Genomic DNA, 72089 nt, shown 5'->3' on the forward strand with positions numbered 1-72089 from the left:
GAAGAGGAGCGCCAAGAATATGTCACGGAAGATATTTATCTAGTAGTATCACTTATGACTACTTGTTCTGAAGGATAGAGTAGAAAACTGGCTATCCAAGCATAGTTAGCATCCATGTCATTAATGAAGTTGTGAATAAGCTGTGTATCACATGAATGCTTATTTCCGCCAAATGAAGGTAGTCAAAAAATTAAACATGTGGCTGAAGGAATTAGCAATTAACCAAAGTCAAATCAAGAAGAGATTGTGTGGTAGTTTGAGGGATTTCCTAAAGACGAAGGAAACTAAAGCAGTTGTTTAATCGGGTGGTAGATTCTATATGTTATAGCTGAATCTGGTCAATGGACAGTTGGAAGAACAGGGGGGAGCTCTTCAGTTTGTAGGGGACTTGGCCTGGGAGAAGAACAGGATTGGAGCTCTTTAGTTTGGAGGAGACCTTGCCTGGGAGAAGAAAAGAACTGGAGCTTTTCAATTTGGAGGAGACTTTGCCTGGGAAAGGAACAGGATAGGAGCTCATCAGTTTGGAGGAGATTTGGCCCGGAAAAGGAACAGGATCGGATCTCTTCAGTTTGGAGGAGATTTTGTCTGGTAAAGGAACTGATTCGGAACTCTCCAGTTTGGAAGAGACTTTACCTGGGAGAAGAACAGGATTGGAGCTCTTCAATTTGGAGGAGGCTTTGCCTGGGAAAGGAACAGGATAGGAGCTCTTCAGTTTGGAGGAGACTTTGCCTGCGAAAGGAACAGGATCGGAGCTCTTCAGTTTGGAGGATATTTTGCCTTGTAAAGGAACTGGATCTGAGCTCTTCAGTTTGGAAGAGACTTTACTTGGAAAGGAGCAGGATCGGAGCTCTTCAGTATGGAGAAGAATTTACCATGGAGAAGAACAGGACTGGAGCCCTTCAGACTTTGCCGGGGAAAGGAACAGGATCGGAGCTCTTCAGTTTTAGGGAGACTTTGCCTAGGAGAAGAACAGGGCTGGAGCTCTTCAGTTTGGAAGAGACCTTGCCTGGGAGAAGAACAGGACTGGAGCTCTTCAGTTTGGAGGAGACTTTGCCTGGGAGAAGAACAGGACTGGAGCTTTTCAATTTGGAGGAGACTTTGCCTGGGAAAGGAACAGGACAGGAGCTCTTCAGTTTGGAGGAGATTTTGCCCGGGTTTGGAGCTCTTCAATTTGGAGGAGGCTTTGCCTGGGAAAGGAACAGGATCGGAGCTCTTCAGTTTGGAGGATATTTTGCCTTGTAAAGGAACTGGATCTGAGCTCTTCAGTTTGGAAGAGACTATGATTGAAAAGGAGCAGGATCGGAGCTCTTCAGTTTGGAGAAGACTTTGCCCGGGAGAAGAACAGGCCTGGAGCTCTTCAGTATTGACGAGACTTTGCCGGGGAAAGGAACAGGATCGGAGCACTTCAGTTTGGAGGAGGCTTTGCCTTGGAGAAGAACAGGGCTGGAGCTCTTCAGTTTGGAAGAGACCTTGCCTGGGAGAAGAACAGGACTGGAGTTTTTCAGTTTGGAGAAGACTTTGCCTGGAAAAGGAACAGGATCGGAGCTCTTCAGTTTGGAGGAGACTTTGCCTTGGAAAGGAACAGGATCGGAGCTCTTCAGTTTGGAGGAGACTTTGCCTGGGAGAACAAGAGGACTGGAGGTCTTCAGTTTGGAGGAGATTTTGCCTAGAATTTAAATAAATGGCCGAGTGTGAAGAGTATTATCATCTGTTTTGGAGATCACAGGAAATGATATCTTTTTTGGAGTATCAGTTTCTACAAAGCTTTGTTTAAAAAGCCCCTTTTAACTGATTAAAAAAATCTTCTTCAACGATAAAAAACTACATTGTACATGTGTTAAATATGTACACAATTACGGTTTGAAAATTTATTTTGTATGATGATTAAAACGTCTAGGACAAAATCAAAATCAAATAATCAATAATCAAAGCAGATGGTAATTAAAAATCCTAAAAAAATGATTTGAAAACTATATAAAGAACCAAATTATAACATTAAAATGCAATAGAATGAAAATGAAAAGAAGAGATTTTGATTTGAAAGATCAATTTATTATCTCGAAAAGGCTAAATTAAGCAAACTGTCGAAAGATTCTTTTGGTGTGTGTGGGGGAGGGGTGGGGGCATAAAATGTTAGATAAGAGGAAAATTAGATTATTGCATCGAGCTTCGAACGGAAGAAAATTTTGGGGAAAAATAATTACACGTAAGAATGATTATATTAACAACAATTTGTCAAAATAAAAGAAATCATTTGAAATAATCATACAGAAATACGATAGAACTGAAAATTTTGAAAATAAAATATAACCAAAATTCACATAACCAGAATAAAATACATTAGTCTAAATATGAAAACGTAAGCAGTAAAAATGCGAAAAATCAAATTTGGGTTAATCCGAAATACGGTGATTAAAATTATCAATACGAGTTATGTACAGTGGAACGAAAATTTAGAGAATAATCCAATACTTATACCAAAATTTGTTACATTATTTATCTTAAAACACTTTTTCCAAATAAAAGCTCTAATCATACCGAAATACGGTAGAACTGAAAATTTTGAAAATGAAATAAAACCAAAAATTCTAATTATCAGATCGAAACTCTTTACAACGAAAACGTAAACAGTAAAAAAAAAAAAGAAAAATAAGTCTAATGCAATTAAAAGTTTGTTAATTCGAAATACAGTAGAATGAAAAATAAAACAACACACAAACAAGCAAACCAACAAAATAAAAGAGAGAGAAAATAAAAATGGATAATAAACGAAAAACAAAATCAACATGGCAAAATATCGAAAGTTTGTTGTGGCTCGACTGATATATAAACCCACTCTTCCAAATTATCAGACTTGCGGGTAAATGCGTCAAAAACCTTGCACTTTGCCTGTTCTCGTAGATATTGCACAAAAATGCTCACAATAGGCTCCGGTATTAAGTTGACAGGCGCACTCAGGTCTACACTGTTGACTGAAATTGCCGGCAATGACACAGATGCGACGGAGGAGGAAGAACTGTTAGACATGGTTAGTTCGCTGCCTTTTTGTGACCGAGCCTCGCTGAAAATTTTAAGAAAGTAAGAAGTCTCGTTATTACATTAGAAGAGTGTAGAAATACAAATTCAACCTACGGTGAAAACGTTGACAACAAAAAAAAAATACAATTATTCACTTTATTATATACCTATATAAATTTCGTAAAAAACGGCTTGTAATGAACAGACAGGAAAAGTCCGTATTGTACCTTTTGTATTGTATGCTGTCAGACTACTTTCCTTAATATGCGTGACCTTCTATGAATAGCACACATAAAAAATTCCACTTAGTTACATTTTAATATCGATAAACATTGAAAAATTCGTTCAATAACAAAATAAAAAACAAGTCGCTCACCTGAGTCACACACAATCACAGAGTAAACACGTTTTACCTAGTGATTTCGTTGAGACAAATATTCTGAAAAAAATTCAATTAAGATTGGACCAGAAAACATGGCCACTTGAGTGTAAACAAGCTTATTCTTTGATTTGACCTGGTGACCTAGTTTTTGACCCTACTTGACTCAGATAAAAATTCCTACGATATTTTATGCACACAAACATTCTGACCAAGTTTCATGCACATCAGATGAAGAAGAGTGTTAACAAGCTTTTCCTTTGATTTGATCAGGTGACTTAGTTTTTGACCCCATAGGACCCAGTTTCAAACTTAGCCTAGAAATCATCAGGATAAAAATTCTGACTAAGTTTCATGAAGATGGGGCCATAAATGCGGGCCTCAAGAGTGTTAACAAGCTTTTCTTTTGATTTGATCGGGTAACCTAGTTTTTGACCCCATATGACCCTGTTTCAAACCTGGCCTAGAAATCATCATGATAAACATTCTGACCAAATTTTATGAAGATAGGGTCAAAAATGTTGCCTCTAGGTTGTTAACAAGCTTTTCCTTTGATTTGACCTTATGACCTTGTTCTTGATCCAACATGACCCAGTTTCGATCCAGGCCTAGAAATTATCAAGATAATCATTCTGTGCAAGTTTGTATCAAATCAAATCATTAATGAAACATCTATATGGCTGAAACCGCCAAAATAGAAAATTTTGCCGCTTTCAGGTGCAGTAACTCCAGAACCTATGATGGAATCTAGCCGGTTTTCGAAAGAAACTGAGATATTATTGTTACTTAAGTTGTGTGTAAGTATGGCTAAAATCAAATAAAAAATGTCATCTATCGTGTTCATAAGGTAAAAATTAACAAATTTGGTCTCTTTCTGGGGATCAGTCAGGGGCCATAACTCCGGAACCTATGATTGGATCTGACAGATTGATCATGGAATCCAAGATTTATTGTTGTTGAAGATATTTTATAAGTTTGTATCAAATCAAACTATAAATAAAATCTCTATATGGCTGCAAAAGCCATAATAGCAAATTTTGGCCAATTAAGGGGCCATAACTCTGGAACCCATGATGGGATATGGCCAGTTTTCAACAGAAACCAAGATATTATGCCAATACAAGTTGTGTGCAAGTTCGATTAAAGTTGATTTCAAATTGTGGTCTCTATCGTGTTCACAAGCCAAAATTAGCGAATTGTTGCCCTTTAAGGGCCAATAACTCTGAAACCCATGATGGGATCTGGCTAGTTTTCAAATGGAACCGAGATATTATGCCAATACAGGTTGTTTGCAAGTTTGATTAAAGTTGATTGCAAAATGTGGTCTCTATGGTGTTCACAAGCAAAATTAGCAAATTTTGGCCCTTTAAGGAGCCATAACTCTGGAACCCATGATGGGATCTGGCCAGTTTTCGAAAGGAACCGAGATATTATGCCAATACAAGTTGTTTGCAAGTTTGATTGAAATTGATTGCAAAATGTGGTCTCTATCATGTTCACAAGAAACTGTGAACGGACGACACACTGACGACGGACGAAGGACAAAATGCGAGCACAAATGCTCACCCTGTCACTACGTGACAGGTGAGCTAACAAAAAGGTAGAGATATATATTAATAAAAGGGTCATTATAACAGTAGCTAGATATGGGACAACTTGGCGCTTGCGGGCCTCGTGAGATCCGATCTGGAAAAATCCACTCGAGCCGAAAACAGCATCCCAGATCGAGCTACTGTTATAATAATCCTATTTTATTATTGACAAATACAGTCGAGAATAAAATAACACGGTAATTCAGTTCCTCATTACAAAATATAATAGAATGAATATTAAAATAATTAATAAAATAATATGAAATAAGGCACTGCCTCAATCGGGAATCGATCAGACTTCAACTCATCCCTTTAACATTTAAAATCAAAACCTTGAGATGTCTGATGGTTGCGGGTTTTGGTAGAGTTATTTTCATTTTAAATGCCAGTCTATAAATATACATGTATAAGAAACAAATACTAATGTGCTTCATATCTAAGATAAACTCTGCCTGACCTTACATGAACAGTTGGAGGTCAGTGATGTAACCATGGGCTGGAATACCTGATCATTGACAGATCTTATATAATCTAAATGGCTAGTGTGAATGGTTAGAAGATACATTATAACTGCTTGATTATTGATAATTCATCCGCATTGTTGATGAATGGGACTACTTTGTGTAGCACATGAACAAATTCCTTTGGATGTGATTTGGAATCAAATAAAGATGCTACATGATTGTCAGAAATACACTTAACTTTGTTAGCGGGATGAACCCGCAACCAAAAACTGTCTACTAGGGTGTTTAATAACAGGCAAATTGTTGAGAAGCACAATGACAGACTTAAGGTGATCACAACAGCTCACACTGTGCTTCAGGTAAGCTAACAAGAGCTGTCTGATGACAGCGCGCTCGACTATTCGAAGAATTGATTGAAGAATGGGGTCAAAATATTTCAACAGATATTCAGACAAACGAAATAAATAGATTAGACAAACAATGTTCCTGTATTTCTTTGATTTCGATAAGTCTTGCACTAAATGGCAATGTATGAACCAATTTCAAAGTCCAAAAAGGGCCATAATTCAGTCAAAATAGTTATGTACTCTTGCCTACAGATGGAAATCATAATGATAAACAAGTGTTCAAAGTTTAAAAGCCATATGTCAAATAGTTTTGACAAAACGTGGACTTATATGAAAACAGTACCAATTTCAAAGTCCAAAAAGGGCCATAATTCAGCCAAAATAGGTCACAGAGTTATGTACTCTTTCTCACAGATAGAGACTATTATACTAAACAAGTGATAAAAGTTTCAAAGCCATATGTCAAACACTTTACAAAAAATATGAACTGGTACGGAAAACTTAACCAAGATTTCTAAGTAAAAAAGGGCCATAATTCAGCCAAAATCCTTGATGGAGTGATGTGCTCTTGCCTATAACTGGACATGGTGATGGTAAACAAGGGTTGAAAGTTTCAAAGCTTTATCTTAAAAGACTTTGTCAAAATATGAACTGGTACGAAAAACTTAACCATGATTTCTAAGTCAAAAGGGGCCATAATTCAGCCAAAATCCTTGATGGAGCTATGTGCTCTTGCCTATAACAGGCCATGGTGATGGTAAACAAGGGTTGAAAGTTTCAAAGCTTTATCTTAAAAGACTTTGTCAAAATATGAACTGGTACGAAAAACTTAACCATGATTTCTAAGTCAAAAGGGGCCATAATTCAGCCAAAATCCTTGATGGAGCTATGTGCTCTTGCCTATAACTGGGCATGATGGTGGTAAACAAGTGTTGAAAGTTTCAAAGCTTGATCTCAAAAGACTTTGTCAAAATGTGGACTGGTACGAAAAACTTAACCAAGGTGTGACGCCGACGCCGACACCGACGCCGTGGTGAGTAGGATAGCTCTACTTATTCTTCGAATAGTCGAGCTAAAAATCATACAAACTGAAAAGTTACTAGATTGCAACTCACTGTTAACAAGACAGACACACATTAACAATCTATTTGCACCACGGCAGGTTAAGAGCTCAGTCTAGGGAGACATATTAGCCTTCTTGAGCAGGCTTGGTTTTTTCTATTTGTGTTAATTGAAATTTCCCTGAAATTACTCGTAAAACAAATCCAAAATTTTGTTTTTATATACACATCACAAAGACTTGCATTACACTTTATTTATTAAAATAAACTGTTCACATGTTAAGTTTTATCTGTATACACATTTATAATGATCACAGATCACATAACTGTTTTATCCATACATGAAAAAATAGCTGAACTGTGAATAACAACTTTAATAACAGTACTGGATGCTTTTGTCAGGCTTTGAAAATAAATATTGTCAAAATAAAGAAAATGTGACTTGCTGTAATCTGAAATTCTAAAATGTACAATTTCTCTTAACAACAAAACAAATAAACAAGAGGGCCATGATGGTCCTGTATCACTCACCTGACATATTGACATAAAGATCATCAAGATCAACATTCTGACCAAGTTATATTAAGATAAATCATAAATGTAGCCTCTAAAGAGTTAACTAGCTTTCCTTTGATTTGACTTGGTGACCTAGTTTTTGACCCCACATGACCCAGATTCAAACTTGACTGAAAGATCATCAATTAAGTTTCATGAAGATGCAGTCATAAATGTGGCCTCTGGAGTGTTAACAGGCTGTTCATTTGATTTGACCTAGTGACCTAATTTTTAATCCCACCTACACTAGATTTAAATTGGCCTGTAGATCATCAAGATTAAAATTCTGACAAAGTTTCATTAAGATATGGTCATAAATGTGGCCACTACAGTGTTAACAAGCTTTTCCTTTTATTTGACCTGGTGACCTAGTTTTTGACCCTAGACGACCCAATATCAAACTTGTCCAATATTTTATTGAGGGTAACATTTTGACCAAGTTTCATTACGATTGGGCCAAAATTGTGACCTCTGGAGTGTTAACAAGCTTTTCCCTTTATTTAACCTGGTGACCTAGTTTTTGACCGCACTTGACCCAGATTTGAATCTGATCTATGGATCATTAAGATTAACATTTTCACCAAGTTTCATTAAGATATGGTCATAAATTTGGCTTCTAGAGTGTAAACTAGCTTTTCCTTTGATTTGTCCTAGTGACCTAGTTTTTGACCCTACATAACCCAGATTCAGAATGGTCCTTGAGATCATCAAGATTAACATTCTGACCAAGTTTCATAAAGATATAGTCTTAAATGTGACCTCTACAGTGTTAACAAGCTTTTCCTTTGATTTGACTTGGTGACCTAGTTTTTGATCCAAGATAACCCAACATCAAATGTGTCCAAGATTTTATTGAGGGTAACATTTTGACCAAGTTTCATAAAGATTATGTCAAAATGTGTTAACAGTCAAATTGTCGATGACGGACGGACACAGGGTGATCACAAAACTCACCTTGAGCACTTTGTGCTCAGGTGAGCTAAACGTTAGAGTTGTCACAGGAGTAACGAATTATACCCCTACAATATGGCCTTATCACAGAACTAAGCCAATAGCAAAGCAGCATTTTCTTGAGCTATGACCTAATGACCTCAAATTCAATCTCCAAGTTCATGATCCTCCGCCCTAAGTGTTCTCAAGTTATTGTATGGAAAAGGTTTAAATGTTCCGGGTCACCCTGACCTTTGGAACTCTAAATCAATACAGGTAACCCTGCTGGTCAAGACATATCTTGTACTAAATTTTGTGTTTCTCATCCCAAGCATCCTGAAGTTATTGTCCAAAAACCGTTTTAAAGAACCGTTATTTATTTTGTTGAACTTAACATCACACCGACACAGGATAGGTCATATGGCGACTTTCCAGTTTTAATGGTGGAGGAACCCAGGTGCCCCTCCATGCATCATTTTAAAGAACCGGGTCAGTGTGACCTTGACCTGTGACCTCAACATCATTAGGGGTCACCTGCTGGTCATAATTAACCTCCCTAACAATTTTCATGATCCTAGGCTCAAGCATTCTCAAGATATAATCTGAAAAACATTTCACTGTTTTGCCTTATTGTGACCTTGACCTACTGACCTCAAAGTAAAACTTGACCTGTATTTCATGATGTGACACCTGTGTACCAACTTTTATCATTCTAGGCTCAATGTCCAAAGTTATCATTCGGAAACAGTTCAACTGTTCAAGGTCACTGTGACCTTGACCTTTGATCTATTGACCTCAAATTCAAACAACCTGTATTTTATCATGTTACACCTGGATTACAAAAGCTATGATCCCAGGCCAAAGCGTTTGCAAGTTATCTTGACCTTTGACCTACTGACCCCAAAGTCGAACTTGACCTGTAGCTATGTACCAAAAAATATTTAAATCGGTCAAGCTTTTCATGAGTTATCATCTGGAATCCATGAAAACCTACTTACTGAAAGACAAACAAGCTTACTACATGGGGGTATAACAGAACATTCTCTTTAAAATCTCATGAAAAATATGAGAACTAGATGCCCACGGGCAATATGTCATGCCCGCCAGCTGTCAAAAGGACTGGGAGTTGTGCATGACACTCCTTGTCTCATTGAGGCAAACATTTATGCCAAATAAAAGAGATTGCAAAAAGTTACAATATAAGTAATTTACAGTAACAACAAAGGAACGTAAAATAATAAAAAAAAATAATAAAAAAAAAAAAATAAATAAAAAAAAAAAAAAAAAAAAATTACAAGTCCACACAAAAATCCGCACTGGCAGAGATAGGTCAAAATACACCTGAAAATTGGATGTAACATGCATGTTGTACTACAGAAAGTGGTCTTGATTTTTCCCTACGACCAGTAATAAAAAAGTTACAAATGTAAGCTGTTTATAGTAACAACAAAGGGAAGTAATTCTAGGACCTTATGCATGACACTCCGTCGCATGATGATGAACAATTGTGCCAAGTTAAATCAAAATCCCTCAATGCATCAAAAAGAAATGCTCCAGACAAAGTCATTCTTGTATCTGACTTTTGACCTCTAAGTGTGACCTTGACCTTAGACCTAGGGACCTGGTTCTTCCGCATGACACTCCGTCTCATGGTGGTGAATATTTGTGCCAAGATACATCAAAGTCCCTCCATGCATGAAGAAGAAATGCTCCAGACAAAGTTGTCATTCTTGTATCCTTTGACCTCTAAGTGTGACCTTGACCTTAGACCTAGAGACCTGGTTCTTGCGCATGACACTCCGTCTCATGGTGGTGAACATTTGTGCCAAGTAACATCAAAATCCCTCCATGCATGAAGAAGAAATTCTCCAGACAAAGTTGTCATTCTTGTATCCTTTGACCTCTAAGTGTGACCTTGACCTTAGACCTAGGGACCTGGTTCTTGCGCATGACACTCCATCTCATGATGGGGAACAATTGTGCCAAGTTACATCAAAATCCCTCCATGCATGAAGAAGAAATGCTCCGGACAAAGTCATTTTTGAATTTGACCTTTGACCTGTAAGTGTGATCTTGACCTTTGAGATAGGAACCTGGGGCTTGCGCATGACACTCCGTCTCAGAGGTTAACATTCATACCATATATAAACAAGATTGCTCCATGCATGTCCAAATTATGGTCCGGACAAAAAAATTCGGACGGACGGACGCACATACACCGAATAGACATTTGGACAACTATGTCTTCGCTTCTGCAAGCGGCTCGACAATAACAAAACCAATGTGATAATACATTATCTCTTAAAGTAACAGAGCTTAGTCAAACACTGCTGTTCTCAAAATAAATTTAGTTTCTAAGTAAATCCTGAATTCCTATCCATAAAAGTTTTGTTTTTTTATTAAAGTTCCCTTGTTCTTCTGTCTTTTTATATTTTCTGGTGTTTCTTTCTTGCTTTTCAAGCATATTGGATTTGTTGACCTTCCATTTTGTAGCTGCCTGCTCTCAAGAAGTGAACCTGTAAAACAGAAATCAAATATTGTAAATTAACAAAAAGAGACCCCAACCAACTTTCATAAAGATCCCATGAAAAATGTGACCTATAGGGTGGTCACAAGCAAAAGTTTACCGACGCACGGACGGACGCCGGACACCGCGATATCACAAAAGCTCACCTTGTCCCTACTGACATGTGAGCTAAAAAATCAATATCTGAGAACCGCGTCCTCCGGTAACACTAAAATGTAAATAAAATTAAACCAATTGTTGATGTGATTTTTGGCAAATGTTACCTTGCATTGAAAAAATGCAATATTTTTTTATTGGGAAGTGGCCGAATATAGGCCTCTGTCATATAAGGATGAAAAGCCCTGCTGGCTAACAATTTTCTGACAAGAAATCATTTTCAAAGTTTTCTTTCAATGAGTTCTATATGGAATTAATTCTATGGGTAATTTGAAAGAGGACCACCCCATGATCATTCTGTGAAGTTTGGTGTAAATCTGCCCAGTGGTTCTGAAGATTTTTTACAAATTGTTGGCACATGACGGACATCAACTCATGTTGTCACCCTGTGGCAGGTGATCCAGCTAATAATTGTTTAAATTTGCATACATGCATGTATATATTTTATGGTTTTGTCCAGAAATGCTTTATCATCAAGAAAATGAAATGGAGTCTTTACTAAGTCTAAAAAAAAATTGTTTCCGGGAAAATGCTAAAAAAAATTTAGGGTAGGTAGGTCGGAAAAACTTTTTCTTTGGATTTTTTAAAATTATTTTTAGGGAGACTTTTTGGAAATTATTTTTGTGTCAAAAAATGAATACAAATAGTGGGGTTATGCCTCTAGAGCATCAGTAAGTTGATTTATAACATCACTGTCCATGTTTAAAGCATAAAAAGTGCAGTTTTGCAACTTTTTGTCAAAAAGTTAAAAAAAATGTTCTCAAAGACAAAGGCGGACGGATGGACCGTCCATTTAGGGTCGGGCCAAAAATTTATGGTAGGTCAGGATACAGGAAACAGACAATTTTTTTTTACGCCTAATTTTGAACCTCACGTTTTACCCCCATAATATGAGCCCCATGCACATGATATCTTTTCTGTTGTTCGGGCGTAGGCGTGTTACTTCCATTTTCATCAAGCATTTGTTTCTCGTCACGCTCCTGGTCAAAGATGGCTGTGTTATTGTTATTATTAGGACCTGAAATATTGAATATGAATTAAGATATATATATAACAACTCTACATATTCTTCATAAGTAAGCCCTTCTTGATTCTGAATAGGTGGCAAATGAATGTCTGGAAAGTCAGATCTCTGAATACTTACCTTTTTGTTCTAATTTGAAAAATAAAGGGATTGTTTTCTTAATACATAACACACTATTCTGCTTTCGTAATCGGTCATCTAGAAGTTTCAAATAATCGATAAAATTTGAATTTGAAGTTCAAATATTATTAATCTCTCATAATATAACAGGATCGCAGAACCGGAAAGCACTCGCGAAATGTCAATTATCATACTATCCTGATACAAGCAAGTTAATTGGTCAACATTTTATCAAATTATATCTTTTTTTCAATAATTAATCGATTTAAACCATTGAAAACTCGCCCAGAACATCCCTTATATGTTTTTTATAAGAAATTTGAGTGCTTTCCGGTATTTCGGTGCTATCCGGTGCTTTCCGGTCATTCTATTTACCCATAAAAATGTTCAAAATGTCGCCGTTTAAAAATGCTACTCAGTATTGAATAAAGCATGTCTGTATTACAAATAATATCAGTGTAGTCACGTTACCGGCTGATTAGCTTCTGACGCAACAAAATTTAACAGCTTACTTTGAGTATTCTTTCGTGTCGCAGACATCTTATTGTGCGGATATTGCGTTTCGCCTACTGATCTGACGGACGCTTATTAACATTAACGAAGACCGTGATATCCCGAATTTCATCGGGGTCGTGGCACGCCCATGGTCTAAACCGGAACTCCATATTTTTTTATTTGGATAGTATGTGTTGTTTGGATACCCTCGTATGTTACCGTAGTGGGATTCGATCCCGATTTTCGTCGCTTCGCGACAAAAATCGGTAAGATCGATTCCCTAATACGCTTGGTCTATATAATATAATATATCATTGCGAAATTAAAATTAAGTAGAATGAAACATTATAGTATAGAAAATAACGTGGTGAATCCAATAATTATACCAATATAGAACGGAATGTAAACATTAACAATAAATAAACCAAGTTATAGAAAATAAATATATATAGATATGGTAAAACTGAAAAATCAAAAATATGGACAAACAACAGAACGGAAACCGAAACAGTAAAATAATAAAAAAAATCTAATGGTTGATCCAATTTACATCGTACAGCAAAATGAAAACAGACTGGTATAAAATGACCATAGCAAAATACAGAATGAGTACGGCACGATTATTATATATATAAATACCTACCATTTTGGATGATCACCTTCGCGGGAAACGGCATCATGCGTATCATAAACCTTGCAGTTGGCCTCTTCTCGTAGATATCGCACAAAAGAGCTCACAATAGCGTTGCACTGGCAGCGTGATGGACAGGAAGTTGCCTCATTTTCAGATATGTTATTTTTATCAGCGTTTTCAGTTTTGGTATTTTTGTAAGGCGCATTCCCATCTAAAGAAGTCGGCAATGACACAGAAGAGTCAAAGGATGCAGCACTATAAGTGATGTTTAAATCATTGCCTCTTTCTGTGCCAGACAAGCTGTTGGAAAGCAAATGCATATTTTCATGTGACCGTGTCTCACTGTCCTCTTCCGGTGACAGTTTCAAGCGTTTAATGACTTCCACCGAATACTCCCCTTGAACCTCACGTTTTACCCCCATAATATGACCCCCATGCACATGATATCTTTTCTGTTGTTCGGGCGTTTCAAATAATCGATAAAATAAATAAATAAGGACAAAAATACCATTATATTACATAGACTGTATTCGACTCGAATTTCGGGCGCATAAGTTACGTAATGATATTGTAATTTTGGCTGAAATGAATGTGGTGTTCAAATGGTTCTAAGTCTGTGATGTTTAAATTGAAAGAAAAGACACTTTTAGACATTTCTACTAAGATATGAAATACAATCATAGTATAATTGATTATTTATTTTTATATGTTTATACATCCGTTTTATAACTGAAGTGGCCAATTATCAAAGTTGAGTAATGTATGTTCAATGAATTAAGAAAAGAAACTTTAGCAAGTGACACATAATTTTAGATAAAAACATTTACAGTTTTTTTGAAAAAAAAGAACTTATTAATACTTGAAGGAACTGTTCATATTTCTCTTATTGATTACAAAAAAGTGGATAATTTGTGTGAAAGCTAAGCCAGTAAAGGACTAGCCCTGAAAGCGTTGGGTCATGGGTTCGTGCCCAGGCTAATTGCACATTTCTTTCATCCTGTGACATTGTGGCATTCCATAGAAATCTAGACTAAGAAAAAATTGAGAATTGAAAAAAGATATTTTGTTCCGGAAAGAATGCATACCAGTTGAAATAAGTTGACCACCAGATTTCAAAAGTGTTACAGGTATTTCCGGTTTAGAGAAAGCGAAGGTATCTTGGGGTGTTAAAATTTTCGGTGGAGACGTTACAAGAGAACACTCGGAACCTTCATCATCCGCTTCGTAACCGTCGTTGTGGTCACTGAAAATTTAGAAAAGACGTACATGTATTTACAGATTTGAAAATAGATGGAACATAAGAAATAGTAATAATAACAGAACGCAAGTCAGGGGCTTTTACTACAGGATTTGGTGTTAGAGGGGGCGTAAAATATTTGTAGTGTAACTGGGGGGTGGGGGGGGGGGGGAGGCGGGGGGGGGGGGGGGGGGGTCGGTGGCATGCTTCCCCGGACAAATTTGGAAAACAATGGATCCATCTAGTGCAGTCTTGGCGTTCTGAGGTACTTGGACATGTTTTGTGACTAAATCAACACAAATAAAATGCTATTTATTGTCATGTTCTATCAATTGTCAAGAATATAATTATCTCGGAATTTCTTAGCCCGATTATTGAGGATATTTGGGAGGGTTTATCAAGGACTTTTAACATAAAAGTAAAAAGCTTCATAGGAGCTCGTGTGGATTTTAAATGTGCGAGCATAGCAAGCGGGAAAGAATGCATATTTTTCACCCAGATCAAAAGAAAAATTACCTATTAGCAGGGCAGATAACTGAAACAATACTGCATTTGGTGATGCAAGCATGAATTTTGGCATGTGTACTCGTCTGAGCCTCCTTCTTTCAAACAGCCTGTTAGCTACTTGAAAATTCAAAATGGCAAAGGAAGTTGATTTTTGACTTGAACAGACCTGTACAGAGTTTATTTTTGTCAATTTTGAGAAAAAAATATGTCTTAAGATGCTTTGCGTGTGCAAAACCTTTTTTTGAGACACAAAAGACTGGTTTCAAAATCCAATATGGCGTCTTTTTTTTCAAGATGGCCGCCGTTTTATGTGAAACAACTAATTTGCCATTAACACTGACGTTCCTAGTTAAATCAATTTTAATGTTATGGACAAATAACTTATTTAGAGTGTTGAAGGACAGTTTTGTCTCGCCTGCGTCTTTCAAAACTTATGGTGGGCTGAGGCGTAGCTTTTCCGACGGCGATGGCAATGATGACGGGGGCGGTGACGTCAACGTTAAGGTTGTATGTCAAGTTTTTTTCGCAGAAACTACTCAGTTTATTGGATTGAAACTTCACACACGTCTTTGTAATCATTAGGCGCTGTACAAAAACAAGTTCCATAACTCTGAAACACATTTTAACAAAATTATCCCCCTTTTCAACTTAGAATTTTCAACGTTAAGTCTTCGTATTAAGTTTTTTTCTTAGAAACTACTACATGTATTTTAATCTGGTTGAAACTTCACACATGCCTTCATGGTCATTAGGCACTGTACAAGCCAAGTTTCATATTCTGACATGAATTTCAACAAAATTATCCCCTTTTAAAATTGGAAATTGTAACGATAAGTTTTTGTGTCTCTACACGGAATATATTTTAATTATGTCCCATTATGGCCGTCACTGCTTGGTTGGAACGTGCGGTCAAACTTTATATAAGGCAGACCTTTTTAAAATTAAAGTGTATGTAGCGATCCACGTAATCAGTTTTGATAAACAGAAGATCTGCTTTGTGCCATAGGTGAAACAATGCAGATCTACCATACTTGTTTCCTCTGGAAGGCATGTCTCAAGACTTTATATATTGGCCAGATATTTGTCACATTTGCAGCTGTATAGATCTGTACACGGGAGTCCAAAACCATTGCATTTACACCTACCACAACATTCTGTTTTACATGCACATTTGGTCAGTTCTTTACAGCTATTTGCAACTGGTGGATTGTTGTCCAGTGTATCTGCTAAAGGTCACATTGTTTCTCCCATCCCCATTCAGCAGGATTCTCTCGACTTCCAGTTTGCAAAACAGTGCCTGTCCCCATATGCAACCAGCTTGGTATGCAGCACGCTTTGTGTGTTCAGCAAAGGCTGCTGGAGTTGGGGGAATAACATCATATGTCCTCTGTTTTTGGGCAAATATGTCCAGTCTGACGCAATAAAGATGACAAACTTTTCAAGAACCAGCTTGTCCTCATTAGTCATCACTGTCCGATATACTCCTATGTTCTCAAAGACATTTGTCACTTCCCGGCAAACATTCCAAGTTCTACAAATAGCCTTTTAACCCTTTCCCCGGAAACCTGACACTACTGATTGACATGGCCGATTGATTGAATGACATCACGTATGGTAATCCAATTCAAATTTGTTCCCTGTTTGAAGGCTACCCACAGCTGTTCAAGGCCAAGCCCTTCCAGCTCAGAAAATACATGAAAAGCGATGACAACAAAATCGAAATGAGGTAATGGCGCTAGACGAAGGGTTGCTAGCAGTTTGAAAATCCTACCCAATTGGTGCAGTTTCTTGGGGGATAATGATAACTAGACTGATCTTTTTTATTTTTCGGCCGACAGACATGTTGAAATGCACACACGAATAACTGTAATTTTGAACAGAGAGGAAAAGACTGTATGCAATCACGAAAATCAGTCATGAGGAACTCGATATACGGATGTTTATGCAAGCATGCTGTTGTGGAGGGTCATAAACAGCTTGCCAGTAAAGCTACAGACACAGATTTAGTTGCCACCGCTATTCATAGCTATTGATGTATTTTCTAAGCTGAAAGATCTTTGCCTTCGGTAGCCTTGGGACAGGGAACAAACTTGAGATGGATTCCCATAAATGATGTCATTCAATCAATTGGCCATGGGAAAGCAAAAGGTATTGCTTTCTTTCATGCGTTTACAGGTTTTGATGTAGTGTCAGGTTTCCGGGAAAAAGGTAAAAAGATTGTTTGACAAACTTGGAATATTTGTTCGGAAGTGACAGATGTCTTTAAGAACTTTGCTGTACATCGGTCAGTGATGAGGACAAGGGAGTTCGTGAAAAGCTTGTCATCTTTATGTAAGACAGGTCAAGTTTTAAAGCAGATATTTATCGCGTCAGACTGGACATGTTTGCCCGAAAACAGACGTCATATGATACTCTTGGCCCGACACAAGCAGCCCTTGACAAACACACAAAGCGTGCTGCATACCAAGCTGGTTGTATATGGGGACAGGCATTGTTTGCCAAATGGAAGTCAAAAATCCTGCTGAATGGGGATGGGAAAAACATGGTGACCCTTGGCAGATGCACTGGACAACAATCCACCAGTTGCAAATAGCTGTGAAGAACTGACCAAATGTGCATGTAAAACAATGTTGTTCTAGGTGTAAATGCAATCGTTTTGGACTCCCGTTTACAGATTTATACAGCTGCAAATATGACAACTATTTGGCCAAAATATAAAGTCTTGAGACATGCCTTCCAGGGGAAACAAGTACAGTAGATCTGCATTGTTTCACCTATGACACAAAGCAGGTCTTCTGTTTATCAAAATTGATGTGTCTGCGTGGATTGCTATATACACTTTAATTTTAAACTTTTCTGCGTTATATAAAGCTGGACCAAAAGTTCGAATCAAGAAGTGACGACCATAAAGGGACATAATTGAATAACATTCCATGTAGAGACACAAAAACTTAACGTTACAATTTCTAATTTTGAAAGGTGGTAATTTTGTTAACATTCATGTCAGAGTTATCAAACTTGGCTTAGTACAGTGCCTAATGACCATGAAGGCGTGTGTGAAGTTTCAACCCAATAAACAGAATAGTTTCTGTGAAAAATACTTAATACGAAGAGCTAACATTAAAAATTATAAGTTAAAAAGGGAGATATTTTTTTTAAAATCTAAGTCAGAGTTATGGACCTTGGCCTAGTACAGCCCCCAATGACCACAAAGGCATGCGCGAAGTTTCAACCCAATAAACAGAGTAGTTTCTGAGATAAGGACTTGAAATACAAAGTTAACGTTGACTCCATCGCAGCCGTCGTCATCATTGTCCCGCCGGAAAAGCTACGCCTTAGTCCGCCATCAGTTCCTAAAGTCTCAGGCGAGACAAAAACTGTCCTTTAACACTCTAAATATGTTATTTGACTATAACATTAAAACTGATTCGACTAGGAACGTCAGTATTAATGGCAAATTAGTTTTTTCACATAAAACGGTAGCCATCTTGAAAAAAAAGACGCCATATTGGATTTTGAAACCAGTCTTTTGTGTCTCAAAAATAGGTTTTGCACACTCAAAACATCTTAAAAGATATCTTTTCCTCAAAATTGACAAAAAAATACTCGGTTTAGGTCTGTTCAAGTCAAAAAGCAACTTCCTGTGGCGGCCATCTTGAAAAATGGCTGCCATATTGAATTTTCAAGTGGTTAACGGGCTTTTTGAAAGAAGGAGGCTCAGACGAGTATACATGCCAAATTTCATGCTTGCATCACCAAATGCAGTATTTTCCCGAATATATGATTTAATCTACCCAGCTATATGTTATAGAGAAAAAAATTCAGATTTTATTTTTTCACCCAGAATAAAAGACAAATTACGTTTTGCGTAAAATGCAAATTTCTGATCTAGAACAAAAGATAAAAGATAAATTATCTATGCGAGCGCAGCGAGCGAGAAAAATGCATATTTTATTATTTTCAGTCGAAATAATAGCCATAATGTACGCGAGCGTAGCGAGCAAGAAAAAATGCATATTTTGTACTTAATTTACCCGGAAAAAGGACAAATTACCTATGCTCCAGCGATTTTAGAGAGGCGGGTGAGCCCCCTCTAAATCCGCTAGTGCAAGTGTCTGATAAAGGGATACCTCTGTTGCCTTTTCGGGTCAAATTTATACACTTTACTCAGCTTCCAGGACAGACGATTGAACTATTCCACAAGAGGTATTACCATTTCCGGTCCGGACGTGCATAAACAAAGGAGCGTGACGACCTACCATTTTGGGTCCTACATCCGCGAAGAAACAGTTCTATCACAATTGAACTAATGTTTACAATAAAAGACGTATTAGGATCGTAATAATTTATCGGAAAGTCGTGTTTTAACACCATTTATACACTCCATCGGTTATATGTCGTTAGAAATAATTCACTCGCGCAACGCCCTCGTGAAATTATTACACTCGACGTATAACCGCCTATCGTGTTAAAACCGCCCTATCGCGTCAAAACACTGTTTTGATATATGAATTATTTCTGTATTCTTTTTTAAAACTGCTGTTTGGTCAGTTTTTGGACTGTTTTAACGGGAGAGAAAACGTATGTTAATAGAGAGATTCTCGTGCTCACGTGCTGTTAAAGCAACTCATCATATACGCCCATTCCGTGGCAAAGCGTAATATTGCGGCTTCTTACAGATAATTCAAAGGGAAATGACGCTAACGTAAAAGCAAGAGTGCCAGACTGTCACCAAATATGCCCGTCTTAATATTCAGTTACGTATCATAAAGGTAATAATGTTGATGTTGTACGCCTTGTTAACCCTCCAAATAGAGTAAGATGGAATCAGAAATTGACAATTGGATCAAAACTGTTTGAACTGACAAGGCTAATTTCGCAGATTTCGAGTAATTCAAGGGTCAAAATCTAAGAGTGCCTGGGGCTATTTTGGTGATTATCGAACTTAACCGAGATATTATACCTAAAACATTGTCACACAGTTTGGTGAAGATCGGATGAAAACTTTAGACTTAGAGGACGGACAAGGCTAAATTTGCAGATTTTTTCGAGAAATTAAAGGGCCATAATCCAGTGCCTGTAATGATTATCGGACTTGGCCGAGATATTATGCACCAAAACATTGTGAGCGAGTTTGGTGCAGATCGGATGAAAACTGTTCGACTTAGAGAGCGGACATGCTTGGACTCGGCGCCGCTGGTGTTCACATAATACGCCCGCTTTTTCAGAGACGGGCGTATAACAATTCAAACATTCCATTTTTTTTTTGATCTTAGAAAATTAAGTTTATGCGTTTATATTATCATTCCGAAGTTCACATTATCAACTGTAATAAAAGAAAAATGCTCAAGTGAATAAATAACATAACTTCTATATCATCATCGTTATCATTTGCTTGAAATTATTTTTTTCATATTTTTTTTTGTTTCTTCGATTTTATGTAACCAGAAGTTTGCCCTTCGCATGAGCTAGCCAATGAGACTATCATACTTGCCGGTCAATAATCCAGCAAGACTTTCCCGACGGATCCGAATGTGATTTAATGTGTAATGCAATAGTACGGGGTATGATGTTTTGTCATTAGTTAGGTCTATATGTCTCTATATCTACATTGAAATGCAATATGTTATTGTACAGAATATTGTCCGCTTACCTGCGGTATGATGAATGTTCAGTTGATTTCATATTTCCATTCTTGTCTGTATTTTTCCCGGATTTTCATCCATAATTCTGTTCTCTGTTCGCTGGACTGTGCGTTGCTGTTTACTTAAGAAATAATATATCTCATCGGTGATTTGTGGCTGAATAAATCACTGCTTGGAGTTCAGATGCGAAGGAATTATATCACGAGGGCGTAGCCCGAGTGATATAATGCTACGCATCTGAACGACAAACAGTGATTTATTCAAGAGCAAATCACTAAATGAGATATATTATTTCGATTCTAACACGTTATCAAGGACTTTAAAGTACACCTTGTCGGCTTGCATTAAATATTTGCCCGTTTTCAATCGGGTTCTTTTCCAGCGCGCCGTTACGCCGTTTGACGCTATGACGTAATAGTTGTGACGTCAGAACAGTGAATTGTTGTTTAATAAATCACTGTCTCCAGCCTTCTTTGTTTAATAGGAAAATGAATCGGATCGTGTTAGAATAGTTACTGTTGTCATAGGGTTAACTGTGACGTCATGACGCTGGCGTCACGGATGTCATCGAAAGAGTATTAAGAACGTACACGAATTAACAATTCTAACTTATTTAAAATGCTCGTTTACATTTAAAAAAAATAAAAACCGTTAATTCTCGAATTTTGTTTGTCAATTATATCTGGATTGCATGTTTGAAATTAAATTTTAAATTAATACCTATTTTCAAGCGACTTTTCAGGTTTTAATCAGTTTCAACTAGAGTTAAATCTAGTCTTGAGTTCAGACCCTGCGTTTTGTTCACATGAGATAACTCGTGAGGCTATTCAAATTTTGTATAATTATGTCCCTAATCTTCTTTAATTTATAATAATGAGCATCTCACACAATTTTCATTAAAACTAATTAGTTAAAGTTCTTAAACATATGCTCTTCTAAAACTACATACTTCATAGTTTGGGAGTTCGAAGGTAGTAAGATCTTATGCCGTATTCATTCTGTATTTCCAAAGAGGCACAAACTACTTTACTTCGAATAAAAAATCAGCGTTCACATCGCGTGTCTCTCACGTTAATGGAATACATGCTGCGTTTTGTTTTAGTTGATCGCATTTTAAACAACTTAGTTGCGATGCACGTGTGTCAATTAATATTAGTTTTTCGAGATATCTGCAGTAATATTTTTTATTATACCTCTCTTTTGTGTACAATGATAAAATCCCATTACCCGAGAAAGAGATATTTTGACTATCAAAAATACTTTCAACCTTTTTGAAACGTGACCAAGCGAAAGTGACTGTCAGGTCATGTCACCACGCTGATACTTTGAATGTCATATAAGGGCAATAAACTGCTTCAATTTTTTAGCCATATGATTGCCTTCCTTGTACACATATAGTAGTGGCATCGTTATTCAATGTGTAAACAGGCGATTACCGCGCTAAAGGTGAAACTGTTAAATTTAATTAATTAAAAACATTTTAAAACATTTTATGTACTAAATTTTGTTCGGTATAATAAAATAAATATATTATATGGCAGCGTGTGTGACATTGATATTGTCAATCCTCGAAACAGAACGTCACCACTTGGCCTACGCCTCGGGTGACATTCTGCCCGCGGGTTGACAATATCAATGTCACACACGCTGCCATATGATATTTATATAATGTCGTCACTGTTTCGGTTTGGTACTATTAGTATTAAAGTAAAGAAGGCGTAATGAGCAGAATTTCAAAAATAAGTTGCATCCTTGATAACATGTTTAAATAAAAGCAAAAGTTGATCTTTACCTAATTTACAATTATCAAAAAAGTAAAATGCACATTTTTTACGCAAATGGCGTTGAAAAAATACGTTTTAGCCTTTCCCTAAATAGTTGCGACGTTGCTGTTTTTACGGCGATTAATTTAGTTTCGGGGCGTCCATTTAATTAAAAAAGAAATATTTTTCTTTTAATATAACAAGCCCGATGATGTAATTTTCAAATATGTTCTCTGACTATTCCCCGAGGGAAAGGTTACTTTATGCAAAAATCATGCCAGAGCAGTGCGTAAAAACAGTCCCATAGATTTAAAAAAAAAAGAGCAAAAACACTAAAATTATCATATAAATTTATTCTACTGTAAAATAAACGAAAAAATACGGGGGTCTCCGACTTCGTTTTCACTGTATTGTCTTTAATTTTCCCCTATCCCTATTTTCACGCAGATTTTGTGCATCAAAATTTCACAAAGAACTGTTTGTATTTTAGTTTTACATGGTTTTTCTCCAAAAAAGTTCCTCATTTTAGCTTGCCTATTCGAAGCGTATATTGCTTTAAAACTTATATTTTTTCTTCTTCTATGTCAATAGCCAGCCTCACAGAATCAAGTTCCGTAACTTTGACATGTATTTTGGTCAAATTAGCCCCCTTCAGGACTTATAAAATCCTGGGTAAAGTTTTGCATGCAAGCTATAATCTCAAAAACTACTGCAGATGTTAATTTGAAAAAACCCACAAAAAAACCAACAAAAAAAAAAACAACCCACAAAAAACAAAACGAAAACAAAACCAAAAACAAAACAACAACGCTTGTGTCTTCGGGAATATAAAACTAGGTAATAGAATCAAGTCCCATAACCCTGACATGTATTTTGGCCAAATCATGCCCCCTTTTGGACTGGTTAAAGTTTTGCATTCAAGTTCCTATCTCCAAAACTAATGCAGATACTGGATTGAACTCTGTAGATATTTAACATTTAGGGTTATATTCCTGTTTCTTAAACAACAACTCGAATAATCGAGCATTGGCTGTCTTACGAACAGCTCTTGTTATTTAAAGTAGTTCCACCATATTTGTCATTTCTGTTAATTCCTGCAACTTCTCATCTACAGCATTCATTATTTGTCTTTCTTTCTCAGAACCTTGTCTAGATATCTCTGCCTCATGTTGTTTTTCCCAAGAAGTTCCACTTTATTTATCATTTACATTAGTTCGTGTAACTTCTCTTCTACAACACAGTCTTTCTCTCTTAGATTTTTCTTCAGTCTTATTATCTCTTCCTCATGTTTTATCAGTAAACAAAAACATAGCACAGGTACTTAATTATAAGAAACAAAATCGGTGATTTAAAACAAACGCACACAATATTAAGTTTGATTTCTTTATGAAATGTAATGTTTAAAATCTTCATATGCAGTTCATTTTTACAATTTGAGGGTATGTTATCATGCATGGCCGACACGTTCCGATTCGCTGCACAAAATGGCCGCCAGAGCTAAAGATAGAAAAATATTTTTCGGCTTTCACAGGTCAAATTGCTGGCTGGATTTCGTCGAAACTTCACAGGAGTGATCAGTAGCAGTCCTAGTTTTGCATGTCGATGGCATGTTCCGCTTTGCTGCACAAAATGGCCAACAGAGCTAAAACTAGAAAAAATCCTGCCTTTTCTTTGCAGGTCAAACTGCTAGACAGATTTCGACGAAACTTCACAGGAGTGATTAGTACCAAGCCGAGTTGTGCAAATTACCGACACGCTTCGCTTCGCTGCACAAAATGGCCGCCAGAGCTAAAGGTATACATAGGTGGGGGGGGGGGGGGGGGGAGATATATATTTTTGTGACAAAACCACCTTCTAGTTGTAACTGCATATGTCTAACCAGATTAATAACGACATTAATATCGTACCGTCGTATTCAGTATTAATGACTTCTGCACCACAGCAATCTGCTATTGCGAGATACAAAGTCGACCTCGACAGCACGATGCCATTGTGAGATATTAGACCGCGACAGCATGGCAACACGATTCGATAGTACCAGCGGATTTAGAAGGGGGCGCACCCGGCGCGCGCCCCCTCTAAAATCGCCGGAGCATAGGTAATTTGTATTATGTTCTGGGTAAAAAATGTGCAAAATATACATTTTTCTCGCTCGCTACGCTCGCGTGCACATATATTGTCTTTTGTTCTGACTGAAGAATAAAAGGTATGCATTTTTTCTCGCTCGCTACGCTCGCATTGATAATTTATCTTTCGTTCTGGGTGAAAAATATGCATTTTTTGTCCCTCTTGCTACGCTCGAATACGTAATTTGTCTTCTGTTCTTGGTGAGAAATATAAAATATGCATTTTTTTCTCTATCGCACAGGTAATTTGTCTTATTTTTGTTGAAAAAATATGCATTTTTTTCTCGCTCGCTATGCTCCAACATTTAAAATCTGACCAATTTGGCATGAGCTCCTATAAAGCTCTTCACAGTTTTTATGTTAAATAGTCCTAGGTTAACCTTCCCAATAAAATCCTTAGAAATTGGGCTAAGAAATTCCGAGGTACTTGCCCAAAAATAAGTCTGACAATTTATAAAATGTGACTATAATTAGCATGTTATTCGGGTTGATTTTGTCACAAAACCTGTCCTTTGTCAATAGCAAATAAAGTACCTCAGAACGCCCAGAATGCACCAGATGGATCCATTATTTTCAAAATTTTCCGCGGGAGCATGCCCCCGGACCCCCCTAGAAATATTTTACGCCCCCTCTAACACAAAATCCTGTAGCCGCCCCTGGATAGTACAGTAACACGATGATACAACAAGACAACACGACGTACTGTCGCACCCCTCATTGTGCTATCGCGTCGTGGTATCGTGCTGTCGCATCGTGTTGTCTTTAGCATTGTATTACCTTACTGACATATCTTGCTGTGGTGTTGTTGCATAAGTGCGACCTTTAACAAAAATTTAGATATATCAAAGAATTGTCCGTTTTTCGAGTAAAGCCTTTTAACAAGTCGAGGAATTGTGTTTAAAATTTAATCATAAATGCGCAAATATATTTACTTGCGTTTGAGAAACAAAAATTTGTATGTCACCGATTTCGTTTTTCCAGTAGGACTAATTTTATTTCCCCACACCGAGCTTAAACGCAACGTTATTTGGTGGTATTTTTAAATTACTGAACGTTTCGGACGATTTCAGAAAACTTGTACTATGGAGCATGTTGTCGATATTTCATCGTTAAAATATACGTTTAGTGAAAGCATATACTGAAATATTTTAAGAAACGCCTACTTTTAACAATACTAAAGGTCGATAATGACGCTTAATATCTGAAGCATCGGACAATTTATATGAATTTTGTAAACGCCCATTCTATGAAACACAGCACAAGCTCCATAAGTGACAACGTTACCGTGTCCAGTAGTTCAGAAAAATCGAAAACCGTGTAAGATTGTATTCAAATGGCAATATTTAAGGTGATAAATAAAAGTAACTTGTATTATTTTGTAGTTTTGACTATTTTTTTAATACATATACTGCAGTAATGGTTATATTTTAACATCAAACTATTTACAGGTAGGTTGCAAGAATGAACTTTAGTTTGGTAATTATTTGGATGTCATTAAGCACAGATCTGAGTTGCTTTGAAATTTTAGAAGCACAAATGAATACGTAAAATCAGTCGTATATATCAAACATAATTACTTTGTCAGAAACAGGACATGTTACGATCAAACGATTCATTTTGCTGTCATAATGCAACGCAATTGAACTCTTCAGACCAGCGTCTTTGGCTACAAACTCTCCGAGGTTATTCCCATTCTTAGCAAACATCACAATATTGGGTGAACTGAATCCAGACAGGAATACTGTTCCATCACAAGATACACATACACCTTTTGTGCTGTCAAGCCTTATATCCCGTAGTTCTCTTTGTACTGTACAATCTTTTCCCAGACAGACGGCCCCATCACTGTTGTCTGCTACGATAACAGTTTCCCCACTGACTGCCATATGTTGAGTAATCGATTGAAATATATTCTGACCATTGACATCTTGGCTTATAGTTTTTAGTAGACTACCGAATGTACTGTAGACATTGACACCACTTTCGGTAGATATCCACAGCTCTCCAGCAAAGTAAACAATTCCATAACATCCCCCACCTTCTACAGATATTTCTCTTAGTTTAGACAATGAACTGCCGACTGATATAAACTGAACCTTGTTGTTGAACATTTTCACAGCGACTTCATTCTGACCAGTGCAACAGATACCCATGGGAGAGCCACCTAGGTCACAATGATCCTTGATACTGTAATTCATATCAAGCTTCTTAATCTTTCTATTATCGCAATCAGCCAGTATAATCGTACCGTCCTGTAGCTGACATACATCAGATATATAACATCTGCCACGGTCGTTTTGCATTCTGATATTGATCTCCTTCTTTGATTTCACCTTATATATTCTTTGGGCAGTTTGACGTTCATTTTCTGTAACTGTATTCACACGTCCTAAAGATGTCGCTGTCAAAATGGTGGTCTTCAAATCTGTATTTTCTGTAAAACATAAAGCTTTACTACCTGTCGCCTCGCGTTCTTCAACCAATTTTACTGCATCATTTACAGTCTGTTGTATCAGTTTCATCTGAACAAACTGTTGTCCTGCTTCTATACTGGTAAATGTCTGCAACTGGCTACTTACAGTCTCAATTTCTTTTTTCGTTTCTGCCGTCTTGTTGATAGTATACTTCAGGTCTTCTTTCTCCGAAGTATAGTCCTTGTTAAGAGTGGTAATTGCTTCATGTTTTAATTTTCGGATATGTTCTATCAAGTTCCGCTCAACTTCCTCGATTTTGGCAAGTATATCGACCCTTTGCTCTTCAAGGCTATCCATGTTTTTCTGTGTTTTCTTATCAATGGTAATAAGACGCTCTTGAATATTTCTCGTCTTCATCTCTAAATGCTGTACCTCTTTTTGGTGAACGAGAGATGTGTGCATGTCTTCAATTTCACTAACGTCATTACACGACCTAAGAAACAAATGAAAACGAGCACTTTATATTAACCGCATTATGAGAAAGACAAGAAACGCTCTGTTAAAGTAACCCAGATACTAGTATTGAGGGGGGGCGAGGGTTTAGGTGAGGAGTGAAAGGGGGAAAGCAGGGTATGTGTTTGCGGTGTTGGTGACAGGATATTTAAGGGCATGATACTGAATAAATTTAATTTTTGGGCGGACAGGTTGGTAGGGGAAATTGGGGGTTATTTGTACTGTACATTGGTGCAGTTTGCAAGTCGTCTTATCACCACCTCCCTATATTCCAAGTTTCAAGTCAATACCATTAATACTTTTAAAGACATGCTCTTGGCACGAAATATGATGGGCAATTCTGACCTTGACCTTTGGCCTACCACCATGGTTCATGCATTCTACACACCGTACTCGTCACCACCGATCTACATCAAATGTTTGGAGTCAATACCTTGAATTGTTAACAAGCTATGCTTCGGACACTAAATATGAGGGACAGATTTGGCCTTTGAGCTAAAATCGTGACCTTGTCCTTAATCCTATGTAAAGACTAGGTTCATGTTCTCTGCACATCGTCTCATCACTACCTACTTACATGCCAACTTTAAAGTAAATACCTTGAACGGTTAAGAAGTTAATAAAACATACTCTGGGCACGAAATATAGTGGACAGTTTTGACATTTTAGTTCATTTGAGACCTTGACCTTTGTCCTACAGAGCCGGTTCAAGCGTTCTGCACATCATCTCATCGTCACCTACTTATATACTAAGTTTATAGTAAATTTCTCCAATGTAATGGTTATGAAGTTATGTTTCGGACACGAATTATGACGAAGAGACGGACGTTCAAGATTGCATATAGGTATTAATGCGGCTACTCTTTTTTCTCTCTATTGTTCCTTTAGCCACTTAAAAGGAAAATAGCCACATAAAAGCTTACGAAATGAATAACATCAATGACACCAAAGAAAAAGTACAGTTGCTTATTATTTTTATAGCCACCTAAGTATGCAAATGTAAACTCGGACGGACAGACAGACAGAGATACGCGCCATCACATTATTTTATACGCCCGTGGGCTTATAAAAATGACTCAGCCTTCTGGTGGCCATGTTTTTGAGGAATCTGAATAATTTTAACAATCTTCGTTTGTATGACTGTTTGTATGAAATCGGGCCAGTAGATTCATACAAGTAGATCTCAGCTATATTAAAAGGAAAAGTGACTAAGACCTATGGTTGCAATGACGATTTGTGTGAATTTATTTAAAAATCTGGCTAGCAGTTTCTGACCATGAACATTTTAAAATTTCCGCTATGTACATGTAGGGAAAAGTGACCGCTAAGAGATACGTTTTCTAATGAATCAATATAATTTGAACAATCTTAGTTAAGGTGACACAAGGACCATTTGAGGGAAGTTATTTTAAAATCGAGCCATTAGTTTCACATAGATTCTAGCATTCTTGTTTTCGACGCTGTTCGGCCACACTGTCGGGTTTTACCGGTCATGTAAAAGTTTTTTATTTAGTTAAAATCATGAAATAATTCTCTGATGAATCAACATAACGACATTCAGAATTTTCAAACTGAGAGCATGGTCATCATCTTAAATCAAATCAACAATAGTCACACCCAAACATAAATGCTGCAACTTGTTCCTCATTCCAAATATGCAACACATGCCGGTTGAACAATCCTGGAACATCATATCGTTTGCAATGGTTAAACGTCACAATGACACAATTATAGGTGCAATGGCTACTTTCCAGCTTTTGATGGTGGAAAAAAGACCCCGTGCCTCTCCGTCCATTATTTCATCACGGGCGGGCATCTTGGTATAGCCACCGACCTACTGTAAGCCGGCTGCATTGATGACTTCCTCGCATGAAGAATACAACACCTCGACCGAGGCTCGAACAAACATCTGAGAGGGGCGAGTGGTTCTATGTCAGAGACCTCAACCACCTGGCCACGGATGCTCATTTGGACACCCATTACTACATAAATGACGACTTTATCTTAAAGACAGAAAATTAATGAAGTATTTTCAAAGAAATTATTGGAGGTGTCCTTAAGACTAATGCGATACATGGATAGGTCCGCAACACTCAAAAACGTAATTATTACATCTAGGTCACTTAACTGTGTGTATTTACAGTAGATGTAATAAAATGTTCGGCAGGCCCGGATCCAGGGCCGGGCCGAGTGGGCCCGTACCCCACCCCTCCCCTCCCCTCCCCCCACCCAGTTGGCTGAGAAGTGATCTATACTCATCAAAATTGCATCCAACTACTTTGGCAAAGAAATATTTTTTTCTCAAAATTTAGACCCCAAAACGCGTCAGACACATCCATTTCACACCTATATTTCAAAAATTTCAAGGGGGAGACTCCCCTGACTCCCATAAAATGAGAGGAATAGCACTCACAGGATCTCAAAATTTAGAACAAAAAAATGCACAACAGCCCAATATTTCATACCTGATTTTCAAACTTTTCCATGGAGAGAGTCACCTGACCCCCTAAAATGACGGAGGTTAACCCTCATATACGTCAAAATTTAGAACACAAAATGTACAGAGCCCATCATTTCATACCTGTATTTCAAATTTTTCCATGAGGGAGAGCCTCTGACCCCACCCTAAAATGACTGGGATACTCCCTCCAATACCTCAAAATTAAGAATTTCATACCTGTTTTTTTATTATTATTCACGGGGTGAGCCCCCTAACGAGAGGGGAATACCCCTCAAGTACCTTAATATTCATACCCCAAAACTGCATCAAAGGTCATCATTTCATACCTGTATATCAAAAACTTTATGGGAGAAACCCCACTTCCCCCAGCCCAATCATGCACACAGAGCCCCATTCCCGCCGTAGCTACCCTCTCTCGGCACTATGCCCCGCCAGTCAAACATTTCTGGACCCGGGCCTGTTCGGTTCATATCAGAGCTGAATACAGCAGTTTCGTGTTCGAAACGAGTTCGCCAAGATAATAAATGCTGCTCCCCATAAATAGTGCAATTTATTGCTATGTTTTTAAAACAATTATTTATATACTGTATAATTTTAACATTTTACTTTTGATATCATTATCATATTAAAATTTATTTGGTATGTTTTCGCTTTTGAAAAAACAAATACCTATGGCACAAATAGACGAAGATAGACGAAGATTAATTAACTTCCACCGCAAGGTTTCAGAGGAGGTTGTTTGAAGAAAAAATGTGGACGGACGGTGAGTTATCACAATAGTTCACTCCGGCCACTTTGAGCTCAAGTGAGCTAAAAGGATATGAACATTCATAAAGCTAAATATACTACTTCATGTATGATTAATTATTCATCTAGGATTTGTTATGAAGTTACATTGTATTTAAGAAATATTTCCTTTCAGATAAAAGTATATTTAACTAGACCTATCACTGAATGTGATGAATGCACGTCTCCTCCCGTACGCACTGACACAGTACATTGCAATTTGACGCACACAAGGTTGCATAATTATGGACTGTATGTATATAGTATAGTAACAAAAATCAAAAGTCCCATAACTCTGCAGAATATTTATCTGAACGAACATACCTTGCACCATGCACAACTAGGGTCGGTACTGATCACTTGTGTGACGTTTCATTAAATTTTATGCAAGGTTTCGGGAGATTAGACGCGCAAAAGATGTCATATGCAGAGTGTATGTATATAGTATAGTAACAAAGAACGAAGTCCCATAACTCTGCAGAAACAATTATCTAAAAGAACGTAACATGCACCATGCAAACTAGGGTTGGTACTGATCACTTATGTGAAGTTTCATGAAATTATACATTTTTCATATTTTCCTTGAAAGCTATCTTTTGAAATAATAAAAATCTTATATGCAATTTTCAGCTCCTAATTCCTTTATTTAAGCATTTCATTAACTGCCTTATTTTTCTTTTATTTACAATATCATTTTTTCATTGTTACGTTTTAATAACTTATCCTACCAGCTGCAGAATCCTAAAGCATTTCAAATATAGTCGCCGGTTTCTACCGGCGACTAATAAAGTCCCATAACTATGCAGCATTTTTTCTGAAAGAACCAAACATGCACCAATATTGCATATGCAGACTGTATGCATATAGTATAGTAACAAAAAACATAGTCCCGTAACTCTGCAGAAAAAAATCTCAATTAACGTAACATGCACCATGAACATGTAGGGTTAGTAATGATCACTTGTGTGAAGTTTCAATAAATTGTGTGCGAGGGTTCGGGAGATAGGTGCGCACAAGATTGCATATGCAAACTGTATGCATATAGTATAGAAACAATAAAAGTCCTGTAACTCTGCTTTTTTTCTGAAAGAACCTAACATGCACCATGCATAATTAGGGTTACTACCGATCACTTGTGTGAAGTTTCATTGAATTGTGTGCATGAATTCAGGAGATTAAGCGCGCACAATATGTCATATGAAGACTGTATGTATATACATGTAGTATAGTAACAAATATGTCATATGAAGACTGTATGTATATACATGTAGTATAGTAACAAAAACAAAGTCCCTTTACTCTGCATTTTTTCTTAACAGACCTTACTGTTGTTACTGATCACTTGTGAGAAGTTTCATTAAATTTTGTCAAGGGGATGAGGAGCGTTGGTGCGCACAAGATTGTGTTTACAGACTGACGGGCAGACGGACAGACAGACAGACAAACAGACAGGCAGCCTGAAACCAGTAAAAACAACTGCGTTTTTCGGGGGTTACAATAAGCGATGCAACTTTTTCACAGGGGTAAACAAAGTAGAGCTTGTACCTATGTTCCTTTGCTATGCACTTTGTACAATAGACCATATCGTGGGTTCCACAGTACATTTCAATGTCTCTGTTTGGATGGTAACGACATTTTGTAGCTATAGTTATCATAGACCCTCGTTTAGTGACATCTTTGTCTAGTAGTTTATGTGAAATAAAAGCTTTTCTCCGGCCATGCTGGTTGGTACATTTTGTACACAGATACTCCTCGCATTCCGGACAGTACTTGACAGCTTCCTCCCTTATATGGTCTTCCCCACAAGGCGTACATGTGTAGTCAAAGTCCGCATCCGAACCGTCTCTGATTGATGTGGAGAGTCTTCCCGCAGCCATTTTAATGCTAACCAAACAAAAACAAGAAGTATCTTTAAAAATGATACACGGCCGCATTAGTCAATGCACACTTTAAGCTACGAAACGTGCATGTACTCTGCACTTTTACATACGATCGGGTATTTATAAAAGCAAAACAAAATGTAGTTTTTAAAGTAAAATGTTCATGTTTTTATGTAAAACATAATTTACAGAACACATATTTTACATAATTATTATATTAATCATACTCTATGAAACTCTGACACAAAAGTAAGACTAAACTAACAAGCTAACAAGAGCTGTCACTATTAGTGACAAATGCCCCCGAAGCTTGCCCAAGAATGCCACAGTTGTCTGCGCAAAATATGCAAGAATAGTTTAGGTATGAATCATTTTGTGACCTTAACCTGAGAGACCCGGGTCATAAGAGCAATACATCTTCTCAATGTGGTTATGTTTGTGTCCAATCGTTTTAAAATCCCTTGATAAATGGCAGAGTTATAGACCAGACAAGAAAAATACACTTCTAAGTGTGACATTGACCTTAGAGCTAGTGGTCTGGGAGTTGCGCATGACATGTCATCTCATTATTAAAAACATCTATGCCACCTAATTTTAGAACCCCTTCATCGATGAGTTATGGATTGGACAAGAAACAAACACAGTTACCATTTAACCTCTAAGTGTGACCTTGACCGTAGAGCTAGAGGAGTCTTGCACATGACACATCGTTTCATTATACGGAACATTTCTGCCGAGTAATTTCAAAATCCCTTGAGGAATGGCAGAATTATGAACCGGACACCTGTTAACTTTTGATTTCAAAGTGTGACCTTGATCTTGGAGCTAGGGGTTTGAGTCTTTCGCATGACACATCAACTCATTTTGGTAAATATTTCCACCATGTCATTTTAAAATCCCTTCACGGATGGAGTTATGGACCGGAAACAAAACTGACCCTGTTAACCTTTGGCCTCTGTGACTTTGACCTTGGTGCTAGGTGTCTGAATCCTGCGTCGTCTCATGGTAACATTTATGCCAAGTTATTCAAAATCCTTTTATAGATGGCAGAGTTACAGCCCAGACAAGAAGACGGCAAGGGAGATCACTGCGTAGGAAGTTTGATATTTGCCTTGCAATAATTGAGAATAATCTGACCTTTTCCATAGACATCCTAGGTAATCCTAGGTAAATTATGTCACGGGAACATGTGTAGGAATAAACAGTTATTTCTTTTCATCTCTGCTTTGTCTTAGTCAAACAGAAATTACGGTATTCTGTAACTATAAGGGGTTGCTATGGTAGGCTATTTATGATTAGTGTGAGATCTGAGTGCTAAATGATCATTCTCTGGTCTGTAATAATAGTACCTTGATGGTGGTTTGTTATATAGTATACTTTTGTCTCATTTACATATAATGGTACACTGTATAGTTTATTTTACGATAAATTGTTTGTTATAGTAGTTTGTTGCCCTTTTGTTTTCGTAGATCTAATGGGATATGTAAAAGTTGTCACAAGTTGTCACAAATGTGATAAGATATCAAACTTCACATCTTTATCAAACATAGTTTTACATGTTTCTAAATGTTAATTTATATCTTTATCAAAATGATAACACGTCAAGTTCCAATTCAATTTAAGAAAGGAAAAGTAGATTCCCATAAATGTTAGCCGACAACTATTACAGTATTTATAAATATAATCAGGTCATACATGTTTATGTCGTTGGGTTAGATTAAAGGCTGACACATTAAGACTAACATTAATGCTTGAAAACTTGCGTTTAAAAAAGCTTAGATGAAACACTTACCTTTTATTGTGTATATCAGTCTTTGAGAACGGTCATTTTGATTTCTACTTTCGATTTCAATTAAGCCGATATTTCATTCTATACATAGAGCGTGACGTCACACATTCCGTCTAACCTCTATACTAGGAACTGATAACTAGCCGATTTTGGATAATTGTACATACACTAAAACATAGTCCCGCGGAGGACGGTAAATTTTCAGAATCTACTTAATTTTTGCATGTTATTACAAGAAATGTGCGTAATTGTGATTACTTAAACTTTTTAAACCGTTATCGTTCTCCGACTCATGTCATAGAATTATTTTTTGACAAAAAGGAAAATCTACTTTCACTTTCCTATACTGTAGTATTGCAACGCTATTATGGTATATTAATATGGATCGAGAGACTTAGATATCATAAGATCAATGTCCTAAACGTCTAAATGATGCACAAATAGAGTGCTTAAGTCATGTCATCAAGAAGGAATACTGTGTGGCCTGATATACCAGCTGGCACCCCATGTCAATGTACATGTGTATCATATTCTGTTCAAAGTGTTAATAACCAAACACTTACTCAAAGTTTACATATTGCAATTCTGATAGTCTAGTCCTTCCCTTGGTGCACCACTGACAGTTAGGCCAAAGAGAGAATAATTTCTCTGCTATTACTAGCTGGAAATGCTAAAAAGTACTTGTTGTTTGTATGAATCATGGACAATGTAATACTGACAGGATTTCAGTTTTCAACACCACTATCATGAGTGAAAAACAACCACCTTTGTAAATTCCAGTTTTATTTGTACATATATTAAAGTTCATACACACTATTTTGCAGTCTATTTTTTATTAATTAACAGGCCTACTAAACATGGGGAACATATCAAACAAATACACTTCAGGTAAACATATAAAATCCTAAGCACAGACAACTTCAATACAATATAATTATTTATGGAAGTATTTGCTGGTCAATAGTTAAAAAAAGGCTAAGTCATGAATACTGACTGGCAAGCCATTCAATAAGTGGTATATAACATGACTTTAGACATTAATATTAACTATTATTCTCAAGTATTAGACATGTCATAAAACACAAACTATGGACCAGATATTTATGTAAGAAGTCATGCAATATTACTAATGATTATTAATATTATTTCTGGTACACACATTAAAACATTTTATCAGATCAGTAAAAGGGTAATACACCCGTAGCTTAAATGAAAATAATAACTAGAATGTTTACAATGTATATATATATATATATATATATATATATATATATATATATATATATATATATATATATATATATATATATACAGTCAGTAAAAGATGTTTAAAATGTTTCTAGATTCTGTTCAATGTTTTAATTTGATAGTATTTCACACAAAAATTCTATTTCCCAGGCTAGTTGTAAACTATTTAGTTCATTCTTCTCTCAGAAAGTAGGTTTAATTTCCAATATTTGACCAAAAATTCTCTCCATCATTTTTACATCTTCCAACAATTTTTTTTAGTAAATATGTCAACCATACCATTTAAAACACAAAGCAATATGTTAAATCAAGTCCCTTTCTTCTGAAATGGATTTTATTCATAATTCATTCTGATACAAAAATAACAATGTGACTTAGTTTCAAAAGATTCCATTATTTCTATCGCTACAACTTCCTGACAGCTCATACAGCAGATTGAGAAATATACAAGGATTATAATGTATAGTGACCTTTACAAATATGTAATGTAATATACTGTTACTAGTATCTTGGTCTGAAGTATTCATCTAAAGTCAACTTTTACTAAATAAAACAAAAATGTTCTAGTTTGTATTACCTATTGACCTGCAGTTATAAAACATGGGACATGCCTGTTTCTCAGTTGAAAAAATCTAAATGTTACAATTACATTAGTATATACCTACTGTTTCATGTATCTATACTGTAACATTATATCAAAGTTAATAGGATATTGTGCTCAACAACAAAATTTATAACAATAAATTAAAGCATCAATCTCTAAGTTTTCCATGGCAAAATGCTTGAAACACTTTCTAAATGTGCTGTGTTATGAAAAATATTATAATATTATTATCAAATGTACATACATGAAGAATTGAAGATTTATGTGTTAAAATTTGGAAGTGTAAATTGACATAATTGGAGGTAATAAGGTGGACAAGTGCCAGGTCAGGATTCGAACCTGAGACCTCCCCATGACATTGTACTTCTGTGTCTGGGGTGCTCTAACCAACTGAGCTACCTGTCACCGACTGTCCTCACCGGGAAATAAATTCTGAGATTTTTTACAATTTTGAAGCAAGCTGAAAAATCTTTACTGAATGTGATTTTTACTATTCCGATATCATATAAACTCGTATTAATAATCAACTGTTTATTCAAGAAAAAATATCAATTAACAAAACAAGAGTACAATACAAGAAAACAATGTGTGCATCTGGTAATTAGCCTTTTAGGTCTGGTATTTAGCCTTTTAGGTCTGGACCATTTCTGACTAGACTGTACATTTAGCCTTACTGGACTACATCAAACTGATACTTTGGAAATTAGTCCTGCAAGCAGCAAAAAATAAAAAAATGTATGACTGACATTATTTCAATTTATAGTTATGCTGAATTTGAAAATGGTGCATTCAATACTTTTGTACATTCGTTTAATGAAATGATGTACATGTACAGCTCAGTAGCGCGTAGATCTACGGATCGAGAGTTCGATCCTCCGGCGGGGCTATTGTTCTTTGAGACTATTTGTTAACAATATTTGTGTCTGAAATAATTAGTCCTCCACCTCTGATTCATGTGGGGACTTTTGCAGTTACTTGTGGAGAACAGGTTTGTACTGGTACAGAAATCAGAAACACTGGTTATGTTAACTGCCCGCCGTAACATGACTGAAATACTGTTGAAAAACGGCGTTAAACCCAAAACAAACAAACAAAAAAATGTACAGAAATATACATGTACAATTCATAATTTTAACATGTCCAAAACATTGTGGAATGATACTTACTTCACTTGGGTATTAATTACATTTTACTCGGACTTTATCATAGACTCCCTGTGTAACATCTCAAACTTTTAACTAAAATAAAGGTATTACATTGAAACAATATTTCAATGAAACTTCAAAGTTTTGTTGTCTGTAGCATCATCTGGGACATGTGCAGTGAAAAATCTTAATTTGATTTCTAAAGTAGTGTGATATTTATTTCTAAAGTCACTATACGTTCATTGTAAATATACTTCGTTATACCCAAGTGGAAACTGGCAGGTACTCGAAAATGCTGCTCTCTGATTGGTCAATTAGAACCCCTAATATACTGTGATGTCATGATAAAGTTATGAATTTTGCAGGTAAACAAGCTAAACGATGCCGTTTTTCATGTATGAATCGATTTGAACAACTGCAGATAACTGAAATTCATCATTTCAAATGATACTAGAATGGATACACTAGAATTAATCATACTCTGGAAACAACAATGGTGAATATTCAACTAAAAATGCAAAGCATACTTTCACTTCCTTGTTTATGACTCCATGTTGAAAATAGTTCTTACCCATAATGCCCCGAGCGAAAGTACACAGGTCAGTGCGACAGTATGAAAGCGCTACCGTAGTGTACACAATGGCCGATATTTTACATGAGCGGATCCAGTCGGTGAAGTATCTTATGGACTCCCTCTCTTTACTCATTTTTTCTTGACGAATAAACTCATTGGAAATAATAAACAAAGTGATTTCTAACGTGAAGTTGATATGTACTGGGGTGTTTAGTGTTTCGGCACAGCGTGATAATTTTTGACTGTCGCTGTCCCGGATGGCAACTTAGTCAACTAATAGAATAAATCATTACTTGGCGTTTTTCGTAATTTTCTTTATGAAAAATAACTAAGATAACACCTCTTCTGTTGATATCATGCAATATATCTTTCAATAAACCATTTCTATGCTACAAACTTCGACGGATACACTGGTGCAGTTTTATCATTCAGTATCGTATCGGAATAGAGCGCACGTCGTGATATTTATAGATGTTTTCTGATCATGTGACCAAAACAAGCTCTTTGATGTTGTTATAATAATAAGATTTCGATTAATTTTTCTAGCAGAAACTGAGTTTTAATTTGAAATGTTTACAAAAGACGCAACTACGCGGATGGTGCTGAAGTACTGTACTATTTATGTAGGTTATTTATAGTTTATTTTGGTCACTTGATGAAGAATTGTTTTGGTCATGTGATCAAAGCAAGCATGCTCATTTCATACGCGTTGTTTGTTATTAAATATAAATTACTACAAATATGTATTTAAGCAATGCATTTTTGATTAAGTTGAATCTCAGAAGCTTTCTTAAAGTGAAACAGACTTTAATTACGTACAATTTATGGAAGACATGGAACTACTTGTTGTTCGGTTTCGGATAAGCGTATCGTCCGTAAATTTGTGGCTTCGCTTCCCACAAAAATCATCAGATTTCACAGTGCCAAAAATGCGTTCATCCCGTTTCCTTTTAAATCCAGATTAAATGATCCTTTAACAAACTGCTGGGTAACAAATATGTTAATTCCTTTGTGTCTCCCATATTAAAAAAATGAGTTATTGTTCTTTCACTTCTGCTTCTTACGGCTAACATTACGAGCCTAAACTAAACAGGAGAATGAAAACGACAAGAAAACACCAAATTTACGCTCTGAAACGATCTTATGATCTGTACTTGATTCAATTACGCCAGCGATGCGACAGACATTTTGTTTTAATAAAATTTCATATCTATCCTGTCTCCACGTGACGTCTTTTGACCAATAGAAATGCAAGAAACTTGATAAAAAAAATACAGCTATTTTATGGCGCGTCTTTAAGTCAGCGGTTCTGTAGTAATTTTAGTAAGACTTTTCTTAAATCGTCGTCGTACCAAGTTGATGTTTTTATGATATTTAACCATTTTTTCGATTTTTTTTTAATACACCTGTGTATTTTAATAAATTGTATCAACCCGTTTATAACAACACAACTTTTATGCATATGTATTTTGTGATTTTTGAAATAAGTGAGCCTGAAAGGGAAATGAATAAAGTTACATCTTTACGTAATTCCATATTTTTAAAATTATGATTGTTATTAACAACAAATTGATTTAATTGTATGCTTAATTTATAGTGATTTTAAGTTACTGGCCAAAAAGCAAATTGTGGGAAAGCTGTTTTGTTCAGTATACATGTACATTATATATATAGTGGTGCCGACGACAGGAAGCTATTCAATTCAGCCTTCGTACAGGAGCCAGCTAGAAAACGTTGAAAAGTACTCTCCAGTGATCACATTGCTGTGCCGAGTCCCAGACCGAACCCAGATCTCGTCTCCTGGAGAAATATTTTATGTAATATAATGACTGTTCACTGAATCTGGCGTTTCTATTTATATTTTGTCATGCAATAATTTAATGCTCCTATCATTGTATACATTAATAATCCCTATAACTGTAACATGTATATTGTTTGATTAAGGTAGTGGAACCGTAATTTGTCAGACGGTGAACTCCGTATGATGACGTATTCTCGTAAACTATATCGGCGTCCTTTTGCTGTAAAAAAAATTATTTTTACATAAGCAACCGGAGAAATCCGAAATCGACCGGAAAAAGCCGATTACTATTATAGGCCCACAACCTTGCATTAAGATGGTAATATCCAATGATCTGATCATGAAAAAAGTGACTGTTTTTTTTATTAGCATTTATTAACCGTTATAACCAATCATTTGCTACTATAAAAGGAATTCAACCTGTAACAATCTTAAACAACCTCTTACATTTACACTTTCTGTTTAGTTAGTTACATATAACTTGCGTATTTTCCTTTTTAACAGAACGTCTCACAGTAATAAATAACCTTTAGCCTGCTGGCAGCTAGCGAATTTGCCTTTGCGACCTGTGCAGACAAAGATCAGCCTGCACGTCCGTGAAAAACCCTTCGAATAATAAATGGTACTGCCCAAATTGAATTGTGGACTAGTCCATTTTAGATATTAAACAGGCTAAGGATTAATGACTGCATCAATATTTTCAATCGGCTGTAATCACAAAAGTTTACACAAAATGGCTATTCGACATTAACAAACTAGAATTACACAACTGAATTATTGTTCTCTGCGGGTTAGTAACCAAAATGAATACCTACATACCATACCTGCGCACGGGCACATGTACCATACCATTCCTCAGCACGTGAAAAACATATTAGATGAGTTCAAACTGTAATGTTTATTTAATGCCATTTTAGACAGTATCTGTGTCAAATAGCATTCACAAATGTAAACTTATAAATTCTTTTTATATACTGTATACTTTGACCCTTGAGTTACGATCGGCATAAGCTTGAGGTAAATTCACGGCTCAGTACTCGAAATCAGACTATACAGGGAGAAATAACATAGCATACATATACCTCGCATTAGGCTTACAAACATTTGTCATCGTGTGCAATATATGACCTTTTTTGTGTTCGTTCGCCGTAAAACCTAACTCACTCACTCACTCACTCACTCACTCATTCACTCATCGTGTGCAAATCTTTACCCATATTACTAATATACTGTTACAAAATACAATGTGGCATGCACGATTCCAGAGGGGGGTGGGGGTCCGTATTCCTCCCGGGAAAATCTTTAAAAAAGGAAAAAAGAGAACAAGGAAAGAAAGAACCAAAATGGGATTTGAAAAAAAGTTGGATTGCAAAGGATGTTTGTGGTAGAAGGTGGGGTGTTTTAGAGTGATTTTTGTCCGGGAAAAGAAGAAAAAATGACTGAAAAAAAGACCCCCCCTTTAAATCGGGGGTGTTTTATGGAGGTAAGGTTCTTTTTGCTGCATATTTGTTGCTGCAGACATGCCATTTGGTAACTATCATGAAGCTGTGCTATGTGTCTGACGACTACTGTTGTTGTTTGAACTATGATGCAGCAGAGTCAGAGACAGAGTCCTGCCACAAGAAATGACAATGAAGCATGTGTCAAAAGCTGGATTAGTGAACATAAATTTTGTTGGTACAATGAAACTTTTTTGCAAGGCGGTGCCCCACTGTGTTGAAAGGGGAAAAAATGGCATGCCGCAGGGCGATGTTTTGAGAGCGAATTTTTTAATTATATAACATTTGCACTATCCCAAAATGTGTGAAAGGATGGCATCTTCCATAGATAAACAGATGGAAATAGCTCGGCGGTATTCAACAATGTCGAATTCCTTTATTTACTGTACTGAGCGAGGCGTGTCCGACACATCACAAGGTGTCGATTAACGAAGCAAATTTAGTAGACTACATCTTGGAATTTCGGTAGAAACTTGGATGGAATTATTCACAGCCTACATCAAGAACAGGACAAGTTTGAATGTGGACTTCTCAAACATACCAGACAGTGAATATTTGTTTGAGTAGAGTGCGCGTTACGTGTTTTCTTGCTGCAAAGAAGTGTCTGTACGTGAAGTACGAGGACATAACAAAAATAAGGACAGACTTGGATATGAATTATTCAACATGGATGTACATGCTTAGAAAATACATGAGTACTTATCATTCTGTATAGAACTCGAGTGGTGTGACCCACAGTTTGGACCAAATTCGGATTGTACTTGTAACATCAGGAGGGAAACCCCAAAAATGATGGATGGAGCGAAAAGGTCAAACGTGAACATTTTAACATTATTATTAGACCACCACGTTGTAAGAAATTGGAGATAGAATAAATTTTTTTTACTAAATGACTTAACTATGAAACTTTGTAACACAGTTCAGTAAATAAAGTCTCATACTTTTCATTAAACATTGTTTTGTTTTTTTTTCAATGAACAGTTAGATCTGAGCAATAACCAGGAATTTCTGGTTATAAGTTCTATTACAGTGGCAGGGGTTTGCCGTTTCGATGTACAATGTGTACTGTATAAACAGTGATCTTCCTTTACCTCAATAAATCATTATGTTTTGAACATTTAATTCAGATAGAGAAATGTTGTTCTGTATTTGTAACAACACAATGCAAGCCAGAACTGCTTCTTATATGATTTACAAGCAAACCCTAGAGTTACAAAGATATTACACACTGTGCACATTTTTGCCTAAAAAAACAGCCCAGTTCAATGAATGTACAGCTTCAAAGCCCTATCAAGTGCATGCTATATCTTTGATTTGAAATGTACAAGGCATAAACAACGTACTTGTAACACTTTTCAGTCGATAAAACAGACTATTTTCTGTAAACATGCATTTTTTTTGCTGCCAAACACGGTTGTATTCTGATCTAAAGCGTTGTGCACATTTATGATGCAAAACAGCTTATAGCTAAACAGCACCGGTTCAAACATTCTGTAAAATACAAAAGTCTTCGTTGATAAAATGTATACAAGACCTTTAGCACCATAAAAAACAGTAAAACAGAGAAGTCTGCGAAATAACTATGACGTTCTTGATCAATTTACAGCGTACACATACTGACAGTGCGTGGCAGTCACAACTGCATTGAACAAAATAAAAGTAAAAAGTTCTCTCTGAGTTTTGGAGCTTTATGGAATAATTTAAAGGACTTGGAACTATCAATATGAAAAGGTGAGTGTATTTTGTGGTAGCGAATACCACTAATTTAACTTTGGTACGTTTGTCTTAGAAATAAACACTTTCTTTTGACTTTTTTGTGCAACGTCATATGAGCAGAATGAGGGCAATTTTTGTCAAACTTTGAGAGCTTCTATTTTGCAAACGCGTGTATGTAAAAATATCTCTTTTGGACAAGAAAGCCTGTTCATTTGCGTAATGAATGCATGTAAAATTTGTTCTGAAACACTTGGTTTTATGTATTTTTTACCATGAAAAATTGTTCTAATTCGTGCGAATGCTCGGGGAAATGGGTGATTTTGAAACGTAAATTATCTTATTCATTCTCAATGAAAATTCATGTTGTTGGTCTCATTCGACAGCTAAACCCTTTCTTGTTTCGATGTTAATTTGTCAAAATTTACACAAATCTGGAAATAGATGATTTTTAGCTCAGAAGTGACAGACCGTATTACCGGCGCCATTTGCAAAGTTGCAACTTTCAACCGTCGTAGTTTTCTAATGCATGGATTTAAAAAATATCTGCTTTAGAATCAGAAAGCCAGTTACCCAGCCTAATAAATGCATGCAAAGATTTTGTTCCAAATCATTTTGTCTGGCAGATTTTTAACTCTGAAAAAAGTGACGGAATTCATCCAAATAGGCGTGAAAATGAGTGATTTTCAGACGTGAATATCTTATTCAATCCTCGATGTAAATTCGTGTTCTTGGTCTCATTCTATAGCTAAACCCTTTCTTGTTTTATGATAATTGTGTCATAATTTACAATCTTAGGGAAAGACTTAATTTCTAGCTCAGAAATGACACACCACGGTAAACAACAAAATGGCCGCTCCGTGACAACAAAGGTACATGTTTGGGCGATAATTCTGCAAAAAGTAAACAAGATACGCAACTGACAATTTGATACACAAAGACAAATGTCTCCGCTTTACAATGAGACCATTTTCGGCTTTCTGCGATCAGAATTGACTTCAAAACATCGATTTGAAATTGCCCTGTCGTTCACCATCTCCGAACTTTTTTGGAAACCCAAGTCTAAATTAGACCGTTTTTCCGAAATCTGGGCGGTGACCGGGGGTCACGTGGGGTCAAACTTGAGGTCAAACTAGGTTCAGAAAGGGGAGCGGGAGAAAATGGCTTTGCGCGCGAACGTATTTCTGTGGAATAAAATCGTTTTCTTGGGGCTTGCAGATGGAGGGGAGCTGAAAAATCTTTTTGAAAATTACATCTCAGAATGTCTGCCGTCGAAAACTACCAAGGATGGACTGGGATGGCAATTACAGGAGACAAAATCTGCATGCAAAGGTAGGTCGGTTTTCTCTTCGAGCTGTATCGAAATTAAAAATGGCGACCAGCCAAACCCGAATAAATTGTTAGCGTTGAAATACGTTAGGGATGCCACAAGGTGGAATCTCTAGACCCTGTTTTCATTTTTTGTGGTCTAGAAGAATAAATAAGCATTTTGGACGGACTAAATTAGGAATAATTCAGCTTTTTAGGGGCCCACTGAATGCATGTTTCGGCTATCACTTTTGATTGTCATATAAAACTACCCAAAGCTTTTTGAGGATGCTCAGTTATACATTTCTAGACCAAATTTTGTCTCATAATTATTGTGTAGAAATGCATAGGCTACTTTGCAGAATGCATTATCAAGAAGTACTGATTTTCTAATGCTTTGCTTATTGTTTTTTTTTTCAGAGAACTGTATTGATTTGAACATCCCAAGATGTCTCAAGTTTTACAAGTATATGGAAGTGGTGTGTGACAGATTTTCCACAGCAAAGTTATTGAGAAAAAAATGAGGTAGGCATTTCAAAAATACTCAGCAGATGGATTAAAATTTCAAAAAGTACAGTGTCATTCCAGCTTTATGCTTGATACTTGAACATTTTTTGTCATAAATTCTGTAAAGCTAAAAAAACTGACCAATTTTTGTATTTTCCCATTGTGAGTAAAAATGCATAGACACGTGGGCACAATAAAGTGTCAAGAACACTGATTTTCTGAGGTTTTGCTTATTGTTTTCTTTTTAGAGCACTGTAATGATTTGCACAGACCAAGATGTCTCATGTTTTACTTTCAAACTGAAGTGATGGGTGACAGGCTTTTACTAGCAAAATTGTGGAGGAAAAAATCAGGTAGCTATTCATTTCCAATTAAAATGCTGTAATTTCAACTTGATGCTTGAACATTTTGTCATAAATTCTGTAAGAATGTAGATGTAGATATTTTGCTAAGCATTTCGTATCAAGTGTCATTCTACATTTGATTTTGTGTTATGCGGGAAAACATTAAAATATGAGCAATATTATTTGTTTAGTTAAATTTTTTTCAGAGCACAGAACACAGAAATTCTTGAATTTCAACAAGCATAATGTCATTATAGCTTCATATTGTTGAATTGAATCACTGTCATAATATCTAAGACTTATTCATTTATAATTACAGGCTTTTCAAACAGACAAGATGCTAGAGTCCACAGTGCTGTGTGCTTTTTTGATGAAAAACAGAGATAGACATTTTGCCATTGAAAATAATGGTTTTCTGATGTATTTCGTTTTAAACGTTTTATTGTTTTATTATTTTGAATCTGCCCGTACAAGAGGCAATGCCCGTAAAAGAGGCACTACTATTGCTTGAGTTTGCTTTTTCATTTATCGATAGTAACAACAGTCACTGTAGAAAAGTACTCCGAGATCATGAGTCTTATAGCCTCTCCTGTCTGTCCGAATTTATACTATGCCGACTTGTTTGCCGGGTACACTGTCCATACCCAATACTAAAAGAAAAGGGGTATTCACCAGTGTGAATGAACAAGTTCACTCCCCGCGGGGTTGTACCTTTGCTTATTTAGTGTCTTATCAGACAAGTTTGGCCTTTAACATCAAGTAAGGATCGTTGGCAAATACAACGTGACACGTTAGGAAAAAATACAGTCAAATTGAAAAACTTCTCATAGAATATTACTTGTGAGATATTAGATAAGGCGTTAGTACTTCGAAATTTAAACACATTGTAAAAACAAAACTCATTTCTGACTGATCATTTTTGCTTTCCTGAAGTCTCATTTTTTGTATTTGCCCCGAGCCTTTATATCCAGCTACATGCCATTGCATCGAAATGCAGACAAACCTCTGATACTCTTCTTACAATGCATCGTCTCAATGCAAATAAAGCGATAACTCTTACATACGTAAGAATGACAGAGTTACCTCTTTTAGAAATAAAACCTGCAAAAAGATCTGTGAAAACCATTACAAAATGCCTCTCAATAAGACTCTTATCAAAATATCAGAATGCCAAAACATGACCATAAGGCTATATGATAGCGAACGTTACTCAGAGATTTGAAATGCTTTTCGATGCAATGGTATGATGTTGGAATTTTTTCCTAGTCCTTACATGGTGTTGAGCATTTTTCCTCCCTTGTTTGGATTCTGATCGGCATGGGCAAAGTGTTAATGCTGGTTATAATGACCCGACTCCGTATTTGGCGAGGCAGCGAAGCCGGTATGGAGAATTACTTTGCCCGACGCTGCGAGAATTCATGGACAGGCATTAGATGCTTTTGCTCCGCCAAAGGGAAGCACGACGTTCCCTCTATTGGATGTGCGAATTTACACTCTTTGGTTCCCTAGCGGTCCGGACGCCGCAGTTAGTTGTAGGGGGGAAAAGCATCGATGTCTATCCATGTACGATTTTGTCCTCATGGCGTCAACAGGATGTTATCATTTTCTCACTATCCTGTTGCTAACTTTTTCAAAATTTCGATCAGTGGGAAACAAAAACAACATGACGTTGGAATTTTCTCCTAAATTACTAATGTATGACACGTTGTTGAACATCAGTGTCCAATGTGGGAGAAACTTTCCTAATTCGAAACGATATACTAAGAAATGTCAAAGCTTATGTGTTTTTTTACGGGACAATATTCCAAAACGTCCACCTTGATAGTTTATAGTATATGTAGGATTTCATGTTCGGTCAAACAGCATCAGTGACACTTTTACGAATTGTCCAAGGCAGGAGAAACTTCTATTACAACATGATGATGCATACGATATCCCAAAAGCATTGTGCCTTGTATGTACGGGACACGTTTTCCAAAACAGTCCACCTTGATACTTTTTAAGTATATATAGGATTTCATGTTTTAGTCAAACATATACTCCTCGGATGGTACATACGCGTGTTTTTTAAGTATTTAAGGAAAAGTTGGCATTTGGGCATTTCAACCATCATGACAAGGTGGTCCATACTCGTGTTTTTTTAAGTATTAAAGGAAAAAGTTGTCATTTGGGCATTTCGGCCATCGTGAACATACTTTGAGACCTAGGGCTATGTTTGTGTCTGCCAGATCAAACAATATGGAAACCACGTTGTCACACACACCAAGCCGAGAGCGATGAAAAAAACAGTCCGCTCTGGGACGGCTGTACAATTGGTCATGTGACCCTTGAAAACTTGAGGAAAAAATGCTCGACGCTGATTGGTCAGTTACTTTCAGTGTAGACTCGTCCCGTTGGACGAAACCACGTTGAAAGCTATCAGCCAATCAAATCGTTCGTGACGTCACAGTTTGTTATTTTTCGGCAGGCAGAGCCTTTATAAGCGGCTGCACAAGCCCCATTTTGTTCAGTTAGGGGGGATTTCACCCAAACTTTCAAGGTGTTTCCGCGTCAGTATGTTTAAGATTTTTCTAGTGTTAAATGTTCAAGTTGGATTAAAAGTGTTATTCGTGGTAATAAGAGTACAAGACAGATGAAGAATGCCTGGGGTGAGTACTTTGGCAAAGTCGCGTCGTTCTCGTATTGTACACGTTAGGATTTTGATTAGGATACAAAAGACTGGCAACGCACGTTGGCATAGCGATCCCAAAGTCTTGGTTCGGCTAGAACTTAAATCCGGGGTTTCGATCAATTGAGAATGTCCAGTGTTCGGCGTAGTTGGGTTAGGGCGAGGGAGACTCGATATACCGAAAAGGGGAAAGAGGTTGAGCTCCTGCCCCCGTCATCCCGACCAATATCTTTCCAGCTTAACACACCCTGGAATTCTCAGTTGATTGAAATGACACTCGAGTTGATATATACTTACTCTCGAGGTCGTCTGAGTGTCTACTGTTTGAGTCTTGCATCATGTTGATGCTGCTTTCCGATATTCACGGTAGACATGGTCACCTGTTGATCGTTCAGTGCTTTTGCAGATCGCCAGAAAATGCGATAGCCAATTAACGAACCCACATTTTTACTTCATCTTTTTTGCATGACAAGTTGTTTGAAACGAGAGCGACGGGACCTTTGCAACCTTAGTATAAGAATAGTTAAGATGTTTAGATATGATAGTTATGTCTTAGATGTTAGTTGTTAAATCTTAAAGTTGTGCGCAACTTATTGTAGCTATTGAAATGTGTTTTCTTCACGGGCTTTGTCCTTTTTTCATTGGTGGTGGGTACGGCAAGGGGCGTTTTCGTATTCTTACTTGTTTAGCTTAAATTGGGAAAAAACGACTCTTGGCTTGCTCACACTGCTACATGATACATAAGTGACATCAAATTTCGAACTTTGGCAAACATAAGCTCTTACTTGTAATTCAAAAAATCAAGCTTCGAATTCAATTGTTGTATCTAATGTACAGCTCTTTTGGCATGTAACGGCTTTTCATAAAAACGATGCAACCTTTTTCTCTCTTCTCTTGCTCTTCAAAAAAAAAACAAAATCAAATTACTAATGTAATGGCCCGAACGGCAACCGAACATTCTCATTCAGATTGACTTTCATAGATCAGCGTGGGTCAAGCGTTAATGATGACAAAAAGCCCGACTCTGTGCTCAGTAGGCAATGACGCTAGTACAGGGAATTTACTTGGCCCACCATTGCTATGATTGTCTGCAAGATATACATGCCAGTGCCAGTTCATTGGAAGGGCGACACTTCTCTATTGAGACGCCCGAATACACCTTTGAATGCCTTGTGTCGAGTGCCGCGGCAAGTTTCGGGGACTGGCATGACAATGTCTTGTGGAGTACTGATCTTGTCAATTTGAAAGTGACTTTGGCTTTTTACATTTGGTACTCTATCCAAATTTTTTTTAAATGCGACCATCTTTCGAGGCCGGGTGATCAAGAGTTTCTCTGATGTCACAGTGGTCTCGAAACATGCCAGTGACAATTTCTGGACAAACGCAGACCCATAGAAATTTGGTACTGTACATTTTTCTAAAGGTGATATTGAGATGCTGGAACGAATATACGTCGGCTCGTCCTCAGGCCGATGTCTGATTAGCTTATGATTAAAAAACGAAATGTCAATTCATACTGGAGAATCGGACACTATATTTTCACATGCCGAAGACCCTAGATGCCTAGTTTAGACCAACCATTTCATAATAGACTTTAATTACTTGTAAGGCAAAAGCAATGATCATTTCTGAAGGTATTTGCGTAAAAGGCTTGTCTATTACTATTGACAAAACAGCGACTTTGTACAAACGAGTCCTTTGGTTAAAGCATACAAATGTCCAGCATTAACTCATAATTGCAATTGGTTTTTCATAAGGTATGTTGTCACTAATTGCTAAAGAGCGAAATCATAGTGACTTTTGACTATGTGCTTAGTATTCTGCTAACAAAAGTGGATGAGCACATTTGTGTTTCAAGCTGACGGGCAATTGTTTACTTTAGTCTCCAGTTTGAATTCGCATCTGTATGCATTTTGAAATGTCCTGGTGTCCAAGTATTGGTTACTGATTACGTTGGTTTAGATTAAGGATATTGAGATATAGATATAGCCATAGTATCATGATACGTTTAGGGACTAGTGGTTAAATCCGAATTTAGATGTAGAAGTAGGTTTTTGTTTTATTGTCATCATACTGAAGCAAAAGAATAACATCAGCTTAATACTTTAGTCAGTCAGTCTCACTTTGACGCTCGATCTTATTCTGGCATTGCAGAAGCAGCACTTGCCATTTGCTTTTATCCGATCGACACAATATCCGCAAAATGTGTGACCGCAAGGCACGAGTGTATGGTCTTTCTGTGCGGACAAGCATATGATGCACAGCATCAGTTGTCCCTTGCCTCTTGCTTGGCTTCGGACAGTTCTCTCTGATGAGCCAACAGTAGCTCATTTTCCCTTTTTTCCCCAAGCCGTTTCGGTCAATGTACCGCTGGTGCTGCTTGCATTTGTAACCGTTGCTGAAGGTTTGGGCGTACGGTTTGCGCTTGTAAAGTCCTCTGATTCCTTTCACGGGACTTTTCGATTTCAAACTCATGTAGGCGTTGGCGTCAAAGTTGGACTAATGATATTGGTAGATCGTCATCATTTTATCACGATAGTATCTGTCCGATGCAACTGTCGATTTCTTCCAATGTTTACTGAAACAGAAAAGAAAAAAACATGTGTCAGTTAACATTTCTATTCTATTGACAATCAGCCATTTCTTCAATTTCAAATCAAAATGATTTTCTTTCACTGTTTGATTACTGTTGAAGTGAAAAATACTAGTATCAAGCTCAAAGTCTACACTCACCGATTTCGTCCAACAGATCCTGATACTGCAAAACGAATCTTGCTGTAGATATTACGTCTGATATGTCCTGGTCTGTTGTTGCTTCTTTGATTTCGTCTTCGTACAGATTAAGTTTGAATATCGTAGACACATTTTGTTTGAAACTCGATGCATCCCGTCCCTCTTCTATGTTGATGCACGTCACAATGTTGTCAACGTTTTCTATCAGATGATGTGCTCTTTTGACTAGTCCCTTCCTCTTGTACTGGATGAATGTCTCCACTACCTGTTGATCGCTCATTTCCATGATCAGAGCTAAGAAAATTCGCGGCTGCACCGACCGATTGTCTGATACGGAATGACACTAAGACCACATCTGCACACATACCCTCTAGCGAAAATTGTTTCGACCAATCAGAATATGGCATGTAAACCACGCCTACTTTGTTTCGACCAATCAGAATATGGCATGTAAACCACGCCTACTTTGTACTGACCAATCAGAAAGCAGATGATTGAAAAAGTTATTTTTCGGTACAGTACCAGAAAAACATCCCCTTGAGCTTCAGTCTCTATTATACGCTCTTATTAGCAACACGCAAAAGACTACCATTCAGCTTATCGAATCTACAAGATGCATGCGAAAGTAATTGACATCGACACTCTGAGAGGGAGATCTGCAACGTTAGACATGTTCTCAGACACAAGCTACGCTTTTAACGAAATAGACAAGTTGCTGTCCTCAGTGAATGCCATGACGGTAACTACAAGAGCGCTGTACGGTTTCGTTGAAGGGAAGACGACATTCGAAAGATGCAAAACTGTTCATCCAGGATTTGTCAAATCCTGAAGTGACATATGGGGAAAGTGTTGTCGAAGTATGATACGAAATGCTAGTTATTCTATGGATTACTATTCCGTGGACTCGTGGAGGGATGAACTCAAACCTTTTGTCGCGAGCAGCGAACGGGTCTATTGGATTGTGGCTAATCAAACCTTACTACTGTCGTTTGTCGATAATGGGATAACGGACAGGTTCATGAGAGAGGTGGATCATAAGAAACATTACAAGCCGATGCCACCATTTAAGTTCATTGAAACGCCTAGAAGAAACGCAACATGTTTCAGAGACATTTATTCAGCAATTGGCACGCGTAACTGAACTCATGTTGATATAAATTAATGAATGCAATAAAACTGAATCAAATTTGAACATGTGTTTGTTATGTTATGTTATGTTATGTCAATGAACAAGATCGATTGTCACAGTAATTTGCCCAATGCTGTGCAGTAACCCTCATACTGTGTAAAAACAACACACCATTCAACTTCCAAAAATGCTCAAAGCCCTAACCCTAACCTCATCTACTTTTTCCTAGCCATACACCAAGGACCAGACACCCCAAAAGCCGATTTCACTGCAATTATGAGTTAATGCTGGATATTTGTATGCTTTAACCAAAGGACTCGTTTGTACAAAGTCGCAGTTTTGTCAATAGTAATAGATGAGCCTTTTACACGAATACCTTCAAAAATGATCATTGCTTTTGCCTTACAAGTAATTCAAGTCCCTTATGAAATGGTTGGTCTTTAATTAAGCATCTATGCTCTTCGGCATGTAAAAAATTGGTGTCCAATAACAAGCACGAATTGAAAATTTCGTTTTTTCGACAGTAAGCTAATGAGATATCGGTTTGAAGGATGAGCGACGTATTCCTTCGGCATTGCAATATGCGAAATGACACTGAGATCTAAACTACACACACACTCTTCTAGCTAAAATCAGAACGGTTTGCTTAAACCACGCCTACTTTGTATTGACCAATCAGAAAGCAGATTGATTGAAAAAGTTTTTTTTCGGTACAGTACCAGGGAAATAGACCATCGAGCTTCATTCTGTCGAATGCAATTATACCGACAACACGCATACAAACTATCATACAACTCATCGATTCTACATTCAAGATGCCTTTCAAGAGACCGAACGCAAAAAAAATGTGTGAAATTTGTAAACGTGAGGTGACTGCTACTGGATGGTCTCGACATTGTAAAACCAAAATGCACTTAAAAAATACTGGTGTTAAAGTTGAAAAACCAAAGAAAAAGAAAAGAAAATCACCAACAAAGGCGTACACTTCTTATTAACCATGAACCAAGGGCAAGAAGTTCTCTTCCTGAGAAGAATGGAATCTGAAACAAGAAGCATCAAAACTTTTATACAAAGCTATGTTTTCTGCAACGAGTTTGGATTATCGGAACGAGAAGAAAAGGCACATAGCCATGCTTACATCCAAACAAAGAAAAAGATGAACTTCAAAACTTTCAAAGCTAAGTGGAAGAAGCAATTCAGATTCTCATGCGGCATGATTAAAAGATGTAAAAAGATCAGAGATGTCATCCGTTATGTGTCCAAAGAAGATCAGTACACACTTTACAAAAATATTGACACCAGCTATCTGCATCTGTCACTTCGAGCTAAGATCTATGCAAAAAAACGTGGAACTCAAGAACTTGATCCAACTGACTTTCCATATTGCAGTTTAATACCAGCTCAGAAGCATGTATTCAAAGAAATATTTGAGGCCTTCAGAGGGAAAAATAGTCGACAAAATGATATTGGATCTTAGAAACGTAACTTTGAGCCATGGCAGAAAACAGCATTGGAACTCATCGAAAGGGAACCGACAGCAAATACTATGGTTATGGGAAGAAAAAGGTAACGTAAGCAAATCCTTCTTAGGAAATTACCTTTTGGCACACCATGGTGCAATCATACTGAGAACCGTAGGACAAAAGGGCCTATCATATGCGTACAATCAAGAACCAAAGTAATCTGGACTATGCGAGGTCGCAAACCGAACACATAAACTACCACTTCTTGGAGTTATAAAGGATGGATATTGTTCAGGAAATGTGAAGCATTTCTACTTTGATCCACCCAAAGTAGTATGCTTTGCTAACTTCAACCTAACACGAAAACGATGTCCAATGACAGATGGATCATATACAACATTCAAGAGGACAAACTAAAGAGAATATGTAATTCATTTTTGTATGTTTATTAGTTAAAAAATTTGTAGTATAACGTGTCAACTAGCTAAAATGTTTACGACCAATCAGAACGGTTTGCTTTAACCAAAGCCTACTTTGTATTTAACCAATCAGAAAGCAGATTGATTGAAAAGTTATTTTTTTGGTACAGTACAAAGGGGAAAAAGGGCCCTCGAGCTTCATGCTGTCCAAAACATCATACTGTCAACACGCTTACAAACTATCATACAGCTTATAAATTTTCCAGAAGATGAAGGAGTTCTATATATTCAAAGCCAATGGTAGATCCAGCAGATCAAGACTTGTAGTTAATGACAGAAGATTGTCTACAAGCTTAGTAGACTCACAAGAAATATTATATATCTGTTACGCTGTAATAGATGTTATGATACACGGATATGTACAGTTTGTCTGTCCATATAGAGAGACAACACTCCACAAGAGATATGAATTATTAGAGTTTGGCAAAGCAGATTCATATCATACTAAGTACAGGGAATTATTGGCAGAAAGCTGCGGCATCAAGCAGACTTTATAGAGAAAGGAAAGACCTGGGCTCCTGCAAATCAGTATTGTACATTGTCAAACGAAGCAATATCTGTTGCTGAAAATCCTAAGAAAGGGAAATCGAAATCTATGAAGTGACGATGAAGAGACTATCAACAAGAAGTTGAGAGATCTAAATGCTAATTTTTTTTTGTGATAAACCTAAGAAAAGGAAAAACAAAATCTATGAAAATGGGCGATGAAGAGACTATCAACAAGAAGTTGAGAGATCTAGATGATAAGATGGAACGTAGAAAAGACCGGAATAAATTACAAAACTATTATGGTCTTATCCAGAAAAAAGGGAAAAATGAAACAGTCACCTCATGAAAACAAGGATCTCCGAAACCATTCTAGCTAAAATGTTTTGACCAATCAGAATGTGGCATTTTAACCACGCCTACTTTGTACTGACCAATCGAAAGCAGTAGATTGAAAAAATTATTTTTCGGTAAGTATCGGGGAAAACGGCACTTGAGCTTCATTATTCTTCAGCTCTCAAACTGTCAAGATGCCCAAAAAAATTCTTCTCAACAATTTGGCGAGATGAAAGTGAACATTATTAGCATTGAAACACTGAGACAGATCTCGAACTCTGGATATGCTATTAAAAAACGAAGATGACGAAAATAAGAATTCAACGAGACAGAGCATACATTTTTGCTCAGCAGAGTCCCGAGTTATTTGGGAAAAACTGTATGGATTCTTTCAGCGCGACATCGAACATCAAAATGTGCTGTTCATACGATTGTCGAATCCTGTTGTGAATTACGAGACACTTTGTCGAATTGATACTAGATCTTGTACTTGTGATAGACTATTAGAATACAACTGTGGAGAGATGAACTCAAAACTTTGCGCGAGGAATTGAACGGGGTCTATTGGATTGTGGCTAATGCAACGTTTCTACTGTGTTTTTCGTAATGGGATAAAGGACAGGTTCAATGAGAGAAGTCGTCAAAGAAAACATTACAGGCCTTTGCCACCGTTTGTGTTTTATCAAAGCTTGAGAAACGCAACGTGTTTCGGGGACATTTTATAAAGCTATTGGCACGCGGGTAAACTGGGGGTTGATACTATTGTGATTGAATAAAAGGATTGAACATTGCTTTTTATGTTAAATGGGGTATGATATGTTATGTAACAAAAAAGATCGGTTGTCACATGTATTTGCCAATGCTGTTTCAGTATACAACATACCATTCAACTTTCAAAAATCCCAAGCCCTAACCTTACCTAAAATGTACAAGACGTTAGGTGAATTGCCAGTATTTTAACAGTTGATAAGTTGTGCCCATTTGTACGTGTTTGAGAAAAACAAAACGCCAGTTGATACTCGTCCTAAGTAAACGACGGTAATCATAATGACGATTATTGTTTAATCACATTCAAATTAAACAACCCAACTCATCAGTTTTAAAACTTCAAAAAAATCCACCTCCATAAAAACCTACCTAGCCCAATCCGAGGACAAAACACATCAACAGCCCATTTTCACTTTCGAAAAGTTCTAAAGACTGTAGGTGAATGCCGGTTAATATTCCAAGGTTAGATAGCTAATATCCTTGTTACATGTTGTGAAAAAGCAAAACGCCCGGTTGACAATTAGCCTTAAGTAAAAGTGCGGTACGTAATTTAATGTGAGTATAGTTTTTCACAAAGGCAAAATAAAACCAACTCATCCAGTTTGTCAAATTGATCTTGAACAACTTGCCCTAGCCCTTCATCGAGGACCAGATGTATCAAGAGCCGATTTTGAAATGGAAAAAAATTGTCTTGTTATTTGACATTGGGAACTAATTCCAAATACACGCTAAGAATGACCGGGATGTAATTCCAAAGATTTAAGATATTTTTATGTGCATATTGGATGTTGGTATCTCTTGTATTCTGTTATTCTTGTACGGAAACCTTTCAACGTTATAATAAGCAATTCGAACAGGTCAGATACGAATGATGAAGTTACAGAAGTAATACTCCCAGAATATGAAGACGTTCCATGGGTTAAAAAAACAATGTTGACTGGGATAATGTTTCACAACGCTGGTATGATGAAAACACATATCAGTGTTTGCTTTGTGGTATCATTTCAATACATGCGAATTTCAGAGAAGCGCCTAGATGTGCACATTTGTGTTGCATTGGATGCTACTACAAAATAAAGAGAGGATGGTCGTGTTTCTGTTGGACGACGCATCCATACAATATGTATCACGATTGGAAAAGTATTGGTCCTCTTGAAGAATAATATTTTTTTTGTAACGTCATTACACCTTTAGAAGGAAATAATATATAAAAGGCAATATAAAATCAATTCCATGTTAACCGCTTCACAAAACATTTGCCTGTGAATCAGTTAGGATGGAAAGCTCTCATATAACATCAAATAAAAGAGGTCTCGACGACCTTAGTGACAACAGCATCAACAAGAAGTTAAGAGCGGACATTTCAAACAACGTTGATGGTAGACATAAGTTAATGATGACCAAAGAGATAAGACATGAGAAATTCAATACAGTCATCTTCTTTTACGAATTAAGGATGTGTGACTTGGACGTGAAGAATGTTTCGGATGCTATGTCAGCCGTAGAGGAGATATTCAAAACAATCATCGATGGTGTAACGGTGGACGTACGACCAAGTGATTTGTTACAATTATCGTTTCAGACTCCTTCAATAGAATCAGCGATTCATCTGCCATCCATGAAGTGTTCGGTCTTAACTGTTGACAATGTTATTGACCAGATTGAAGGCAAATTGAACTACAACTCTCACTTCGTACTTGAAAAGACTATATCAATAACGTGCGTTCGTGTTCGCATTCCAGACGGTGGTGCTAAAAAGAAACCCGAGGTGAATTTAGACATGTTTTTACATGAGAGCAAGTCTGTTATACAGATTCTAAACAAGGACGAATTGTGCTGTGCACGAGCGATTGTAACAGCTACAGCAAGGATAGAAAAGCATCCAAGATGGAACAATATAAGGCGAGGTTTAGGTGTACAGAAAGACCTTGCTATAGAGCTACATCGACTTGCCGGTGTTGACGAACAGCAGTGCGGTGTCGAAGAAATAAAGAAGTTCCAAGCCGTAATGCCAAAGTACAAGATATACGTACTGTCTAAGGAATGTTTTAATAATTTTGTCTATGTTGGTCCAGATGATGGAATACCAATCTATCTGTACCTACACGATAATCACTATGATGTGATAACAACAATAACCGGTTTTCTGAAACGAAGCTACTTCTGCAAAAAGTGTTTGAAAGGATACAATGACAAGGAGAAGCATATGTGTAACAGTGCTTGTAGAGTGTGTCGTCGATTTCATGAGGATGTCAAGGAGGAATGGTATTACTGTTCGGATTGTCATAGGTACTTCATAAGCGCCACTTGTTACAAGCTTCACAAGGAGAAGAACAAAGGCGGGAAGTCAACGTGCGACAATTGGTTCAAGTGTAGACAATGTAAGGTGATGATCGACAAAAAGAGGCGTAAAACAGAACACATGTGCGGTGAAAAGTACTGCCTGACATGTAAAGGGCATTTCGCAAACGGTCACAAATGCTACATGCAGCCTATAAAAAATGTTAATTTTACAGACCAGTCATCGCAGAAGTACATATTTGTGGAATTTCGGAGTATAGTTGATGAAGTCATACAGTGTAGTAAAACCTATACACCTGACGAGACGAAACGATGCGTGAATTGTAACAAGTCTGAGTGTGGCATACCTGGTTCATTACCAAATTTATGTATTGTGCACAAAACTTGTGACAGTTGTATGGATATGGAAGTGACGGATACATCGACATGCTCTTCATGTGGGCCAAATAAGAAGATATTCAGAGGCAAGGATTGTGCAAATTTGTTTTGCAAATGGCTTTTCTCACCAGAGAACAAAGATACCACAGTGTTATGTCACAACCTTACAGAGGAAAAGAGCTCACATATTTTAAGATATCTGTACGACAATGGTCATCAGCCCAAGGTGATAACATCTGGGTCTAGATATAAATGCATAGAAGTTTCGGTCTGCAAGATGCGAATCCTTGATTCTCAGAACTTCATACCTTTACCTTTGGCAGATATGGCACGGTCTTTTGAAGAAGTACCACTTCAGGAAGGGTTCTTTCCGGTACTTTTCAATACGAAAGACAATCAAACAACTGTTCTGAACGGACTTCCGGACATACAGTTCTACAACGTAGAAGGTATGACACTTGAAACAAGAAACGTATTTCAATCTTGGTATCAGACTCACCGAGATGATCATTTCAACTTTCAAGAACAGTTGTTGCGCTACTGTGAAAGTGATGTGGATATACTTAGGCGTTGCTGTCTGAAGTTTAGGAGCATGTTCATGAATATCAGCAAAGGAAACAAGGCTTATGGAACAGATCCATTTCAACAGTGCGTCACGATTGCCTCTGCATGTAATACAGTGTACAAATCAAACTACATGGAACCTGAGAGCATTGCAATTATACCACATGAAGGATACAACCCAGAGGCAACGCAATCTGTTGTAGCTTTCCAATGGCTTTCATTTATAGCTCACAAGAAAGGTGTTGACATTCAACATGCGAGAAACAAAGGCGAGAAAGTGATTGGACCATACAAAGTCGATGGCTTTTTCAAGAACAGTAATGGGCAAAAGTGTGTACTAGAGTTCAATGGTTGTTTTTGGCACGGATGTCCAAAATGTTATTCCAGAGATACATACAACGCAAGAACAAAATGTACAATGGATGCACTATACAAGAAAACAGTTGACAAACAGGCGTATTTGGAGAAGATGGGATACAAATATGAATCAATATGGGAGTGCGATTACCGAACCGAACTGTTGAAAAATTCAGATATGGCAGCTTACATAAAATCACTCGATATCGAGTCTCCCATTCAACCGAAGGATGCTTTCTATGGTGGAAGAGCAGAGGGCTTTAAATTGTTTGAAACAACGACCGAACATCGACGAATCAAATACTACGACGTTACGTCTCTGTATCCGCACATAAATAAAACCGGCAAGGTACCACTAGGTCATCCTACAATCATCAAGGAAGGTTTTGACAACATCGACAAGTACGAAGGGCTTATCAAATGCAAAATACTAGCGCCAAGACAACTGTACGTACCAGTTCTTCCCGTTAGTATAAATGGAGAAGTTGTCTTCAGTTTGTGCAGAGCTTGCAGTTCTCAACACAATGTCAATCCATGCATGCACAATGAAGCTGGTCGGGCTTTTACAGGTACATGGGTTACAGACGAAGTCAAACTAGCTTTGAAACATGGGTATCGCATACTAAAAGTGTACGAGGTTTGGCATTTCGACAGAATATCTCAGTACGATCCTGAAACCAAGACGGGCGGAGCATTCACAGGATATGTCAATACTTTTTTGAAGCTCAAACAAGAGGCTAGCGGATGGCCAAAGTGGTGCAAAACAGACGAGGACAAGAAGAAGTACGTTGAATCATATTACGCTCGAGAAGGTATCTCATTGAACTACGACAACATCAGAGAAAATCCAGGACTTAGAGCTAGTGCCAAGCTGATGTTGAATTCTTTTTGGGGTAAATTTGGACAAAGACCAAATTATGTTCGTTCTGTTTGCATTACGGATCCCAGCAAGTATTTCGACATACTAATGTCAACTCAGATTGACACAATATACATTTGTTTCGTCAATGACGAAACCATTCGAGTGGACTACGTATACAAAGACAATTTCATCAGCACTTCTTCACAAAGCAATGTAGTTATCGCTGCATATACTACTGCACAAGCTAGATTAAGGCTGTATGACTGTCTCGCCAAACTTGGTCGTAGGACCATATACTGCGACACGGATGCAATCGCTTTCTCACATATTTCTGGTCAATGGGAACCACCTTTGGGAGATTACCTCGGCGACTTCACCGACGTAGTTGAAGGAAACCAAATCCTTAACTTCACGACATTGAGTCCTAAAGTCTACGCCTACGATTTGGCTCATCCTGACAAACATGGTTGTTTGTCAATTTGTAAAGTCAGAGGATTTAATTTGAGACTTAGGTCTCTGCTGAACATAAATGGGCAAACTATGAAAGACTTGGCTCTTAGTTGCAAGAAATGCTCAAATGCCCTTCAAATGAAATCATCATTGCAAGTGAACTACGCAAAACGAATCATAATTCAGGGTGACATTACATACCCATATGGATTTCAGTTCTCATAGAAACTATTTGTTTCAACCACTTGTTTGCACAAATTTGTGTGCCTGTTTGTTTTTTGTTTTCTTCTCGTTTGCTAAATAAAACATCAAATAATGCACTTATTGTTGTCCATGAAAAACGAATAAATGCTGAAAAAGCATAATATTATGGAGATTACTTTATTTGATGATTTTAGTTACAGGTCATCTACCCTATAACATATAAGGTACTTATTTATTGTTGTAAACAAGGTAAACGGGTAACTTCAGTTATCAACATTAGTTTACAACTTAAACTGCTTACACAACCTGAAAAAATATAGTTAGGGGTCTCTCATTTGTAATATATCAACAATTATCACCTGAATTAAGTGCATTCATGAATGAAAAATATTGATGGTAAAATGGTGTAGGGGTTTGTTTACATTCTAAAATCTTTAATAACTTCTTAAAGGTACATTTTTGGTGTGGTTTTGGTAAGCTTATCATAACGAGCATGTCATTCTCTTTCACTCAGATTTTTTTCATTAGATTTAGACTCTTGGCTAGTCTTGGATTTTTGACTTTATTAAAAGACAAAAGGAAGTTCAGTATAGGCTCTTTCAAAGTGCTTAAAGTAGACTAAAAATACACTATATTCTATTTATACCTTGGTTATATGGAGCTAATGCTACGGAGCTTGCATAAATTCTATTTAATTTATGTAGCTGTGGAGACTTTTGATACAGACTATAATTGGGGAAATCCTAAAATCATTGAAAAACGGTCATCACAAGAGTTGTCCGTTTTGCTTCAGATATTTTGAGAGAGTCATGTTTTAAAAATCAAATATTTCTTTTTTTACATGAAGTGGAGAAAAACCATAAATATATTTAGTAAACTGGTGCACTTAGCTATCATTTCACTCTGAAAAAAACTATGTAAAGATGAATTTGAATTTTTGAGGTACCATCTCTAATCATATGTCTTGCTTTCTATCGTTTTTTTTTTTTAATGATTAAATGAAATAACCTTTCTCGTTAAATGTAGCTTCAAGATATCTTATTTCTAAAGAAAGTTGACCGCCTCGGTAGCCTATTGGTAGAGCGTCCGCTTCAAGTGCGGGAGGTAGTGGGTTCGATCCCCGACCGCGTCTTACCAAAGACGTAAAAATGGTACTAGTAGCTTCCTCGCTTGGCGCTTAGCATTAAGAGGATAGTGCTAGGACTTACCAGCCCGGTGTCAGTATAATGTGACTTGGTAGGGTATCATGCCACGTGTCTACGGGGTGATATTCCAGTGAGGCAGCACTATAAAGTTGCTCACTGCTACAAGTAGATACCGTCGTTTATATGACTGAAAAAATGCTGAAAAAGACGTTAAACCCGAACACACACACTCTAACAAGTACGTGTTATTGCATTCATTTAAACAAATTTCAAAGCTTAAAATACTTACAGCGGTGTTCCTCATCTGACATCTGAAGATGCGTTTCTTAAATAGACCAGTGTCAATGCCTTTAAATTTTACATTTAAGTATATAGATTGCGGGGTCCGTTTCCATGGTAACATTAATTTAATTCAAGAAATCACTATGTTCTACCGAAATTTAAACAATTTAGTGCATGTTTTAGTATATAATTCTTTATTTTTTTTCATATTGTAACATTTTCTGTGCAAAAGAAATCATTTACAGCCAGCTGCACCTTAAATAATACTAAATAACACATCTTCTTGAAATATTTCCTGACATTTCATGCGAAAAATAATATACGGCTTTCTTTTTACCGCGGAATACAATGGAAGATTCAGATTACTTCTGACTGAATATTTGTATATGTACATGTATATGCACTGGCGTATTTGTACTTTGCCCCGCCATTGTACTATCTTCTAAGTAGGTAACTTGAAAATCACCACATATATTCACTTGATAAAGACAACTATGAAATGTATTGACTTATAAATACAAAAATAAAAGTATGTTTCAGAAAGTATTAGATTTTTTAAAACGAAATTGCTAAATATCAATTTGCAAACAGCATACGCCGTTTTATTAATAAGACGTTTGCGTAACGTCAGAAAAAAAGCGGGAAAATGCGCAACGTCTAACGCCGCCTATAGTGCTATTTGAGACTTTATCATTTTTTGCGACTTCGTATCGAAAACGAAGTCGATAGTCAAGGACTTTGTTTTCGTTATTTTGCTGTGAAATGCCTTTAAAGAAATTGTGTAAATTTGATTAAAAATCTATGGACCAGTAAATGCATGCTCTCAATTTATACAAGGAACTTCACTTCCGTAGTGTTCAGATTTTGGAACAACACAAGCTAAGATTTATGGCTACAACTTAATTAATCGGAAAGAATCAGACTCAAACTTATCAATTAACAAACTCTTCTGCAGCCAGTGTCGCTGTGGGCTAACATTAATTTGGCAGAAGTGTATTTTCTTGATCTATCAAATGATTTTCTCATGATTTCTTTACGTAATAAAAATACACGAGAAAAGGGGAGTAGGGGAAAATTTATGACAATACTGCGAAAAGGAAGTCGGTGACCACATATTTTTGTCAGCTCATTTTACAGTAAAATAAATTTATAAGATAATATTAGTTTTTTTTAAAAAAATCTATGGACCAGTTTTTGCACACTACTTAGTCATTCCTCACAAAAACAATTATTTCATAGACAGATTTTGGCATGATTTTTGCATAAAGTAAGCATTCCTTCGGAGAATAGCGTAAGTATATATTTGAAAATTACATCACTGTATAGTTTTCGACTGGCATATTATATAAAATGGAAAAATATATACTTTTTTGATAAAATGATAGTTTGATAGTTTTGATAGTTTATTTTCAATATTCCATTAGGCCAAATGGCCTATGAGGATATACAATACATGATATATGGCAAGACAGTGTACATCAAAAAATCTATATGCAACTGAAGTTAATGTGCGGAGAAGGTTTACAATGCAATGCATAATAATATCCTAAATGCGTGATAATATCAGTGCCTAATAAATAAATAATATTGAAAATTACAAAACCATGCGTTTTACAAACCACACAATCTTATGATACATTTTCAGACGAGTTTTGTTTGAAGTCTAGTTTTGCAAACTCTTTGTTTTATAGACATATTTGACAAACTATAACACGGTAGTTTGTGTAATAAAATGATTACCATATATTATTGTCTTTATTAGCAACGTAATCATACGCTGACCTTGTCGAAACGAAATACAAGATCAACGTATTACTCAAAACTAAAGAACTTGTGATTTGTAAAACACATTTTACTTTACATTTGTTATAGTGTAAAGTATACACAGTCTCAAAAAAGTTCACATGCTAGGAGATCAACATTATTATGGCCAAAACAATCTGAATGTCACATAACTGCAATAGAGTTAGTACAAAGGATCAAATTATTATAACACAGGTCAAAACATAAATAGTAACTGATACATACAAGTATAATGAGCACACTATACCGTCAGCATTATAAATAAGACCGAACTTATATGTATTTTCTCATCAAAATAAAGGCACGACTTACTATGCATATTCCAAATGATAAAACTATACATGAGTAAAACATACATATCAAACTCTTCTTCAATCATCAATTCCTATAAGTATTATTATCGGCATATAACTTTTCTTTTCTAAGTTCAAAGGCATTGTTTACGAATTTTCCAAACTTCCGTGCTAAGCATATGTTATCCGTATTCAGTAATTCAATGAATTTTGGCATATTTGGTCTCTTCCAATAGTAGCTTGGTATAAAACGTTTTCTAGAACTGTAGGGAACTGACGGCATATCACTTTTTTGTGCTAGTGACATTTCAGTGGGATATAAGGGACTTAATTTAGGCCGATGCACTTGTGCATTTGGTGTTTGTGGACTTTCAAGGGGAGTATGCGTGTCATTCTGGGACTGGTGAATTGGAAACTCTGGCCTATGGATAGGCTGATCATGAGTTGGATAAGGACATGTGTTTATCAATTCTGTGGAGTTATTAGTATTATTTACTGTGACATTCGTTAGTGGGACAGGAGTGGGCCGTTGTTCCACTGGTGCATTGTATGCTGAAGGGGCAGATAATTGGACATTTGTCACAGGTACATATGTATATTGTTTATGTGCTATGCCATAAGCTGGTGGGCGGGGGATAGCGTTAATATCCATTGGTTCCTGTCCTCTACTGTGCTGGGGTTCAAGTTGGCCTTGGTGCACTGGGTATGCTGAATCCTGCGTTCTGGCAATGGGTTCGATACCGGAAAGTCTGCTTGTGTTTATGTAACGTTGCCACTCAGGCATTTCATCGTGAATAAGTCGGCCATCCACAATCAGTTTAGCTGGATACACAATTTTAACATTTGATTTAGGATTTTCTTGTTTACACTGTTTATATTTAGGCCACAAACGCGACCGGGCCTGCTGGATCTCTCGTGGTAAATCAACGCTGATCGAAAAACGTGTATCTTTCAGCATTTTGGCTTTGCTCAAAATGTATTAAGTATCTCCATAGTCTCTAAAATTTACAATTATAGGCCTGCTTTGAAATTGTCTCGTTCGATCCTTGGCACCCATCCTGTGAGCCCTTGATATGTACACATCTCTCGAATCAATATCAAGCTTTTGATCAAAAAAGTCCCATATGATATTTGAACAGTGCTCACCTGCATTTTCTTCTATGCCGCGAAATATTAAGTTATTCCTTCTGGACCTTGCTTCAACATCTATTGATTTGTAAGCCAGTGATTTCATGAATTCAGATTGGGTGTTGGTTGTCTCGGTAACTTGATTAACTTTTGCGTTCATGTTTACCATTGACCTTTGTAGTGACAAAACTCCTCTGCAACATTCAACCTGTTCAGTTCTAACACAGCGCAACTCATCAAATATATGTATTAGTTTGTCTTCACAAGAACTTTCCACAAAATTCTGTCGGGTAATATCCGACAAAAGAGACATTGTTAAATTTTCGCTTTCCCGCTCCTGAAAAATTTCAAATCTATTGTGTGTTGGCACGCTATAAAATTCGTTTGTAGTCATTTTAAACACCCAAAACTTCCAATGATGATTCCGTATACATAAAACGTACAGTCATAAACAATTACATCCAGTTTTTGATTTACAATCCTAAAAAAGCTCCATAAAACACAACTTTTTTTTATCACCGCTTAAAATTTACGTCGACACTGTCCGCCATATTTAATTATACAAAATGAACCCCCGAAACTAAAATAATCGCCATGAAAACGGCAAAGTCACAACTATTTCCAACTAGGCTAAAACGTGATATTTCGACGTCATTTGCCTTAATGTGTGCATTAGATCGGCGTGAAGTTGGCAGTAAGATCGCAGTACAGCAGTAGGAGCAGTTAACTGCTCCTACTGCCAGCAGTTACAGCAGTTACATGTAACTGCTCCTACTGCCAGCAGTTACAACAGTTAACTGCTCCTACTGCCAAAATTTACAACAGTTGAATGCTTGTACTGCCAGAAGTGAATGCTGCTACCATTAGAGCAGTTAATAAAGCTGTTACACAATTTTAATGACAATGGTGACATCAGGTATTGTTCGGTTTTAAAGTCAGCGATGTTTTTGTTCCTTTTATAATGGAACGGTCTATGATTTAGATAGTGTTTACAAATACGATATTTATAAATGATTTATTTTGTATAATAATTAATTTTAGCAACACAAAACATGTACCGCCTTAAAAGCTTTGATAGTAAGGTAGGTATAAATAGGACTGGGACGATTACTCGGTTAATCGGATCCGATTCGATTACAAGGGGAAACCGGTTTCAATTTTGCAAAACCGCTAATTGCTCTCAATAAACATCATGAGTCGCACTTTATCTTAAATTAGGAAAAAGTCCAGAACTGCTGCCGTTTGAGCTCCGTATCAGGCTGTTTACATCCGATACTTTAATGTATATGCTATCACTATTAGACAATTCAAAATGACTTCCTATTATCAAACTCGATACAGCATCAACGTTGCTGGTGTGGAATAACTTCCTTCTCCCTAATAGTAGTAGTTGTTTTTTAGGGAACATTAATTCTTCCTATATGATAGCAACTAATCAGGCTGATATTTTACAATTATGTGTGTTTGTTTGTTTGTTTCGGGATTAACGTCATTTTTTTCAACAGTATTTCAGTTATGTAACGGAGGGCAGTAAACCTTTCCAGTGTTCCTGGATTCTGTACAAACCTGGTCTCCGCAAGTAACTGCCAACTTCCCCACATGGATCAGAGGTGGAGGACGAATGACTTTTTACAATTAGTTGTGTTACAAGTAATAAATAAATAGAGACTGCTTCTATTCATGAACTTTTTAATTCTTGGAAATACGTAACCTGGATAATATTGATGCGTAGACAATTTTGTAAAAGCCACTGTAAGGTGTCCATCTTTGACTCTAAGCTGTCATTCCCACAGGAAAAATACGGACGATAAGGTAAACCTAATGAAAATGTGCAAGGTAATACTTGTAGATGTATGATGTTGGTCTCTCTACCCTTGCTGTCATGAAAGTTATGCATATAAATCTTTAGTTTTATACATACATATTGATGTTGGAGCATTGTAGCATTGTACAGCAATTTACTGAAACCTGTAATAAGAAATTTAATACTACAAATGTCTATATTTCAAATAGATGACAGTTAGTATTACAGTAAGTAAGACTTTGGCGGGCGGGCAGACGTCAACAACACTTTCTGAAATATGTTAACGGTGTGTGCACAGGTGAGCTGTTAGCGTTTCATCTAATTATTCAAGCATTTAACGTGGGCGAAAATGAAAGTTGTAACCTTGAATGAAACGCACTATTTGATTTAAAAAGAAGTTTCCAAATAGAAAATTAACTGTAAGGCCACTCCAACCTAAAGAATGATAATAAAAAAAGAACTTATATGAAAAAGAATCTAGCAAGTTCTGAGATGTTTCATAAGCTGGAGACTTATATGAAATATATGTCAGTTGTCATAAACTTCTGTCTATGCAATAAAATCATATCGCTATTACAATTTTATAATTTAAGATATTTCCGATGAATTTCCATTAAAACTTATACTGGCTCTTGTTAAAATCAGAAACTGTACAGTTACCTTTTGAAATTCGTTTTTTTTGTTGTTGTTGTTGTCTTTTTTTTTTAAAGGATATAATCTCTCTGCATTTGTGATTAAGGGGAATGTATTGTTCATCATGCTAGGCCAGACTTGTTTTAACTAATTTATTCATTATCATAATGTTGTTTATATTTAACAGTCTTTAACCTAAATTTATTTATCCCAGATTCACCAGTTTCGACGCACATAAGAAGCAACATGGCCGCGCTTTTTCATTCAGTAACATACGTGACTCTATTAGATATTGCATGTACACTAACCTTTTATGCATTGAATCATACCAATAACATCTTATTCTAAACAACTGACTGCCAGATATCAAATGGTAAACAACAACTAGTGTGATCGGCCGTACTTTTTCTAACACACCTATTTCGACGCATCTTACATGATACTTGTTACGAAGCTTTTGATTGGCTTAAATATTTGTGCAATCACTGTAAGTAATGCGCTACACCATAACTGTCATGGATGCTGCAATAAAACTGGACATAAAAGCAGATGCAAGTAGATAATCAATATTAAAGGCCAAATGATATAAATAAATCTGAAAACATTTAAACATTCATCAACATAAGGGGCTAAGAACATAAATAATCACTTTGCTTTTTCAATACACACTGTCTGATGTTTTTTCTTTCATTTTTCTGGACTGCAGTATTTACAGAGGCATTTGGCACATTTTGTTTTATACAAAACTTTAGATGAACCCAGTGTTCGCAGCCTACTTGACAAGAGAAAAAAAATGAAGTGTATAGTAATGATCGCATTGATATATAATGCGTACACCTTCCAAAACAGTGCATAAAATAGTGCGATTACATATGTCACGTGGCAGTGATGTGACCTTGATAGCACCAAAGTTGGCTGCAGACGTACAACAACATTTCCAGTAACTTTTTTAATCTAAGCTTTCACAGGGACGTTTTTAAAATGGATGAAAATTTGCATTAGTAGAAACATTAAAAATCATGTATAGGGTAAATGTAAGTTGATAAATATCTTCAAATTCCTGAACTTTCCAACCTTTTTATCGGTAAAATTAACCATGATGTTTTCTGTCATTACACCGAGTAACTACGTCATCGGAAACCCCAAGTTAATCGAGAACAAGGTCAAAACAAAAATGGTGTCGAAATAGGTGTGCGTAAAATTACGTGGTGCGACGATATTATCATCATTAGTATATCCGATTCTAAGACATTTGAAGCCATTCACCAGTCTAGTAATATATTCAAAATCAGAAACAGTCAAGGCCAGTGCCGGTGTTTTCATCAGTGTAATCAGCAAATTATCACTACCATAATATTCATCATCAGGCGAGGTTTCTTTACAGAACAGGTTATCCTATTTTATAAACAACCAACACATCAAATTCTCTGACACGAAGCCTAGAACACAGGGTACGGACAAAAACGTGCATATTCAGTATGATATACATGTACCCCTGTTCTATTTTTAACTTTATTCGATTTCGGGAGCGATAAATATTTGATTTGTGACGAGCGTTTGCATAATCATATTAAGCATTATCGATAATAAGATTATTCAAAAAAAATGCGTATTGTATCATACAGGTTGTCCGGTTGAACTCTAATAAACCAAGGAGCATGTTTACTTCGAAGGAATCCGCCGTATATGTGTAAATTACGTACGTGATCGTTGGAAACCAGACGCTTAATTGCATAATACATTTTGCCAGTTTTCATTGAAAATAATTTTCCGTCTATAGTAAGTTGGGTAGCGACATCGAGTCAAGCTCTTTCAGGTTGACTGTCGCCGACCTGACACTGCTATCGACTAATATTAATCATTAAAATAACTATTATATGATCAAATGTTTCGAAATCTTCAGGACAAAGAGATAGATCATCGCATGGCACAGTTAACTCCTCTAATGTTTTCGGATATATTAATGATATTTCTTTGCAAAAAGTGTATCCAATTAATGACACAACACCAATTAGAATAACGTTAACGAGTACGAGTAACGTTATTAATGAATTTTCAACGTCCTTCAACGTTTCTTTTTTACTGTCATTGATGTGGAGCACCTTATTAGTCCTCTTGGCAAGCGACATGTTTCTTTTCTAAAAATACTCCATCCACTTCAACCTAGTTGTAATTTTCATATTGCATCAAGTTAAATTGCGGGAGTCAGTTTTAAGTCACAGGCAGGTGGTGGCAAATCAAACAGATGCAATTCATTCCGTGAATGAGATCACCGTTCCGTTCAGATGAGTTTTTAGTTTGTGTTTTGCATCTACAAACAATAGTTTATATATTTATAATAAACCAAAATGGGATTTGAAAAAAAGTTGGATTGCAAAGGATGTTTGTGGTAGAAGGTGGGGTGTTTTAGAGTGATTTTTGTCCTGGAAAAGAAGAAAAAATGACTGAAAAAAGACCCCCCCCCCTTTAAATGGGGGGTATTTTTATGGGTATACGTTCATTTTAGTACACGCTTGTTGCTTCAAATAAACCTTCATCAGCGGTAATATACATTGGAACAGAGATGAATGAGATGGTTGAGTTTCAACCAAAGATAAAAAATAATATTTGCATAAACTGACTTATCGTAAGTATTATAAAAAGCAGTGTGTTGTCTTCATTAAAATCAAACAACATGGATAGAAGACAAGATTCACAAGATAAACTACGAAAACAACGAAAGAGGAAATATCCTGATTGTCCAGGACCCAAATGCAACTGCAGATGGTGCTTTGATGATACATATGACATATATGATTCTGATGATGGAATTGGACACGGAAACAGACAAGAAAAAGAAGCAGAGCTCATTGAAAGAGGTATTTTGAAAGCTAAGAAAAAAACAGGTAGAAAAGCACAAGAAGCGCGAACAAGAAAAGATGGCGCTTACATTATTAATGACCGTCCACATGATGAAAGATCTGGACAGTTTAAAGTTCCTTCCTTTTCAGACGAAGAAATGCCAACAGAAGAAGAAACACTTAAACCATGGCAACGAGATATCATACATCAGCTACAACAGCAAGAACAAAACAAGGATGGCTACATAGTCAACTGGATAGTAGATAAACAAGGAGGAAACGGCACGACTTACTTAAGTAAATACCTGTCAAAAACCAAGAATGCTACAATCATCAATGAGGAAACTAAGAAGAAATTTCCTCACACACAAAGACATGGACAATTAGTAGTATACAAGTTAACAAAACCTAATCAACCTAAACAACTGTATGAGACAATGTTAAACCTACGAGATGGACGTTACATCCGCCTCGGATGTGAATTATGCCCCTGCTCAAGAAGTCAAGTACTTGTACTTAGCAACCACATGCCAAGACTAGAAGCATACAGCATTCCAAGATGGAACTTACATGAAATAAAAGACAATAAACTAGACAAAATAGATGTTAAAGACATCTACCCTACTTACAAATACGCTTGTTAAGCCTATACCAGGCATATTACAAAAGCTTTAAGCTTTTCTGTAAACAAACGATTGCCTTTCCAGAAAATATCGGATGCGGATTAGCCGGAGGAAATTGGAAATCTACTTGGAGCACATTAAAAACTTTGCAAAAGATTACAATAAAACGGTGCTCATAATTGTATGCATGAGACATTCGGACACCGCCTTGGTTTACAAACACAGTAGAAGAGACATCACTGTTGCCAGTAATACTGACTTTTCCAAGGCAGTGCCAACTGTGTGCATTTTTTTCAGGAGAAGTTTGGCATGCCGCAGGGCGATATTTCGAGTCCAGATTTATATCTTTAATGTTTTAAAGAAATGTAGTATATAAGCGTCAGGAAGGAGTTCATCTTACATTCATTCATAAGTTCAAGATGGAAAATAGCTCGGCGGTATTCAACACAATGTCGAATTCCTTTAGTACTGTACTGAGCGAGGCGTGTCCGACACATCACAAGGTGTCGATTAACGAAGCAAATATTAGTAGACTACATCTTGGAATTTCGGTAGAAACTTGGATGGAATTATTCACAGCCTACATCAAGAACAGGACAAGTTTGACCCTAGACTTTTCAAACATACCAGACAGTGAATATTTGATCGATGTGGAGTGTGCCTTACGTGATTTTCTGACTGCAAAGAAGTGTCAGTACGTTAAGTACGAGGACATAGCAAAAATAAGGACAGACTTGGATATGAGGTTATCTACCTGGATGTACATGTTAAGGAAATACATGAGTAATTATCATTCTGGGATTGACTTGGAGTGGTGTGAGCACAGTCTGGACCCAAATTCGGATTGTACTTGTAACATCAGGACGGAACCAAAAATGATGGATGGAGCAGAAAAGGTCTACGTGAACATTTTAACATTATTATTAGACCACCACGTTGTAAGAAATTGGAGATAGAATAAATGTTTTTTACTAAATGACTTAACTATGAAACATGTAACACAGTTCAGTAAATAAAGTCTCATACTGTTCATTCAACATTGTTTTGTTTTTTTATTTCAATGAACAGTTAGATCTGAGCAATAACCAGGAATTTCTGGTTATAAGTTCTCATATACAGTGGCAGCGGTGCCAGTTTCGATGTACAACTGTGTACTGTATAAACAGTGAATCTTCCTTTACCTCAATGACTCAT

The 72089-nt window shown here is 36.7% G+C and overlaps 3 protein-coding genes across 3 annotated transcripts; 1 reads left to right on the forward strand and 2 right to left on the reverse strand.

Moving 5' to 3' along the window:
- Positions 1-2781: 2781 nt before the first annotated feature.
- LOC128548121 (uncharacterized) lies at positions 2782-21188 on the reverse strand. Its single transcript, XM_053522517.1, has 4 exons — positions 21022-21188; positions 20700-20812; positions 13312-13602; positions 2782-3061 (listed from the first exon to the last, which is right to left on the reverse strand). Exons 2-4 carry the CDS (start codon positions 20729-20731, stop codon positions 2782-2784), a joined length of 603 nt encoding a protein of 200 aa, XP_053378492.1. The 5' UTR covers positions 20732-20812; positions 21022-21188.
- Positions 21189-25997: 4809 nt separating this feature from the next.
- LOC123534753 (uncharacterized) lies at positions 25998-34557 on the reverse strand. The gene is made up of 3 exons (XM_053522986.1): positions 34427-34557; positions 32300-32638; positions 25998-27487 (listed from the first exon to the last, which is right to left on the reverse strand). The coding sequence occupies exons 2-3, from the start codon at positions 32629-32631 to the stop codon at positions 26131-26133; spliced, it is 1689 nt and encodes a 562-aa protein (XP_053378961.1). The 5' UTR covers positions 32632-32638; positions 34427-34557; the 3' UTR covers positions 25998-26130.
- Positions 34558-56504: 21947 nt separating this feature from the next.
- On the forward strand, positions 56505-60365 carry LOC123544812 (uncharacterized). The gene has a single exon (XM_045330877.2). The coding sequence runs from the start codon at positions 56505-56507 to the stop codon at positions 60363-60365; it is 3861 nt and encodes a 1286-aa protein (XP_045186812.2).
- Positions 60366-72089: the final 11724 nt, after the last annotated feature.

This window comes from Mercenaria mercenaria, chromosome 14, assembly GCF_021730395.1.
Source record: "Mercenaria mercenaria strain notata chromosome 14, MADL_Memer_1, whole genome shotgun sequence".
Lineage (NCBI taxonomy): Eukaryota > Metazoa > Mollusca > Bivalvia > Venerida > Veneridae > Mercenaria > Mercenaria mercenaria.

What these genes read in the sequence shown, in the direction of transcription:
- LOC128548121 (XM_053522517.1), bottom strand. Translation starts at nt 20,731, where the DNA reads ATGAAATCAACTGAACATTCATCATACCGCAG. An exon ending in GAACATTCATCATACCGCAG is followed by an intron (nt 13,603 to 20,699) that starts GTAAGCGGACAA and finishes GCTTTCCAACAG; the next exon opens with CTTGTCTGGCACAGAAAGAG. An exon ending in GAAGGTGATCATCCAAAATG is followed by an intron (nt 3,062 to 13,311) that starts GTAGGTATTTAT and finishes TAAAATTTTCAG; the next exon opens with CGAGGCTCGGTCACAAAAAG.
- LOC123534753 (XM_053522986.1), bottom strand. Translation starts at nt 32,631, where the DNA reads ATGGCTGCGGGAAGACTCTCCACATCAATCAGAGACGGTTCGGATGCG. An exon ending in TGCATAGCAAAGGAACATAG is followed by an intron (nt 27,488 to 32,299) that starts GTACAAGCTCTA and finishes TTTGTTTCTTAG; the next exon opens with GTCGTGTAATGACGTTAGTG.
- LOC123544812 (XM_045330877.2), top strand. Translation starts at nt 56,505, where the DNA reads ATGGAAAGCTCTCATATAACATCAAATAAAAGAGGTCTCGACGACCTT.